The 72,089-nt window shown below is 38.2% G+C and overlaps 3 protein-coding genes and 1 long non-coding RNA gene across 7 annotated transcripts; 3 read left to right on the forward strand and 1 right to left on the reverse strand.

The window, feature by feature from the left end:
• Window positions 1-29,298: 29,298 nt before the first annotated feature.
• Window positions 29,299-30,702, forward strand: LOC142172939 (putative pentatricopeptide repeat-containing protein At1g10330). The gene has a single exon (XM_075237061.1). The coding sequence runs from the start codon at window positions 29,299-29,301 to the stop codon at window positions 30,700-30,702; it is 1,404 nt and encodes a 467-aa protein (XP_075093162.1).
• Window positions 30,703-30,835: 133 nt separating this feature from the next.
• Window positions 30,836-32,334, forward strand: LOC107764413 (basic transcription factor 3). The gene is made up of 5 exons (XM_016582978.2): window positions 30,836-30,989; window positions 31,264-31,414; window positions 31,507-31,563; window positions 31,864-31,902; window positions 31,999-32,334. Exons 1-5 carry the CDS (start codon window positions 30,966-30,968, stop codon window positions 32,178-32,180), a joined length of 453 nt encoding a protein of 150 aa, XP_016438464.1. The 5' UTR covers window positions 30,836-30,965; the 3' UTR covers window positions 32,181-32,334.
• A 1,423-nt stretch (window positions 32,335-33,757) lies between these two features.
• Window positions 33,758-46,423, reverse strand: LOC107805513 (importin subunit alpha-1b). 4 transcript variants are annotated; one of them, XR_012702190.1, is made up of 14 exons: window positions 46,208-46,395; window positions 40,634-40,763; window positions 40,309-40,382; window positions 40,041-40,143; window positions 39,455-39,849; window positions 39,278-39,371; window positions 39,107-39,201; window positions 38,872-39,006; window positions 38,587-38,766; window positions 35,781-35,947; window positions 35,608-35,689; window positions 34,654-34,773; window positions 34,273-34,420; window positions 33,758-34,182 (listed from the first exon to the last, which is right to left on the reverse strand). XR_012702190.1 is itself a non-coding variant. In XM_075237062.1 (13 exons), exons 7-13 carry the CDS (start codon window positions 39,173-39,175, stop codon window positions 34,144-34,146), a joined length of 792 nt encoding a protein of 263 aa, XP_075093163.1. In that variant the 5' UTR covers window positions 39,176-39,201; window positions 39,278-39,371; window positions 39,455-39,849; window positions 40,041-40,143; window positions 40,309-40,382; window positions 40,634-40,763; window positions 46,208-46,395; the 3' UTR covers window positions 33,758-34,143. The 4 variants fall into 4 exon arrangements, 1 of the variants encoding a protein (XP_075093163.1); XR_012702188.1 differs by lacking the exon at window positions 40,309-40,382 and having other exon boundaries at window positions 46,208-46,423; XR_012702189.1 differs by lacking the exons at window positions 40,309-40,382; window positions 46,208-46,395 and adding an exon at window positions 41,945-42,128.
• Window positions 46,424-53,129: 6,706 nt separating this feature from the next.
• LOC142172940 (uncharacterized) lies at window positions 53,130-58,341 on the forward strand. Its single transcript, XR_012702191.1, has 3 exons — window positions 53,130-53,651; window positions 55,833-55,900; window positions 56,473-58,341. It is a non-coding gene; the product is annotated as an uncharacterized LOC142172940 (long non-coding RNA).
• The last annotated feature ends 13,748 nt before the right edge of the window (window positions 58,342-72,089 follow it).

Here is a 72,089-nt window from a genome sequence, read left to right on the forward strand (position 1 = left end):
TTTACTTAGAATTATTGGGTAATATACCCACCAAATTGAATATATATGAGTCTAGTTTCCAACTCATTAAACCGTTCATCGATACGATCTTGAAGTAGAGAGATATTCACATTTTCGTGAGACTGCACCAAACACCTCTCTATGGGGCCAACTTAGGCGGTTTAAGACATTTGGGTATATATATGATGCCTACAACCCGTTTTAAGTCATATTTTTCACTATATTCAAACCTTAGAACCATAGGAACACCCTCTCAAGGTTCTCTCAAGATTCAAGACCCAAACAAAGGGCAAACAACACAAATCAAGTGTCGGGAATCCTGTGGCGCTAGTAAGTTTTTTTTTCTTCTTATTGTTGCTCATTTTTGTGTTGTTCCAGCTCGTGTGGGAGGTTGTTTTAAAATGTTTATATTCTGTAAATACTCCCTCAAGTTCTTAATATCAACCCTAGGAGATTTCAAGATTTCTAAAGTGATTTTATTGCCGAAAAACACTAATTGCTTGCTAGTTTCGCTTTCTTGTTGTTGTGGCAACATTGGAAGGATATTTCATGAAACATTAAGGTCAAATTGGAGTTGTTCTTTCTGTATAAAGGTAAGAAACCTCTTACTCTATATGTATTTAAGATTATCCAAGTTGCGGCTAAGTCATTGAAGCTAGAACTTATGGAATATATATCGAAAGGCTTGGTAGTAATGTTATCCGTTGGTGGACTATTTTGGGAGGTTCAATATGATTAACATTGATGTTGTTTGGGTTGTTTGGTGATTGTTTTCACTTGTGGAAGTCATATAAATAGGGGAGGTGATGTTCGTTTCATCATAAAATAGGTTGTGGTCGGTACATAATAGTTACGACGCTTAAACGTTAACGATAGTGACATTTCTCCTATTGTAGACTAAGGAGTCATGACATTTGCATAGCTTGAGGTTGGGTAGTATATACAAGGTATGTGAGGCTATCCCTTTCCTTCTTTTGCACGACTCCGATTATACATAATGTAATGAACGAGCTTCCAAAGATACTCTACTCTTAGAAGCTAGCAGTACTTACATTATTTCCCCTCTTATAGAACGATTAATGTTGATGTTGCTTCTCTTATTATTATATTATCAACGTTATTGGTACTTCCTAATTCTTATAAGGTTCATAGTGAAGAGTTAGTCCTAATAGCGTGTACAAAGGATACCGACCTTACGTCACTCCGAAAGGATTAGAACGTGATTCCATGAGTCGAGCATGCAGTATTATATATGTATCTATTTTACTCTACCGAGCCACGCTATAGTCAGCCGGGTACCGCACCTATTGTGCAACCACTGATCAGTTGGGTTTTACCGAGCTCAACGTGGTCGGGTACAATTCTACCGAGCCTTATGATGGCCGGATACGTTTTTACCGAGCCTATTACGGCCGGGTATGATATGATGATGATGATGCCCACAGAGGCGTATGTTTTAAAAGTTTATGAATATATACATATGTATCATGCATTGCATGTCAATAGCCCTCAGAGGTACCCAGACGTTACAGGTTGTATATTCTCTATCCTTGCTTACATTACTGTTCGTACTTATGGTTCCCTGCCTTACATACTCAGTACTTTATTCGTACTGATGTCCTTTTATTTGTGAACGCTACATGTCGTGTTGCAGGTCCTGATAGACAGCCAGGCGCAGCTCCCCTACCACAGTAGGCAGTCCAACTCAGCGATGATTGGCGAGATCCCTTCTTCGGACTTGTCGTGGTCTTGGTATGCATTTTTATTATAGACATTATGGGTATGGCGGGGCCCTGTTCCGGCAATGTTGCAGCACTTATGTTCCTTTAGAGGTCATAGACAGGTGTCGACTCATGTATAGTTTGGTACGCTTTGTCGGTTGATTTTTGTTGTATAGTCTTTCATGGTAGCGTGGTAGCTCGTACCTTATATATAGTTTCTTGATTGTCTGGTCATCCCATATTATGTATGTTCATGTCATCATCGTTTGTTGTTAGTTGTCCATGATCCATGTCTACAAATTATATTGATCTCGTCGACCCTAAAAGATAATAAAGAAGGTTAGATAAAATGTACATTGGTGCTCGGCAAGTATGGCCGGGTGCTAGTCATGGCCCTCCAGTTTGGGTCGTGACATTTAGCCTCTTCGGTGATAAAATTATGAATAATGTTTCAAAGTAAAGGCTGAGAATAATGTTAAAATGAGAGTAAACTATAGCTTTTTCGTATACAGAATGTTTCATGTCCACCAAATGGTGCTAGTTCTCCTATTTATAGCCTTATCTAGGGCGACAAGATCTCCAAATCAAGCTCCTCTTGAATGAGAATAAAACCGAGATTGATGGCTGCATAATGGTTAGCTATTAAATAAAGGGCAGCCCGGTGCACTAAGCTCCCATTTTGCGCAGGATCCGGGGAAGGGCTAGACCATAAGGGCCTATTGTATGCAGTCTTACCCTTCATTTCTGCAAGAGGCTGTTTCCACAACGGTTATCTATAAATGTTGATATTCTCTATAACGACTGCTCATTGAATGATATCTGATATAAAGTTTTTGAAACTTTATTTTCGGCCACTCTTCCTTCGAGATTCATTTAGCACCATCCACATACTTGCATTTGGTACCAGTTATTTACTGACTCACGTCCCACCTGTATTTAGTTCCACGTGTCACTTCGTAATTCGTCCAACTATCACTAATCAATTTTACCTCATACACCGGCAACGTGCTTACGTTCGTGCTTGAGGAAACTTTGTCTTCTTTTTTATTTTGGACTTGGTTATGTCACATTAAGTTTTACACAACTTTTGACCAAGGGAGAGCACGGAGCCATCATGAAGGCCGAATTTGATCTTTTCTTTTGCGAAACGTAGTAATTTTTCATTGGATGATTTATTGTTTGGGACTATCATGTCTATGTAAGCTAAACTTCGCGCTTTAGGGTTGTGGTTTTTTCATGATTATTGTTATTCGAATATTGATTTGATTTCTTGATTTTCCTAATGGTTTATTTATTCCATCATACGTATAATTATTTGATTTCTTGATCACCAATTGAATACTATCTACGAATCTAGAACTGAACTCAAAACTGGAAATTTTAGCTTGCATATTGTGAGCACGTGATTTTTGTTTTACGCGACAATCACTCCAAAAGAAACAAAAATAATAGCAATTGGTCTTGCTGTACAATTTTTGGATTTTCACGTGGCATTTTGTTAATTATCTATGATTTGCCCATTTTTATTTTTATTAAAAACAAAATACAAAATAATGTGTGTCGTGTGTAGTTTGAACTGTAATCCGGTTATTAAAAGGAAAATCACAAAAAATGCATCTTTCATTCTATTTCTGTCATTAAGTGATGTCAGTATAATTAAATGTTAATTGTGCGATAATTGTTGTTTAATGTTTTATATAGTATTATTTGGCAATTTAATTTAAGGGATTAAAAAGAGAAAATGTATAACAATTTAGGGATTTAAGAAGAAAGGGATTTTCGGGTTGGAACAATCCAATTTAAGCAAGAACAGGCCCAAATAACCCAGTCCAGAACCTGTGTTTTGCCCGGTCCAAACCAGCCGACCCCAGGAGTATCCCAAACGACGTCGTTTGGGTCATGCTTGATCTGGGCCGTTGATCTCAGAATGATCAACGGCCAAGATCACATAACCCAACCCCTTACTAAGCCAAACGACACCGTTTTGATTAATCTTTGAATCCAGGCCGTTGATCTCGAGTGATCTAACGGCCAAGACACAACCATCCATCCCGTATAAAAGGCCCCATATCATACCCTGCCCCCCCATCCAAGACCCCCTGCCTTCGTCCTCATCCCCTTTCCCAGACCCCAAACCCACGAAACCCTAGTCGCCCCCTTTCCCTTCACCATTAATCCCGGCGGCATGGACGTCGGTGACCCCCACCTTAACACCATAGATGCACCTCACCACCCTGAACCCAAATCCACTAACCACTTAGCTCGAATCCCCTCCCACCTTCTCGAATCTTCATTTGAAGATTCGAGTCGGACCTCGACTTACACCGATCTACCCCAGCTTCACACCAGACAGTCCTCGGACCTCCCTCGTGACCAAACCATGCTTGGTTTGGTCCGAATCTAACCAAGGAAACCCAAAACCCAAATCTGCCCTCTAAGAACCCTAGGAATCCTCATGCCCGGTCTGTGTCCGTTTGAGCCGAGTGATTAGGGTCTAATGGACCTTAATCGAAGTGTTCTCAGTTGAGAACACTTCGATTAAAGTCCGTTCAACCCCAAGAAAGATCTATTCAAATCCAAGCTAAGGTTTTCTGATTTTTCAAAGTTTTAAGGTAATTTTTGTTTTCTTTATCAGTTCGTTTTGTCTGTTGTATTTGAATGTCTATTTAGGTGTCCAAATGTTTTGTTTAATTTATGTTTTGAATGTTTATCAACTATTGTTGTCCACTTTGCCCGGACCTCTGTATTTGGTCAAGTTTTTCTTTCATTTACTGATAATGTGTAAGCTGTACAATCAACCGAATTTGAAGTTGGTCGATTAATTAATTCCCAAGGTCATATTTGTTTTGACAGTACAATCTGAACCCCTGCTCAATACTGTTTGATTCCAATCCTTGGCTGTTGATTGTATATGTTGTAATTAGTATAGTCGAGTCGACATACGTCGTCGATTAGTTCCAGCTGTTGAATGGTAACAATTTGTTTCATACTGTTTGTTTTCTGCTAAAGCTTTGTTTGAATGCAACTAGGAACTAAGTATAGCTGTTGGTGTTTGTTCAAATTGAATCTGAAACATTATACGGTTTAGTTTATAGTTACAGTTCAGACTTTGGTTTAAAATTGATGGCATGTGCATTCTTGGGCATCATGTGCACTGTGCTTCTTTAATATTTAGGGCAAATAGGACAACATGTGCTGTCAGAACACACCTCTGTTGCCCATATCCTGTTTTAGTTTAGAAATAATAAACCTCACTTAAAAGGTAGATCTGCCAGGGGAATATCATGGGAGTTTGTTTATATTTAAATAGTGAGTGGAAACTGGAAAAAGAGGAGGCCACATGGGAAGGTTTCTGGTGTTTTTAATAGGCTGTGCATAGCTTGATATTAGGTTATAAAAGGGGAGCAGAACTTCCATCAGAGGGGGAGAATTTTTTCGAGATTTCATAAAAAAGATTGAGAGAGAAGTTAAGAGATAGAAAACATACAGACAACAACCAGAAACCGTTTTCTTCATGGTTGTTTGGGTTTCATTTGTTTTCAACCTGTTCAATCAATTCTGATTCTTTGAAGTTCCAATTGAGTCTACTGGTCGAGTGTTTTCATTGGTTTACTACTGGTTTTGGTCTGCCTGGAGTTCTGATTCTACTCCACTGTGTGCTGCTGTCATTTGGCTACTTTTTCTATCGGCTATAGTTGCATTCTTGCACTCGAGCCTGTTCTGCTGTGTTGCTTTATTTGCTGCTGTTATTTTATTCCTGCTGCTGCTGATTTTCCCTGTCTTCCTCCTCTTCTCTTTTGCATTTTCAGCGTTCCAGGTACACATTTCGAATCTCACATTGGTGTAGCTGATTGTAACAATGAAAGGCATGAATTGAAAGATCTGAAGAATTTTTAATCGTCTGTTGCCTTACTTACAGCTTTGCAAATCTTGTTAAAGTTGTATAAATTCTTTAATTTGTAGTCCAATAAAAAACACATTAGTAAGTTTGTACTTAATCGAAAATATTCTTGTCTAACATTGCGATATGGTTTGATGGCAGTACATATGATGTAGTCGTATAATTTATGGAATGTGCTATCATTTGTAGAATTGTTAATTCAAACTCTTCCTCCAAGTTATGTTTTGAGCATGTAGGGTGAATGGTTTCTTGAAAGATCTTGCTGAGTACAACACAGTTTTAAGTTTAGAAGCTTCAGTTTCGGTAGGCAGTTTTAGGATGAGTTCTGAATATTATTAGTAGCACCATCTAATGAGTGACTTTATTTTGCTTAAACAAATTCAAAGTTTAACTCGAGGAGTATTCGGGGCTAAGTATAGTGTTTCATCAATCTCGTATATAATTCTTCTATCAAATTAAAAGCATGTCCCATGAGGTATAACGCTTCTTCACTTCGTAAATGATTAAGCAGATAATTAATAAAAATCCGGATTTGGCCAAAGCATACAATTGAATTAGCACGTATCTTTTTCTTCTATTTTTAGAGACGAACATAATAGAAATGTAGTCATTTTAGGATATTCCTTCTGAAATAATGAGGCGAGCCTCGCCAATTAAAAATGCAAATTGTGGGGCCCTCAATAATTAACCACAATAAATACTTAGAATTCGTGACGGGCTGTTTAGCGAATTTCACTTCCTTCCCCAAAGATGATAACGCGTTAGAATCTTTAGGCGCGACTTAATTAAATTACATTCTTAAATTCGGGTGCGCATTTATGTGACCCAAATCCAAATCTCAACGGAGTCGAAATGCATTAACCACTACGGGTGCATTGATTGTGACGTGGTTCAAGATGCATTTTCACGATGTTGCAATTCTATAAAAATACATGATAATAATAAAAGCGGTTTAAACTTAATAAAAGCACGTAAGTCGTAACATGTATTTAAATCAGATATTTAGCCATTGTAACAATTTAAGCGACCGTGCTAGAACCACGGGATTCGAGGGTGCCTAACACCTTCCCTCGGGTCAACAGAATTCCTTACTTAGAATTTCTGGTTCGCAGACTTCATTTGGAAAAGTCGAAAATTTCCTCGATTTGGGATTCAAGATAAACCGGTGACTTGGGACACCAAAAGCCAAACCTTTCCCAAGTGGCGACTCTGAATTAAATAAATAATCTCATTTCGAATATTGTCACTTAAATTGGAAAAACTCCCTCGCGCATTTAACCCTTCGGGGCGGGGCGCGCAAAAAGGAGGTGTGACAGCTCTGGCGACTCCGCTGGGGATTAAGTTCCCAGAACCACTGGTTCAGGGTTCAAGAATTCGAGCTTAGAATAATTGTTATATTTGGCTTTATTATCTGATATTTATTACATGTTTTAACGTGCTAAATATTGTCTTTTACCGCTTTGATATTATCTGAACTGTATATAAACTGTGCCGAAACCTTTCTCTTCTTACCTCCGGGGATGTGCTTACTGGTTGAGACTCCCTATTCTGTTAGTGTCAATACCCGAAATAAGAAAGAGGACGGATAAGTTACGAAGCCGGATGGCCTTTTGGTTCCCGGTAAGTTGCCCCTCCTCGACTCGAGTTGTCCGCTCGGGTACACAGTCTAGAACATCTACCCATGTTATAAACTTAGTATAACGAAACCTCATGCTGGATCCCTAGTAGGAACGCTTATCTGCATCATGTTGCATTTGACATAGGGGACTCAACACAGGGATTGGGTCCGTCTAGGACAGGCAACCTGAAATGAAAAGACCATCCTGCTATATCTTGTTTGTTTTGCGCATTTATTTGCTTCAGATCTGCATGCTGACCGGTTTCTAAAAAAGGGAAAAATAGCAGTGTAGGGAGATAATTACTTATTTTTGGAAAAATAAAACCAATGTCCAAGTAGTGTCAAAACCTCGCCGGAATTTTTTTTCTAAAAAAAAAACAAAACAAAAAGAAAAAAACAAAATTTGTCTTCTAGTTTGATTTATTAAAAAAAACATATAAAAAAATTTCTTTTAATCACTTTCAAAATCCAAAAAAAAAAGAAAGAATTTATTTAAAAGTAAAAAGAAAAAAAATGGAAAATTCATAATTCAACAAAAAAATGTTGTTTTCTTTCGTAGTATCTCTTTTATAAGTTCAGACTAATAGTCCAGGTACTTCCTTAAAAGATTTTCGAAATTTCAAAAAAAAAAATTCAAAGAAAAAAAAAATTTAGTCATCGTCTCTTTTCAAAAAAATAATAAAAAAAACATATAAAAAAAAATCGAAATCAAAAAAATATTTTCTCCTTTTCTTTGTAAGTATTTTATTCAGGAAAAAAAAGGTTAGTTTATTACCTCTACGACCGATCGACCGAACTACGCCGGTTGAATTCTCACACGGTGTGAGATACGTAAGCAACCCCCATCGGGTTCAACCCCACCTTTTGCTAAAAATAGCCAAAACCAAAAAAAAATTGACAAATGTCGCCACTTGTATAAAGAGTCGGGTGAGGTCGTTTTTGTAAAAACAGCCGAATGTTCCCAAGCGGGACGCCGGAAGGCTGACATTGCATAAACGGTCATCTTCGATCATCATTTTTGATCGTTTGGTCCTCGCAGCTTTAGAGTCTTTATTCGAAGTACTAAAAGGCCGCATTTTGGAAATCGAGTTCGTCGTTTTGAAAAAAATATAAAAAAAAATCTTGAAAAAATCCAGATAGTTTTATTTTGAGTCTAATAAAAGTTTTTTTCGTTAGCATAATCACCCTAATAAATGTGCAGGATGAGCACGATACAAAACGAACCCTTTTCAATAATGATCAAGATCCCTTTTGAGTTGCGACTATGGTGGAACGACTTGGGCAAGGAGGGGAAAGACAAAGTAAGGAAATATCTGAAAGATCTCCCGGATTTACTAGACATTCAGCCTCGGGGTGATATTATCAGATCACTGGTCACTTGTTGGGATTCAGCGCACAATGTATTTCGTTTCTCAGACTTTGAGTCCACCCCGACGTTGGAAGAAATAGCGGGATACATTGGAGGGGATGGAGCTCCATTAAGGTTCAAATACTTGATTGCACCTAGGGCCGTCACAGTACACCAGTTTCTGGATTTCCTAAAAATAACCCGAACATTTCACCATCCAGATCTTGCCAAAGTTTTCTGCAGTCTCCACCTCATGTATGCTAGATACGGCCACGAGAGCGGGTTCAATAAGCCAGATTTCAAACTATGTAGTAGAGGCAACCGACAAAAGTGGGACGAACACAGGCTGTTAGCTTTTATGACAGCCTTTTTGGGTCTTATAGTGTTTCCAAGGAAAGACGGAAACATCGATCTAAAAGTAACTGGGGTCGTCAGTACTTTGCTCACCCAAGATAAAAGTACTCTGGCACCTATGATTATGGCTGACATTTTCCGGGCTCTCACTGCTTGCCGAGCCGGGGCCGACTTTTTCGAAGGATGTAACCTACTGTTGCAAATGTGGATGACCGGTCATTTATGTCACCGCTCCTCTCTCTTGGGTTACGGTTCGCCCGAGAAAACTTGTATTAGAGAATTCTATGCAAGAGTCAAAGGATTCAATCTACCCGAGGGAGTCACAGCATGGACTTCATTTCTCCGAACTCTCACTGCCAACCAAATCCAGTGGACGCTCGGATGGTTGCCCATTGAGGAAATCTTATACATGCCGGCAACCAGGCCCCATTTTCTGTTAATGTGACTTAAAAGCATCCAACCCTATGCACCATATCGGGTTTTAAGGCAACTTGGGAGGTATCAAATAGTACCAAAAGATGAAGATCTGAGTACTCAAGTGATTGAAATCAGCCCGAATGGTCATTTCCCCGAAGAGGAAGTTCGCCAAATCTGGAGTGAGTGCCAACATCTGACAGCAAACACTTGTGTGAGGAATACATCAAAAGGGGAAGTTGCCCCAGGATATCATGCTTGGTTCAGAGGTGACCTGTCCTACGAGAGACCAGCTAAGAGACCTCATCTCAAAGATTTCGTGGAGTCATCCCAAGGGCAATGGAACTGGTTAGCAAAAGAAAAGGGGTATCGGGCAGAGATCGGTGATTTGAAACTACAAATTGACAGTCTGAAATTCGATAACAGCATACACATCGCTGCGGATCGGGGCAAAAGGAATAGATTGATCCAAGAGAATGAAGAACTTAAGGCCCAAAACCAAGAATTGAGATTGGCTCTTGATGAACAACCCAGAAGTCGATCAGACAAGCAGTTGATTAAGGGCTTAAAAAGAGAAGTCACGGAATGGCGAGATGGTTTAGAAGAATCTGAAAAGGTCATGGCAAAGCTCAAGGCATAGTGGGGAACAAGAGTAGAGAAACATCACCGATACTTGAACCAATTAAAACGCGACCACGAGAAAACTGTTGCCAAAATGAAGAGAGAGATGGCTATACTTGAGATCAAAGCAGTTAATCAGGCCAAGGATTTCCAAATTGAGACCAGATACTGGTACAACTTGTTAGCCCAGATGAAGTTAGAAGTACGGCGACTGAAGAATCAGCATATACAGGATTCTCAGGTATTCAAGATGTGTAGCGATCAGATAAAACGCCTACTCATAGAGAAGAAGCAAACCAGAGATAGGATCAAGGCCATTGCCCATGCCATCACCAGACGATGTCTACGATGTGAGAACATGACCAGTGTTACCGTCCTCTCGGCAGTGATGGGTTATGTCAAGCAGACCATGCATGAGCTGGAGCAGCTTGAGAGGGATCTCACACCTAGGACCGCGGCGAGGCCGAATGATGCCCCGCAGGCACCAATTTTCAAAACCATAATGTACTTATAAGTCGAGTCTGTATCTTAGCATCTTCTGCCTGTTTTTCCCATCAGTTTGTTTTAGTCCATTTGAGTCTAGGTTCATTTTCAAAGTTTGCTCTTTCTTTTTCAAAATGTAGTTTGTAATATACCGTTTCAACAATAAAAGGTGTGCTTCTTTTACGCTCATTTGTGTTTTTGAACTACGTAATGATCTGATTCATGCGGGGTCATGATACGTAGGCAATCCTCATCGGATCCGGTCGCAGTTTAACCAAAGAGAAAAATTGAAAAAAAATAATAATAAAAAAAGGGGGAAAGTAATAAAAGGGAAGCCTAAAAAAGGAATGTCGGAATGACGCATGCTTTCGTCGCAAACATGTACGAATCCATTTAACTGTATAGGTGCATCATGCCCCAACGTGAGGTTGCCTATCTGTTATTTAATCTGAATTAACCGTTCGTTTGTCGTTGAGTTCCTCCAGGTTTTTGGAAAAGACGGTTGGTTTGGTGAAAGTCTGGCCTCGCACTCATACTTCACGAGGTCGAAAGGGAGTGTTCAATTACCTGTTATTAAGGCAAGAGGAGGTGCTCACACTTATTTCACAAGGTCCAAAGGAAGCATAGAAATGTCTGCAGAAATTCCTTTACCAACAGTTCCTGTTTCCGAGGAGAGTTCGATCTCGGCTGTCCTCACGCCTGAGTCCGCAACTGCGGAGGAAAATAGAATCCTGCGGCTCCGCATGTTGGAAATGCTGGACGACTGGAATAATGGAAAAGAGCCACCAAGCATCGTCCCTGGATTCCCTGAGTTATTCTCCAAGACAAGCGGGACTTCTAATGTCCCCATAAGCTATCATGCTACCCCATTCGGATACCCAGCCACTTCAGCCTTCTCTGCCGGATCGCCCTCTGAGTCTCATCCTCGAGTGTTAGCGACGGATGTAAACACAAATATCTTTACTGCACCACCTTGCCCGATCACGGCACAACCTGCTGCATACAAGCCGACTTTTGACTCGTCCTCGTTTACATTCCAAGCCCCATCTTTCTCAATGGAACCAACTAGGTTCGCCACCAGCACTAATCCTCCACAGCCTCAGTGCGAGCTTGCACCTGGGCAGGATCAGAACCCCAGAATTGCTGAACAAAATGAGATGGCCAAAAGAATGAGAAGCCTTGAACAGAGTTTGAAGAACATGCAAGGTTTGAGCGGACAGAAAAGCGTCTCTTACGCCGACCTATGCATGTTCCCTCACGTGCACCTACCATTGGGTTTCAAGACCCCAAAGTTTGAGAAGTACGACGGGGACGGTGACCCCATTGCTCAACTCAAGAAATATTGCAACCAATTGCGGGGAGCCGGCGGAAAAGAGGAACTACTAATGGCATATTTTGGGGAAAGTCTAGTAGGGATAGCCTCGGAATGGTATATGGACCAGGAAATGTCCCGATGGCATATATGGATGATCTCGCTAGAGATTTTGTGAGACAATTCCAGTATAACATCGACATCGCACCAGACCGAAATTCTCTGTCGAACTTGAAGAAGAAACCTTCAGAAAGCTTCATAGAGTATGCTATTAAGTGGCGCGAGTAGGCGTCGAGGGTGAAGCCTCCCATGGATGAGGTGGAAATGGTCACTACTTTTCTCCAGGCTCAAGAGTATGACTATTTCCAAAACATGATGTCAGCCATGGGAAAGTCGTTTGCAGAAGCAATTAAGATTGGAGAGATGGTGGAGAATGGTCTGAAAACAGGTAGGATTTTGAGTCAAGCAGCCATAAGGGCGACCTCCCAAGCCGTCCAAAGCGGGTCCGGAGGAATGGCAAGAGGGAAGAAAAAGGAAGAAACAGCCATGGCAGCCTCAGAAGCAAGGGAATATCGTAATCCCAGGCCCCGCTTTCCGGAAAGGACCTCGTAACACTACTACCCCCACTCAAACGCGGCATATCCTCCTCAACCCTACATGGTCATGAACACCCAGCCTTATGTCCATCCGCCGCACCAAGCCAACCGAGGCCAAGCTCCACCTCCCAGAAATCAGCCTCCTTACCGCAACCACTATAACCCACAGCCTCCGCAAAATAACTTCCGTCCTCAAGAGCTACCTAGAAGGAGGACTTTCACGCCCATCGGTGAACCATACTCTACTTTGTTCTCGAAGCTTGTCCAGTTGGGTTTCCTGCAGCCAGTCCCTCAGACAAGGCACAACCCGGCGTCACCTTCTTACAAAGCTGGGGTCAGATGCGCCTATCATTCAGGGGCCGAGGGGCACGATACAAATGATTGTTGGTCATTAAGAAGATTGGTCAAGAATTTAATAGAGCAAGGGAAAATAGTGCTAAGGGATGAGGAGGTCCCAAATGTGACTAACAATCCATTACCTGCTCACAATAATGGGCCGCTGATCGGAATGATTTGCGAAGACAAAGAATTTGACCCTGCTTTGAAAGCTATAATTGCCATTATTGACAAAGGGAAAAAGCCTGAAACAGCCCAGAAACCAGAAAAAGGGGAAAAGGCCAATACTGTAAAGTGCGAGCCCGAAAAGAAGGTGGAGAAGAAGGCGGTGCCTGTGAAGAATGGAGTTCTTTACATCCCACGGGGTCGAGCAGAGAAGCTGCAGAGCTTCGAGGTCAAAAAGGCAAAACCCATGTACGTACCGAAAGGCGCCTATATGGTCCGGGGGAGGATTCAACCACCTCGGCTGAATGAGCCAGTGGTTATCGGACGCGTGCCACAAAAGCCGATGACCAACCCGTCCACAGTGCCGTGGAATTATCAAAGGACGTTGGTAACGTACAAAGGTAAAGAAGTCACGGGGGAACCTCCGGAAAGTACTTTCATTGGAAGGTATTCAAGCACCCAAGAGCTGAACAACGCCACACGGAGACGCTTCCTACCAAAGAAGCCTGTAAGCATTGAAGAAGCGGAATTTTTCTTCCAACAAATGAAAATGCCAGACTACGAAGTAGTAGATCAACTGCGCAAGTGCCCTGAGCAAGTGTCCATGCTATCTCTGCTAATGAGGTCAACCGAGCATCAAAAGATCTTACTCAAGACCCTGAATGAAGCATACGTACCAGCTGAAACCTCAGTTGAACAACTGGAACGGATGACAGAGAGGTTCTTTGCCATCAACCAAGTCTCTTTCAGCAAGAATGATTTACCCCCAGAGGGAGCGGCACACAACAAAGCCTTGCATCTAACAGTTAAATGCGAAGACTACTACGTCAAGCGGGTAATGTTGGATGGGTGTTCAGGTGTTGACATTTGCCCACTCTCCACGCTACAGAGAATGGAAATTGGGACCGGAAGAATCCGCCCCAATAATGTCTGCGTGAGGGCTTTTGACGGCATCAAGAGAGACACCCTTGGAGAAATAGATTTGGTTTTGACCATAGGGCCAGTAGAGTTTGAGGTAACTTTCCAAGTGCTTGACATGGGATAAGTTTCCAACCCAACCCGGAAGATGAAGAATGGGCAAAGAAGAGGAAGAATGGGGGGTGGAAACTGCCTCAGCCCCTGCCAGATTTATATGAAACCTTCGTCAGACCGAGATATATCGAAGAAGAAGACAATGAGGTCTTCAAGGCTGAGGAAATCGAGGAGATCTGTGGGGCAATGAGAGAAATGCTCTACGAGGCTCACATGGTTCAACCAGGAGAAGGCACCAGCACTGCCAAAATACTATATATATGGGGCAAAACGCCAAACTCCAAAACTGGGAGGCCACGCCATTCCCGGCTAAGCGGAAGTCCGGGTAGACCTGTCCTACCACCTTTCCTGCATCCCAAGTTATCTCCAGGATATAACTTGGATGTTTTCTTCTTTTAATTGTTGTTTCGAATTCCTGAGTTTGTAAACATTGTTGTCTTCCAAATTTCAAGAAGAAAAATGAAAAAAAATCATTGTTGTTTTTCCATTTTTCCTTTGTTCTGATTTTGTTATTTTTTTCCTTTATCTTTTTCTTTCAGTTATAATAATGCGGCTTTAAATATGACATGCTTGCGGACTTCACGCCCAGATCACAATGAGCTATTTAACTATAAAATAATGAACCCAGAACCAGAATATGATGAAGAAGAGGCTTTTAGGGAAATAAACCGAGAGTTGGAACATTTTGAGAACAAACCTAAGCCAAATCTGAATGACACTGAACCGGTTAATTTAGGAACTCCTGAAGAAATCCGGGAGACCAAAATAAGCATTCACACAGACAAGAAAATGCGAGACGCGATTATTCAACTTCTTTTTGAATTTAAAGATGTGTTTGCTTGGTCATACGATGACATGCCGGGATTAGGTGTCGATCTAGTGGTTCATAAATTGCCAATTCACCCTGATTGTCCTCCAGTTCAACAAAAGCAACGAAAGTTCAAAACTGAGGTCAGTGACAAGATTAAAGAGGAGATCACCAAACAACTGAAAACGGGAGTGATTCGGGTGGTCCAATATACAACATGGTTGGCAAATGTGGTTCCAGTACCGAAAAAAGACGGGAAGACTCGGGTATGTGTAGATTACCGAGATTTGAATAGAGCAAGTCCCAAAGATAATTTCCTACTGCCCAACATCCATATCCTTATTGATAATTGCGCCAAGCACGAGATACAGTCTTTCGTAGATTGTTACGCTGGGTATCATCAGGTATTGATGGATGAAGAAGACGCTGAGAAAACTGCCTTCACCACGCCTTGGGGCACCTACTGTTATCGGGTCATGCCATTTGGTCTGAAAAATGCTGGGGCTACTTACATGAGAGCCATGACCGTCATTTTTCATGACATGATGCATCAAGAAATAGAGGTGTACGTGGACGATGTGATAATCAAATTCAGGACGCAGGATAATCACATCCAAGACTTGAGGAAGTTCTTCGAGAGACTGAGGAAGTACGACTTGAAGCTGAACCCAGCCAAATGTGCTTTCGGAGTCCCATCGGGCAAGCTTTTGGTCTTCATAGTGAGCAGGAGGGGTATCGAATTAGATCCAACAAAGATAAAATCTATCAGGGATCTACCTCTCCCAAGAACGAAGAAAGACGTGATGAGTTTGTTGGGCAGGTTAAACTATATCAGTTGATTCATTGCCCAGCTGACGAGCACGTGTGAGCCCATATTCAAGCTTTTGAGGAAAGGTGCGACGATTAAATGGACGGCCGAATGTCAAGAAGCTTTTGACAAAATTAAAGAATATCTTTAAAATCCCCCAGTTTTGGTCCCACTAGAGCCAGAAAGACCACTGTTCTTGTATATGACAGTCTTGGAGAATTCTTTCGGTTGCGTTCTCGGGCAACATGACATAACCGGAAAGAAAGAAAAAGCAATCTACTACTTGAGCAATAAGTTCACCGGCTATGAGGCCAAGTACACTCTGATGGAAAGAACATGTTGCGCTCTGACATGGGTTGCTCAAAAGCTAAGACATTATCTTCAAGCTCACACTACTTTCCTCATAAGCAGGCTGGATCCTTTGAAGTATATATTTCAGAAACCAATGCCTACTAGAATACTGGCGAAGTGGCAAATCTTGCTTACTGAATTCGACATAGTCTATGTTACTCGCACGGCAATGAAAGCCCAGGCGCTAGTAGATCATTTGGCCGAAAATCCAGTCGATGAGGAATACCATCCATTGAGTACCTACTTTCCAGATGAAGAAATAAACACTGTAGAAGTGGTCTCGGAGAACGCTCATGTTTGGAAGATGTTCTTTGATGGAGCCGTAAACGCCAAAGGTGTAGGGATTGGGGCAATTTTGATCTCGCCCTCCGGTCAGCATTATCCAGCCACAGCTAGACTGCGTTTATTTTGCACAAACAATACAGCTGAGTATGAAGCCTGCATCATGGGCATACATATGGCGATCGATCAGGATGTCGAAGACTTACTGATTTTGAGAGATTCTGACCTGATTATCCGGCAAGCCCAAGGTGAATGGGAAACTCGGGATGTCAAGCTTATCCCTTACCGACAGCACGTGGAGGACCTCGGCAAGCGTTTTAAATCAATAGAGTTCAGGTATATCCCGAGGTGTCACAATGAACTAGCGGATGCACTTGCTACTCTGGCTTCAATGCTACCCTACCCGGGCAATGCCCACGTCGATCCTTTGGAAATCCAAATCAGGGAAAGACACGGTTACTGCAACGTAATCGAGGCAGGATCAGATACGCAGCCTTAGTACCATGATATCAGGAGGTTCTTGAAGACACAAGAATACCCCGAGCATGCTACTGGAGATCAAAAGAGAACCATTAGGCGGCATGCAAGTGGTTTCTTTCTGAGCGGTGAATTGTTGTACAAGAGGACCCCGGACCTCAACCTACTAAGATGTGTCGACGCCGAGGAGGCAAGAAAGATCATGCACAAAGTATACGCAGGTGTGTCGGACCTCACATGAACGGGTATGTCTTAGCGAAGAAAATCCTTCGAGCAGGTTATTACTGGATGACCATGGAAAAGGACTGCTTTAGCTTCGTTCGGAAGTGTCATCAGTGTCAGGTGCACAGTGATTTGATTCATGCACCTCCCACGGAATTGCATCCCATGTCTGCACCTTGGCCATTTGTCACCTGGGGCATGGACGTCATTGGTTCGATCGAGCCGAAAGCCTCAAATGGACATAGATTTATACTGGTTTCCATCGACTACTTCACAAAATGGGTAGAGGCTGTCACTCTCAAGTCGGTCACCAAGAAAGCTGTAGTGGATTTTGTACATTCAAATCTTATTTGTCGTTTCGGTATTCCTGCAACTATCATCACAGATAACGCAGCAAACCTGAATAGTCACTTGATGGAAGATGTATGCGAGCAATTCAAAATAACGCATAGGAATTCTACTCCTTATCGGCCAAAGGCCAATGGCGCTGTAGAAGCGGCAAACAAAAACATCAAGAAGATTTTGAGGAAAACGATCCAGAATTCCCGACAGTGGCATGAGCAGTTACCGTTTGCATTGTTGGGGTATCGCACTACGGTACGCACGTCAGTAGGAGCAACTCCTTATCTTTTGGTTTATGGGACCAAGGCTGTGATACCGGCGGAAGTAGAAATCCTTTCGCTTCGAACCATTGTTGAAGCAGAAATCGAGGACAGCGAATGGGTTAAGACTCGATTGGAGCAGTTGACTTTGATTGATGAGAAACGAATGGCCGCGGTTTGTCACGGACAGTTGTACCAATGAAGAATGGCCCGTGCTTACAACAAGAAAGTCAGACCTAGGAATTTCGAAGTAGGTCAACTGGTACTGAGGCGCATTCTGCCACATCACCAGGAAGCAAAAGGGAAATTTTCTCCAAATTGGAAAGGCCCGTACATCATCAGAAAGATATTGCCAAGAGGATCATTGTATCTAGGTGATATCGAAGGAAAAGACATCGAAACAGCAGTAAATGCAGATGCAGTCAAGAGATACTATGTCTGAATGACACCCCAGCGGTCCTGACACATTTGAAATGTTGAAGGTTTTATTCCCACTACCTCAAACTCTGTCAACTCTCTCTACAAGCCTTTATGCCAGTTACAGTTCTTTGGTTACAAAAAAAAAAAAACAAAACAAAACATTGATCGAGGCCTGAACTATGTCTGACTTGATTCCGAAAGGATACGTAGGCAGCCTCTCCCTGAGGTTCAGTCACACCAACAATAAAATCCCATTCACCCTGAAATTGGAACCGGGGCACGTCAAGCGGTTTAGAAGTCGTAGTATCATCTACTTTTCTTTGCCAAGCACAAGCCTTTCAGATCAATTACCAAAGGTAGCGGGAAGCCAAGAAGCGTCATGAATGTAGGCCGGCACACTCTAAATTGAGAGAAATAAAATGAGAGAGTCTCGTCATTGAAAACCTTTGGGCACCGCGAGGCGACGGGAGTAGAGAAACCAAAATGAGAGAGCTTGTGTAGTAAAAACTCGTAAAGAGTGCTATCAAGCGACAGCAAGAGAGGTCAGCTAGCGAAAACCCGCAAAGGGCGTTGTTGGCCGAAAGAACGACTCTACCCAAGGAGGTCTCGGCAAAGTTCCACCAGTTTTGAAACACAGACCCATTTTGGTTCGGGAAGAAATGCAAGTTCATTGAAGGTCAGGCGTCCAGTCCAAAGAGCATGTCATGTCCATTTAAAGTCAGCATTGTCTTCCTCAGATAAGTCTTTTTCGTCCCGAAAGGGGCACTTCTTTTCTGAAGTTTACTTTCTCCTTCTTTGTTTTTCTTCGAATCCCTTTCATTTTTAACCCTAAGTTCCAGATATACCGGAAAGGACAGGTGGCAGGTTTGGTTTCACGGAATTTCGTTTTGCAAGGGAAATGCCCCGTTTCGTTGGCACATTTGTCCAAACCTGATGAATCATGATGTTCGACTACATTTAAAGTAAAAAAAAAGGAGAGAAATTTCCCCAGCAAGTCCGCTTTGTACAAATCCCCACAGAACTTCCCTTGTACAAATCCCCACAGAAATTCCCTTTGTACAAATCCCCACAGCGCCATCCCTTTTGTAAAATTCCCCAGCGAGCTTTCCCAACAAATCCCGGCAAGTCCGCTTTGTAACAAATCCCCGGCAAGACCACCTTGTACAAATCCCCACAGAGTATCCCCAATAAAATCCCCGTTGAGAATCTCCAAGCAAAACGGGACACAAAAAAAAGGGGAGCCTTACAAGGCAAATCATCACAGAATTTGGAAATACAAGCTTGAGCAGTCCAAAAGGGTTTCACCATTTGAATCCAATCAATGGCAGGACTTCTCAACAGAAATAAGGACACAACAAAGCAACTGGAACAGTCAAGGTCACCGAACCAACCGCCATTTCCGAACTAACAATTGTTTTTTGTTTGAGAAGTTGAAACAGGTATAATCCAAGACAACCGTGCAAGAGGCAGGTGTCACCCAAAGAAGAAGGTACATGAGTACAAGGAACAGTTCGGCAACAAGGAATCCACTCGAAAGGTAAGTTTCCACGAAATTCTCTTTTACCTTTACTAAAACAAGAAAATTCAAAAAAAAAGGGTGTCGGTTAGTATCCTCGAACTTTTCCCTTTAATCAGCATTAGGGTTTTAAACCCTAAACTGAACTTCTTCCTTTTAGTCAGCATTAGGGTTTTAAACCCTAAACTGAACTTTTTCCTTCAGTCAGCATTAGGGTTTTAAACCCTAAACTGAACATTTTTCCCTTAATCAGGATTAGGATTTTAAACCCTAAACTGAACTTTTTCCCTTAGTCAGCATTAGGGTTTTAAACCCTAAACTGAACTCTTTTCCTTCAGTCAGCATTAGGGTTTTAAACCCTAAACTGAACTCTTTTCCTTTAGTCAGCATTAGGGTTTTAAACCCTAAACTGAACTTTTTCCCTTAGTCAGCATTAGGGTTTTAAACCCTAAACTGAACTCTTTTCCTTTAGTCAGCATTAGGGTTTTAAACCCTAAACTGAACTTTTTCCTTCAGTCAGCATTAGGGTTTTAAACCCTAAACTGAACTCTTTTTCCTTAATCAGGATTAGGGTTTTAAACCCTAAACTGAACTCTTTCCTTTAGTCAGCATTAGGGTTTTAAACCCTAAACTGAACTCTTTTCCTTCAGTCAACATTAGGGTTTTAAACCCTAAACTGAACTCTTTTCCCTTAATCAGCATTAGGGTTTTAAACCCTAAACTGAACTTTTTCCCTTAGTCAGCATTAGGTTTTAAACCCTAAACTGAACTCTTTTCCTTTAGTCAGCATTAGGGTTTTAAACCCTAAACTGAACTTTTTCCTTCAGTAAGCATTAGGGTTTTAAACCCTAAATTGAACTCTTTTTCCTTCAGTCAGCATTAGGGTTTTAAACCCTAAACTGAACTCTTTTCCCTTAATCAGCATTAGGGTTTTAAACCCTAAACTGAACTTTTTCCTTTAGTCAGCATTAGGGTTTTAAACCCTAAACTGAACTTTTTCCTTTAGTCAGCATTAGGGTTTTAAACCCTAAACTGAACTTTTTCCTTCAGTCAGCATTAGGGTTTTAAACCCTAAACTGAACTCTTTCCTTCAGTCAGCATTAGGGTTTTAAACCCTAAACTGAACTCTTTTCCTTCAGTCAGCATTAGGGTTTTAAACCCTAAACTGAACTCTTTTCCTTTAGTCAGCATTAGGGTTTTAAACCCTAAACTGAACTTTTTCCTTCAGTCAGCATTAGGGTTTTAAACCCTAAACTGAACTCTTTTCCTTCGGTCAGCATTAGGGTTTTAAACCCTAAACTGAACTCTTTCCTTCAGTAAGCATTAGGATTTTAAACCCTAAACTGAACTTCTTCCCTTCGGTCAGCATTAGGATTTTAAACCCTAAACTGAACTTCTTCCCTTTAGTCAGCATTAGGGTTTTAAACCCTAAACTGAACTTTTTTTTTTCTTAGTCAGCATTAGGGTTTTAAACCCTAAATTGAACTTTTTCCCTTTAATCAGGATTAGGGTTTTAAAACCCTAAACTGAACTTTTTCCCTTAGTCAGAATAGGGCCTCAACCCTAAACTGAACTTTTCCCCAGTGGGTCAGCATTAGGGTTTCAACTCTAAACTGAACTTCTCCCCAGCTAGTCAGCATTAGGGCTCCAACCCTGGAACTGAACTATTTTCATTCCGCCAGCATTAGGGCTCCAACCCTTAACTGAGCATTTGTCTGTTAGCCAGCATTAGGGCTCCAACCCTGAACTGAGAATTTTTACCTTATGGCAATATTAGGGATCCAATTCCGGAGTTGCATTTTTGTAGTTCAATCCTTTCATCAACTCTATAAACTTCTTGGCAACTAACTCACGAAATTTTCCTAGTAGAACTGGGGCAGAAAATTTCGTTCGTTTGTTTTTCCTCGCAGGTCTGACCTCGAGCCGCACGGATCGAAACGACCCACGAGATGAGTCTCAACTCAGAATAAAAGAAGAAAAAGACAAAAGAAGATGTGCCGAGATATTCGGAAAGGCGAGGGGCGGATCGTTCAAAGGTTTGATCAAGGTCCCAAATTCTACCAACCCCGTCTTACCCAGTGCCGGAAATAAACAGGCACCTACAACTTGCAAGTATCAAGATTCAGATCGGAGTCTACAAGCAGAATCAGCTAAGACCCAGGATCAAGTCGCAAAAGAATCATAGATAGGAATCTTGTAACTAGCGGTTGACATGCACACGTAGTAGGTTCAGTTTCAATTTTCCTTTGTTTGTAATAAGGGAGTCAGTAAGCAGCAACAGCAGTGGAAACAGCGGTAACGGCAAGCATTGCAGTCCCATGGTAGTCCCAGCTACCCAAAGTTTCCCGAACTACATTGACCTGATTCCTGTTTAGCCCAGGATATGTAGGAAATCTTTGAAGCGAGGACTCGGTCAAATCTTTCAAAAAATATGCTTCACATGGAGTAGTCCAATAGGCAAAAATCGCTCATATCCGCTCATTTTTTCTTTGCACGAAAACTCTTCGTGTTTCCGACCAAAGAGGGGCAGCTGTGAGAACGTGATTTTTGTTTTACGCGACAATCACTCCAAAAGAAACAAAAATAATAGCAATTGGTCTTGTTGTACAATTTTTGGATTTTCACGTGGCATTTTGTTAATTATCTATGATTTTGCCCATTTTTATTTTTATTAAAAACAAAATACAAAAAAATGTGTGTCGTGTGTAGTTTGAACTGTAATCCGGTTATTAAAAGGAAAATCACAAAAAATGCATCTTTCATTCTATTTCTGTCGTTAAGTGATGTCAGTATAATTAAATGTTAATTGTGCGATAATTGTTGTTTAATGTTTTATATAGTATTATTTGGCAATTTAATTTAAGGGATTAAAAAGAGAAAATGTATGAAAATTAAGGGATTTAAGAAGAAAGGGATTTTTCGGGTTGGGCCTATCCAAGCAAGAACAGGCCCAAATAACCCAGTCCAAAACCTGTGTTTTGCCCGGTCCAAACCAGCCGACCCCAGGAGTATCCTAAACGACGTCGTTTGGGTCATGCTTGATCTGGGCCGTTGATCTCAGAATGATCAACGGCCAAGATCACATAACCCAACCCCTTACTAAGCCAAACGACACCGTTTGGATTAATCTTTGAATCCAGGCCGTTGATCTCGAGTGATCTAACGGCCAAGACACAACCATCCATCCCGTATAAAAGGCCCCATATCATACCCTGCCCCCCCTATCCAAGACCCCATGCCTTCGTCCTCATCCCCTTTCCCAGACCCCAAACCCACGAAACCCTAGCCGCCCCCTTTCTCTTCACCATTAATCCCGGCGGCATGGACGCCGGTGACCCCCACCTTAACACCATAGATGCACCTCACCACCCTGAACCCAAATCTACCAACCACTTAGCTCGAATCCCCTCCCACCTTCTCGAATCTTCATTTGAAGATTCGAGTCGGACCTCGACTTACACCGATCTACCCCAACTTCACACCAGACAGTCCCCGGACCTCCCTCGTGACCAAACCATGCTTGGTTTGGTCCGAATCTAACCAAGAAAACCCAAAACCCAAATCTGCCCTCTAAGAACCCTAGGAATCCTCATGCCCGGTCTGTGTCCGTTTGAGCCGAGTGATTAGGGTCTAATGGACCTTAATCGAAGTGTTCTCAGTTGAGAACACTTCGATTAAAGTCCGTTCAACCCCAAGAAAGATCTATTCAAATCCAAGCTAAGGTTTTCTGATTTTTCAAAGTTTTAAGGTAATTTTTGTTTTCTTTATCAGTTCGTTTTGTCTGTTGTATTTGAATGTCTATTTAGGTGTCCAAATGTTTTGTTTAATTTATGTTTTGAATGTTTATCAACTATTGTTGTCCACTTTGCCCGGACCTCTGTATTTGGTCAAGTTTTTCTTTCATTTACTGATAATGTGTAAGCTGTACAATCAACCGAATTTGAAGTTGGTCGATTAATTAATTCCCAAGGTCATATTTGTTTTGACAGTACAATCTGAACCCCTGCTCAATACTGTTTGATTCCAATCCTTGGCTGTTGATTGTATATGTTGTAATTAGTATAGTCGAGTCGATATACGTCGTCGATTAGTTCCAGCTGTTGAATGGTAACAATTTGTTTCATACTGTTTGTTTTCTGCTAAAGCTTTGTTTGAATGCAACTAGGAACTAAGTATAGTTGTTGGTGTTTGTTCAAACTGAATCCGAAACATTATACGGTTTAGTTTATAGTTACAGTTCAGACTTTGGTTTAAAATTGATGGCATGTGCATTCTTGGGCATCATGTGCACTATGCTTCTTTAATATTTAGGGCAAATAGGACAGCATGTGCTGTCAGAACACACCCCTGCTGCCCATATCCTGTTTTAGTTTAGAAATAATAAACCTCACTTAAAAGGTAGATCTGCCAGGGGAATATCATGGGAGTTTGTTTATATTTAAATAGTGAGTGGAAACTAGAAAGAGAGGAGGCCACATGGGAAGGTTTCTGATGTTTTTAACAGGCTATGCATAGCCTGATATTAGGTTATAAAAGGGGAGCAGAACTTCCATCAGAGGGGGAGAATTTTTTCGGGATTTCAGAAAAAAGATTGAGAGAGAAGTTAAGAGATAGAAAACATACAGACAACAACCAGAAACCGTTTTCTTCCTATGGTTGTTTGGGTTTCATTTGTTTTCAACATGTTCAATCAATTCTGATTCTTTGAAGTTCCAATTGAGTCTACTGGTCGAGAGTTTTCATTGGTTTACTACTGGTTTTGGTCTGCATGGAGTTCTGATTCTACTCCACTGTGTGTTGCTGTCATTTGGCTACTTTTTCTATCGGCTATAGTTGCATTCTTGCACTCGAGCCTGTTCTGCTGTGTTGCTTTGTTTGCTGTTGTTATTTTGTTCCTGCTGCTGCTGATTTTCCCTGTCTTCCTCCTTTTCTCTTTTGCATTTTCAGCGTTCCAGGTACACATTTCGAATCTCACATTGGTGTTGCTGATTGTAACAATGAAAGGCATGAATTGAAAGATCTGAAGAATTTTTAATCGTCTGTTGCCTTACTTACAGCTTTGCAAATCTTGTTAAAGTTGTATAAATTCTTTAATTTGTAGTCCAATAGAAAACACATTAGTAAGTTTGTACTTAATCGAAAATATTCTTGTCTAACATTGCGATATGGTTTGATGGCAGTACATATGATGTAGTCGTATAATTTATGGAATGTGCTATCATTTGTAGAATTGTTAATTCAAACTCTTCCTCCAAGTTATGTTTTGAGCATGTAGGGTGAATGGTTTCTTGAAAGATCTTGCTGAGTACAACACAGTTTTAAGTTTAGGAGCTTCAGTTTCGGTAGGCAGTTTTAGGATGAGTTCTGAATATTATTAGTAGCACAATCTAATGAGTGACTTTATTTTGCTTAAACAAATTCAAAGTTTAACTCGAGGAGTATTCGGGGTTAAGTATAGTGTTTCATCAATCTCGTATATAATTCTTCTATCAAATTAAAAGCATGTCCCATGAGGTATAACGCTTCTTCACTTCGTAAATGATTAAGCAGATAATTAATAAAAATCCGGATTTGGCCAAAGCATACAATTGAATTAGCACGTATCTTTTTCTTCTATTTTTAGAGACGAACATAATAGAAATGTAGTCATTTTAGGATATTCCTTCTGAAATAATGAGGCGAGCCTCGCCAAATAAAAATGCAAATTGTGGGGCCCTCAATAATTAACCATAATAAATACTTAGAATTCGTGACGGGCTGTTTAGCGAATTTCACTGCCTTCCCCAAAGATGATAACGTGTTAGACTCTTTAGGCGCGACTTAATTAAATTACATTCTTAAATTCGGGTGCGCATTTATGTGACCCAAATCCAAATCTCAACGGAGTCGAAATGCGTTAACAACTACGGGTGCATTGATTGTGACGTTGTTCAAGATGCATTTTCACGATGTTGCAATTCTATAAAAATACATGATAATAATAAAAGCGGTTTAAACTTAATAAAAGCACGTAAGTCGTAACATGTATTTAAATCAGATATTTAGCCATTGTAACAATTTAAGCGACCGTGCTAGAACCACGGGATTCGAGGGTGCCTAACACCTTCCCTCGGGTCAACAGAATTCCTTACTTAGAATTTCTGGTTCGCAGACTTCATTTGGAAAAGTCGAAAATTTCCTCGATTTGGGATTCAAGATAAACCGGTGACTTGGGACACCAAAAGCCAAACCTTTCCCAAGTGGCGACTCTGAATTAAATAAATAATCTCATTTCGAATATTGTCACTTAAATTGGAAAAACTCTCTCACGCATAACCCTTCGGGGCGGGGCGGGCAAAAAGGAGGTGTGACACATATTGGATTGAGTAGAACAAGTTCTTAAACCTGGGCATCGGGGAATTGATTAGCGATTAGGATAGACATATGCTAATTTCCTTTCTTGGTTATTATACGGGAATTATGAACACATTCTTGTTGATTCTAACTCTATAGACATGTATGCGCTAGATTAGCTTGAATAGGCGAGTAAGAACTCGACAGATTCTTATGAGCAATATTAAACCCGTCAACAAAAAGAAGAGAAAAATTAATTATTCAATTCCATTAAAAAATACAATAGGATTGTTAGATACTCCATGACCCTAGATCGTTTTCACCTAATTGATAATATTTAAATTTACTTTTCTTTTGTTCAGAGTTCACCATTTGTTTTCCCTTATTATAATTAGTCTAGAATTACTACTTTTTGATTTAAATCTTGTTTAGATAATTATGATAGTCTAATTTAGTTAATAGTTGATAACAAATCCGTGTAAGTCCGACATCCGACTTCTAGTCACTTTATTACTTAACGACTGTATATACTTGCGTGTGTGTTTGACCACAACACCTATTTGGTGCAAGTCTTACCTTCTTATTAGAGGTTTGAACTCGTTTTGTGCCTCTCAATAGAGAGTTGTACAAGAATTTTCCACAGTATAAAGAATTAGTGTTACTTTTGTCCCCATTCTCAAAAGTTTTGAATATATACATTGTCTACCAGATCTTCTTATCCTCCTCATTCTCCTGCTTCTGCTCCTTCTTACCCAAACAAGAAAAGGATTTCTTCCACTGCAGTTTTTTTTTTGCTGCAATAGCTTGCTAACTTAGAGCTATTTACTTAAATGATTAAGGAAGCCTACCGAGAAACTTTGGAGGAAGCTTACTCGAGAAGTTTCTCTCCAATACATAGAGCTCTAAGCCACCTTGTATATTATTTCAGGAGAAATAAAATATCTCTTAAATTAGAAAAAAAAATTATCGTCACATAAATAAGGAACAAACATCCATTTGGTACAATATTTCATAATATACACCCTTCCATTATATAAAGAATATACCTAATTAAAATTTTACTAGAAAAAATTCGTAACTCTGGTCAAGGAAAGAATAATACATATACAACCCAGAGAGAACCACACCTCAAAAGCTAATTATTGAGGTGTGAGAGTCCAAGATTATATAAATCCCACATCAGCATATTACGATACCGATGCGGGTCTCAAGTCCCACACCTTACGATTGACCATAACAAACCTCAATACATGCTCTGCATCATCGTCTTCGCAACTCCCAACACCATAAAAACCACCATGCTTCGCATCCAAGTGTCCTCGAGGCTTCACTCCAATAGCCATTTTCGAGTCAGGTGCCGAGGCACTCGCAGCTGGTTGTGGGCTAGATATTTCTGCCCTGGCGAACACTGTAATACTGGTGTCACCCTCTATGGCATGGTGCACATGGAGGGTGGTGGGTGGTTTTGATACCTAATAATTCAGGGAGAACACACCTCAAAAGCTAGCTATTGAGGCAGGAGAGCCCAAGACTATATAAAGTCCATATTAACATTATTGCAATATCGGTGTGGGATTCGAGTCTCATACTTTGTAATTGACCATAACAACATAATTCTTTGCAATACACATTGTTAGCATCCCCGATAAAAATCTCACTGAAAAAATTCAACGAAACAAAATAAGGAAAAAAGAGTTCATGTTAATTTATTCTCCGGATGAAAACATAAATTTATGTCTCTAGGTCTTCACATTCCAAATATGCACACCAATTTTACAAACTTGAAATATGAAGTACTCGGTGAGTAGATCAACAACTTTGTCATTGAATTTTAATTTCGTCATGTCCCTTTTACAGATTCCTTCCTTCAACTGAGACACAACATTGCTTCATATTATATTGTAGGTTTCTACTTAGCATATATATATATAGAACACCTGTATATAAATATCAACCAAATACATTTCAGTTTGCCTCGTACTGGCTCCACATATAAACAGATAATAGATCTAGAATCGATATTTATGCGATAGTTATAAATGTCCTATAATTTGCTTAACCAACAAAATTTTATTATAACAATGACAATATTTTTGAACTATAGGGTTTAGATATTTTAAAATCCCTTGAGTACGTGTGCTCCAGGCAATAGAATCATTCGAAGACTTGTGCTTCAGGCAACAAGGATACTTACGGTTTTTTCAAAGTTGTCACTTTGATAGAGAAAATGACAAAAATGACGCCTTATACTTTGGGTTAGGTCTAAAATAATCCATTAAATATACTTTAGAGCAATTTTGGTCCTTTTGAGTTTGCCAAAAGTGAGCACTTTTGGTTTCCGTCAATTATTTGATAAACTCTGATTATTAGATTTTACGATTTTAACTAGAAATACTAGGAAATTCAAGTCCTGTCAATCTTAGAAATTGCAGCACTAAAAACTGCATCATAGATCATCAATAGACCAAAAATTGTACTCCGTAGAAATTGGACCTAAAAAATTGCACCAACACTAGAAATAGACTAAAAGTAAGAAAAATTACACCACCAAACGTGAGTTTCAGTTTGTTAAATATTTGACAAAGATAAAAGATACTAATATTTGGCATACTTAAAAAATCAAAATTGCTTCGGGTATATTTAAGAATGACTACTTTAAACCCACCCCATAAGAGCATTTTTGTCATTTTATCTATTGGAACCATTTAAATGACAATAAAGAGAAATCTGTTGAATTTTTTCCAATGGAGTTTAGTTAGGAAGGACTAGAAGCCGAACACTAGAAACCTTAGCGTGGACGCTGAGTCCATAGAGGGGTGTATGTAACATCCCAGACTATAAACAGAGTCTCACATCGGCAAACACAAGAGGAATGTTGTGTATATAAGTTAACAAGCCTTAGACTCTAGTGAAGCATTTTAAACCCGTGAGGGCCTAGGCCCAGAGCGGACAATATCACTAGCGGGCTGGGCTGTTAAACGTTTGGTCATAAATTTTGCCAAAATATATTTGAATTTTTTTTGGCAAATACATGCTTGGCCATAGATTTTATCTACATTTTGGCAAATTCCCAAAACCCAAAATTCAAATCCAAAACCAACTCAAGAACTGGTTCTGGCCTAAAATATCACTATTTACATTTTTTTAAAATTGCTCCAAACTTTTGTATTTTATAAAAGAGCCTACCATTTATTATTTTGTAACAATGTTGTTTTGTTTTTTTGGTCATCTGATAGTATATTATGTAGTTCATTATAAAAATGATAATTTTGTACCAAATTTATTTATATTCAGGATTATGGTTTGCGATAATATAATGAATGTTATTGATCAATGTACTATTGGGTATTTGTGATAGTTTTTAAAACTTAGGAGTATAAGTCATGTTTTATATTTTTTTTAAAAAAAATTAAAATATATTTTAAAAACTTATGTCCAAACATTTTCATGTTAAAACCATGCTTCGCCCGAATCAAATTTTTCAAAACAAATTTAAAAATATAAGTATCGAAAAATGTGTCTGACTGCTTATTACTTCCCCGTTAGCTTAGGTTGTGACATGTTTAGAATCAGTTGGAATGCCAAAGCCTAAAAAACCAGAACATATGCTCCAACTTCTGCAGCATTTCATCAAACACTCAAACCAAATCAAACAAATCCATTCCCTTCTCACAACCAGTGGCCGTCTCCTCCTTACCTCTCAATGGATCAACACACTTCTTTACAACACTCTCATCAGAGCTTACCTCAACATTTCCCAGCCTCAAACAACTCTCATCCTTTTCACACACATGCTTTTTCATCAAGCTCAACCAAATAGCCATACTTTCCCTTCCCTTATCAAAGCAGCCTCATCTTTCCCGCCCCATTTGGCTTCCCATATAGGCAAACCCCTTCACTGTCAAGTCTTGAGAAGAGGGGTGTTGAGTGACCCGTACGTGTGTACATCTTTTATTGGGCTGTATTCTCAGGCGTGTGAACTCGGGAGTGCGCACAAGATGTTTGATGAAATTCCTGAACCATGTGTTGTTTCGTATAATGCGATCCTTGATGCTTGTGGGAAAAATGGGGATATGAGTTTGGGTTTTTTGATGTTTTCTCGCATGCCTTACAGAGATGTTTATTCATGGACTAGTATGATTCATGGGTACATGAAGAATGGGTGCTCTGAAGTTGCTGTTAAGTTTTTCCGGAGAATGATCCTTCATGAGGATGTGAAGTGTGGTTTATTGAAGCCAAATGAGGCTACTTTTGTTAGTGTTCTTTCTTCTTGCACGTTCTTGGATGTTGGTGTAGCGTTATATTTAGGGAGGCAAGTACATGCTTACATGGTAAAGAATGAGGAGTTGAGTGTCTTCATGACGACCGCGTTGATTGCATTTTATGGGAAGATGGGTTGTTTCGTATATGCTTCAAAGGTGTTCGATGCAATGGTTATCAAGCAGGTTTGTGCTTGGAATGCTATGATTTCTTCCCTAGCTTTGAATGGTAGAGAGAAGCAGGCATTAATGATGTATGAGAAGATGAGAGCAAGGGGGCTGCAACCAAATGCGATTACATTCGTGGCAGTTCTATCAGCTTGTGCGCGTGCCAAGCTTGTTGATTTGGGGTTTAAATTGTTTGAAACAATGTCGCATGAATTTGGAATTGTACCTAAGATGGAACATTATGGTTGTGTGGTTGATCTCTTAGGGAGAGCTGGGCTACTGCAGGAAGCATACGACTTTATAAAAAAGATGCCTTTTGAAGCTGATGCCACTGTCTTGGGTGCGCTGATGGGTGCTTGTAGACTTCATGGAGCCATTGAGCTGGGAAATGAAGTAGCACAACTATTGCTTAAGTCGCAACCGAATCATTCTGGGCGATATGTGCAACTCTCAAGCATTTATGCTGGGGCAGAGAAGTGGGATCATGCTGCTGCCTTGAGAAAAGCAATGTTAGATGCTGGAATACACAAGGTTCCAGCCCACAGTTTTATCTAGTAGAGCTGATAACTGCAGCAGTTTATATTTGCTAAATTTTTTCGATGAGCCTTGCTTGGTGATGAAATCTTTGCTCATCAGAATCACCTAAAAGGATCCTGCATATGGGTTTTGCACAGAGATTGAAGCACTGGGAAAGAAAGCAGAAGTCACAGCAGATAAAAGTACATTCACTTTTGAGGTTGAATTTATCTTTGAGCTCAAGCTAACTTAGATTGACTGATCAAGGAAAAGATAGATTTTTGTGAAAGTGCACGGCAAACATGGTTCCAAATCTGCTTGACGAGGTATCACTTTTTGTTTTCTACTTTTGTTTTTCTGAATCTTTTTCTCTCCCGCCAAGCTTTGAAGTTGTGAAGCGGTTTGCTAATTAATTAATCCGAACAATAATTAATCATGCTAAACAACATTTAAAGGCTAGTGGTTCTGCTTGTTTTCTTCCTGAGTCAAGTGTCAAATCCGTATGGATTTCAATCACTAGCAATTCTATCACTCAATTGTGGGTTTATGGCTATCTCAGTTTAGGCTTTGAACATTACTCCCGATCCTAGTTTTTTGCAGGTATCATTATGCAAGTTGTTGTTTCAAGCTACTGTTTTTGGACAGGGGATTCTTAGTAGCTTGAAAAGAATAGGTGTCAATGCCATTCCTGCTATTGAAGAAGTCAACATTTTCAAGGAGGATGTTGTCATCCAATTCATTAACCCCAAAGGTATCAAATATATTTGTATTTTCACTTAGCTTAGTCATTTGTCATTTGCCATTTGCCATTTTAATAACCTTTTTTTTCTGAATTCTTTTCAGTTCAAGCATCTATTGCTGCAAACACATGGGTCGTTAGTGGTTCTCCCCAGACAAAGAGTACGTGTTCTACTTTTTCCTTATGCCTTGGTTTTACTTGGTAGCTGCTACATTGTGAATAAAACCACAGCTTACCTCTATAAACTATGTCCAAAAGAAAAAATAGCATTTTCTTCTGTTGGTTTTCAGAAGGGTTCTTGATTGTTTGAGGATATGCGCTTCCTTACTGTTTACCTCCTTTTGCTTGATGTTTTGAGCACATATTAGTATTAGAACTCTCGGAATTGGTGATAAGGCGCTCATTCTTGTTTCTTGTTTGATGCATGACAATTTCTAAGCTATATTTCTTTCTTCTTGCAGAATTGCAGGATATCCTTCCTCAAATTATTCACCAATTGGGTATGTAGTCATTATTTTGACTGCAGTTTAGATATGACCACTGCTTTTGAACAACTAAACATATATTGATTTTTCAAAAAATTACAAATTTTTCAGGTCCTGATAATTTGGAGAATTTGAAGAAGTTGGCTGAGCAATTCCAGAAGCAGGGTGCTGCTGCAGGTACAGGTGAGGCTGCAGGTGTGGCCGCAGCACAAGAAGACGATGATGATGAAGTACCAGATCTCATGGCTGGTGAAACTTTTGAAGGTGCTGCCGAGGAGGGTCACACTTCTTGAAGTTTTTGTTAAATTTTGTGGCATCCCTTACTTTCAATGTTTTGATGTCAGTTTTACCTTTTAGCATTTGAGTGTTCTATTTGATGTCTATTTGTGACACATCTCAAAAGAATTCCTTAAATGCTTTTACTAGTAAGCTACTTTGCCCTTCAAAGCCTACTCTTCTATGTTAGAATAGTATGTTATGATCTGTACTATCGAGTCTTTACTGGCCTCTCAAGCCATCACAGGTGATAACTATGGTGCAGGCTTATTTTCTTCACGTTTTAAAAGGCCAATGCTAATTGAGTCTGAATTTCATGGCTATGCTTAGTAACTCAGAAGGTAAGTAGTTATAGTTCTCAGATTGCTAGGGCAGCTCTCTCAACCGACGACTTATGAACTTATAAGTTGCAATTGCAGTGAAGTAGAACATTTGTTCTTGTTAAGTTGTTCACAAGTTTTGTTGAATGGACAAATCACGCTTGTTTCAATTTCTCACAAGTTTTGCCGCAAAACTTGGTACTGTCTTCGTTCACCTATCTTGTTGAATTTTACAAATTTTGCCGAATGGATAAATCATGTCTGTGTCGTACATATGATAACTCAACATTTGTCAACGATTCAATAGCAGAGGCATGAAGGGTGGACAGTGTGGACTTCACAGACGACATAAAAATAAATGGAGTAATGCTCCAATCATCGATTCAAGTGGTCAGAAAATCATTCTCACTGACACTGAATCATTCTTTTATATCAAACTGTCTAGTAAGTCAGAAAGAAGAATAGCCTCTCTTTTAATGTACACAACATTTATCTACATTAACAATGAGAATCACAAATCAAGAGCTGGTTCCCAATGACGATGTGTTTCCAAATAGAGCAACAAGTAACAAAACAATAACTGCGTGCTGTCATAAGGTGTTGGTGTAACCAGAAAACATGATGAAGCGAGTAGAACGTAATATTGCTCAATTGTCAGGCAACTATGCGCTCTAAGCATTAGTAAGGTGACCTAGCAGTCAATGAAATGAATTGAAAGTTATGAAAAGTCACGGTCCAAATACAAGCAAGTAAAAGCCAATCAGGTTATAAACCAAAGTGGATAGGAGTTACCTATACATGCGAATAGTGAGAGGTAGTTTGATGATAGTTATGAAAAATCAGGGTTCAAATCTTAGTGCGGTTAAAAAACGTTAGATGATTTCTTCTCATCTATCTAAGACAAGTGGGTAGCCTAATGAAATAGTCGATGAGCGTGCAAATAAGACTGCGCATCATCATTTATTAAAAGGAAAATGCCTTTTATACATTTCCTTTCAGAGAAGTATCACATAACTAAGTTCTAATGCAACTCAATAAGTAAGACAGAGTTGTAAAAGTCAATAAACCAGAACTCCAAAGTAGAGAACAAAATATATTGCAAAGCAAACAAGCATGCACCGTTGCGCACTTGCATCCGAGAAAACACATCACATTCAAAATTTAATATTGCAGGAAACATTATGTGAAACTTCTCTCAAGATTCTCATGCCCCAGAAGTGGGGTGGGGACATTAATGATGCATTGCAGCAAATATATTAGATTCTTGGACTGGATTTGTCATATTCTCAATAGCAAACTTAGATAGTTAACTGAATTACACACTGAATTGTGCGTAGAATTTCAGGATACTTTAATTTAAATCTATAATTCTACATGGTACTTAAATTTACTTGGATAACAAAATGTAAATAAGACTCAAAACATATCCTTGAGATCCATCCGCTTACTCCTTCCCAGATACTTGTCCAATTTCTGCAAAAACTCACCAAAATAGAACGGTACTTGCCTAGGCCAACTCCAACTGCAAGTGTGAATGCTTTTAATCTTCTTTTCAATCCGGCGAGCATAGTCAATAGACTGAGCCCCAAACTCCAAGATTTTCTCTAAACTTTCAAAACTGTCCTTCATAAATGTTTCACTAGAGCACGAAGCAATAAAATCACACAGAACCTCTATGCAGGAGATATCCACCAAGTACCTAAAGCCAAAAGCACAAGGATACAGAGAAATTTAGTAAAAATATCAGCGAGGTCAGAGAAATCATCACCCCGAAAAAGAGGTTACATACTTGATCTGAGCATCATTCCCACTGGCAATAGCAATATTAATTGTTTCGACAGCAGCATCATTGATTTCTTTTACTCGATCAGTTTGAATCAAATTGACCAGTTTATTCATAAATCCAGCCGCAATCACATCCGGCTCACAATTACAAACTATTCAGATAAATGGCTATGGTTTCATCCAATGAGAAGTTTCACTAAAAGAAAAAGAAAAGAGAAAATTTGGGGGGCATTTCTATTCCAAATACTACAACCAACTATTTCAATCTCATATTCACCTACTCAACTACCCCAAGAGCAAAATCTGTTAAGATCTCAGAAGGCATGAGGATAATGTACACAGGAGCTTAATATTTTAGCTGTCCTTCTAAATATTGAAGACATACCTCCATATTCCCACAACTGACAACGCCACAGATAATGCTGCAAATGTCGTTGACCACGTCTCCGTCCTCGTTGTGGTTATCAAGCAACGTCACCAGGCAACCAAGGTCAGCAGGATTGAACTGGGTGGTGAAGTTAGTTATCGTTAGTCAAAAACAAAGCAATATGCATGCCTGACACAGTTACATTTTAACAATAAAAAAAAAAAGGAAGAAAAATATTCCAGCGGTCTTTGCATAATGCACCCATCCAACAATTTTGGCACATAGCATGTTACACCCATTCATGTTGTTTAAAATCTTGTTTGGTGGACAGCTTTAATGAATACAGAGACTATTAGAAATTAGGCATTAGAAGCTTGGGGGTGGTAGATGTAACAGGAGTGTCTCCACTACTGTGAGGTACTAGGATTTCTTTCCACATGAAGGGCATAGGTGGATGGGAGTAAGTTTCATGAAGCTGGAAAGGTGGGAGAAGCGGTAGGGGTGTGTCGATCCTAAGCACAAGATTCGATAGCCATTTTGATCATTATATGTTTTTTTGCACAGAAAAGTCAACACTAAGACAACCACTGTCGATAACGGTAGATTTACATAGGTTGCTGACTACTAGTACAATAACTTGAAAAAAAAAACTAATAGTAGCTGTGTAGGAAATAAAAATGATAGCTTTGTAGCATGCTAATAGAGAACCCAGACTAAATCCACTAGCGAACATAAACCCCCCCTCCCAGTGTTGTAGAGTCAAGAAATGAACTAAAAAGGAAAACATCAAATTGGAAGTTGATTCAGGAACATGCCGAATTATCATCTGAATGCATACTGATTATGATGTTTCCACCTTTCAATCATTTTATTTTGTTTTGTTTTATTTCGTTCCTATTTTCATTGGTTAATTCATCAAAGCGTTTGGATTCAAGCACGAAAGCTTCTAAAAGCTCCTTAAGACTCATGTACCTTACAATACCAGCTCGCCTCTCTTTCAACAATACCTACAACTATTTTGAGGACGGGGATTATCACTGAACAAGACTCGTGCCTGAAACATCAATTGACGTACATATCAGATTCAACCATAAGTTAGATATGAAAAAGTAGGTTAAATGAGGAAACTAAAACATTCTACTCACCGGAGGAGTCCAACCAGCCGGTCATAAATTAGACTGAAGTTATCGTGGTGTTGGATAATGCCATATATACCATCAATACAGTAAGAAAGTGCATAACATACATTTGTTAGCACCTCATCATCATTTGAACGAAGAAGCTCTAAAAGAGAATAGACTGCTGAAATAACCTGAAAAATGAATTGTAATCAGTAATGTAAAGACAAATAAGTTCGTTCTTTCATTTTTACCAAATTAGAGGACCTCTGAGGGTTTATTCCAATTTCCAGCAATATGAAATTAGCTCTCTATTTGGAGCAAGCTACAAATAGAGTCTTGAAAAGCACTTAAAATTGACACATCGAGAGATATTTACATTCAAGACCTCCAATAATATAGGAGGACTATTGAGGAAAGGCATGATATAGCTAGTGTTTTCTGCTCATTTCAAAAATAAACAAATTATTTCTTTTAAAAATTTCAAATCCAATTTATTTGACGATATAAGATAGGTCCTGAATTTAAGTCACTTCTTTGATTTTTGACTTCTTAGTTTTTTGATATGTTTCATTAAAGTAGACACTCTCAAGGTTAATATTCAACAAAGCTGGTTCCTTGAAGTATTGTCGGCATAGTATGAGATGATTGAACTGCACAAAGCTTGAAAAGATAGTGCTGAAAGATGCATGGATCCTATATGATTTTAATATTGCAAACATGTGCTTTATGATGTGATGCAACCTCAAAACTGATTAGCTTTTTTAGCCAAGTAAAGGGTTGTGCTGGATAAAGTGTAATGACGATTAACTTCATTTCTTCTGTTTGGCAGGGATCTTATGGCCTTTTGGGAAGGGTGCAGTTATTGATTTCAGTTTTGGCAACATTCACACTTCTAAGTAGGGGTGAGAATTCTTCTGCCACTTGACATAGGGTAGAGCTTACCATAAAGCTTTACAATAGTATTCCTTATATGTCGTGCTGAAGTTTTAAGAGCATTACGATCATACCACATTGAGAGACTAGAAAGGAAATAATAACTATATGTCTATACTCGAAGCTTATAAGCACAAAAATACATTAGGCCTTTATTGCATCGATATAGAAGTTCGAAACAAGCAGCTATATTTGTGAAGAAAGAAACTATAGCTTGTTGAATTAAATTAAAGTTTCTAGGTTGATTGTCAACTCTATCTCTTTTATATTATTCCTCAATGCCAAATGATTTTGGGCAAATATTGGCATAGTTTTTGCAGCTTTTTATTTGAAGGAGGGATCAGCTCTAAATCAATCTTCTTCAAGATTGAGAAAACTTCCTCAATATAGTTCAGCAAATCTATAAATGAAAGTTAAAACTGATAGTACATCGCTTTAATTAAGCAACAACATCGAAAGGAAGAAAGAAGCAATAAGAAGAAGTACAGTAGTAAGAATTACTGTAGTTGTGGAATTGAAATTCAATGATTATTCAAGTAACTACTAGAGTACTTGGTTATATGCCTACTTCTGATTGTAGTGCACTCCACTTTAGACATTTAATTTATAAAATGTGCTCATTTTATCCAAGGATTAAGTTCTGATTGCAATGCACTCCATTGTAGACCTTTAATGGATAAATTGTACTCAAATTATCAAAGAATTAGGTTCCTCCAAAATGCATTACTTCTCGAGTGTCTATCCAACAACTTAAGGCATTGAGAATTTGCCTACTTGACATATATTGATTGTAGTTCTAAAACATGATGATTTTCCATTAGACGTGCATACATATCATTCAGTGTTACATCTTATTACATGTGAATGTATGCATGTTGGAAAATGCATTATGTACGGAGAAGCAACGAATTGAGTGGTTGAATAGTCGTAAAATTGTTATTGAGAAATTGGAACAAATATTTATAGGAATCAAAGTGTTTTATAATGTTGCAGTTCATGATAGATTAAGGAAGCTGTAAATTGTGATTGAGAATATGTATTTACAAGCCAAGGCATCAAAATGTATAATAATGTTGTAGTTGATAATGGATCAAGAAAGACAGGTAGTCACTGAAGGAATTTGTCATACTTGGTTAAGGTTATATCCAAGCAGATTATAGCCGTCAAAGCCAAATAATAAGAGCCAACATGTATCACTTATTTCATAGTGTCTCTCTGCATAAGATGCTTACTCATAGATCTCTTCAAGCATCAACATCAAAATTCACAATCAAACAATGACTGAAGAGATGAATAACTTTCAGGCATTCAAGATGCATCAAATAGAAAAGTCCCAGGTTGTAAATTAATTGCTGAAGGTACGATCCCTGAGATAATCTAAATCCTGATTTTATCCAGCATAATAGTTTACAGTTGATTCCTTTCTACTAGAAGTCCAGAGTTCAGACTATTTCATCAATATAGAAGTTCATTCTTCGTCTATCGTTATCAATGAAATTCCTTTTCCGTATTGCTGGTAGGTTCAAACACTTAATACTATTGAGATTTTGATTGTGGTATAACATTAAATCTTACTGGCAGGATGGACTATTAGCATATTCTAGGTATACTTCATGTTGCAATGAGAAAGAAGAAGTTAAGCAACGACTTAGTTCGATGGAGGAAACATTACATCAAAGTTTAAGATCTGAATAGTTTAAAAGTTGTGAAAATTGCATAGAAATTGAATGTCGTTTCAAAAATAGAAAAGGTGTCACATAAATGGAGTAAATCATTTTTTTTAAGGTGATGGCAGATGGTACACCCACGGTGATGGTATTTTGAATGCTCAAGGAAAAGCAATATTTTGAATTAAACAATTGCAGGCGTAAAAACTTTTGAACAGTCATTAACCAACCTGCTCAGATGGAAGATCCAGCTTGCTTTTAAAAATCTTAGACAAAATTCTCGTGGCTTCTCTCTGCATCGGAAAATTGTTGTTCGCCTCCTTTGACTTGTTCAACAAAGGAGTCAAAGCGCCATGGTCAAGAAGACAATCACAATCACCGGCAGCAATCTGCCCCACTACCAGCAAAGCCTATAGATGAAAAGAAAATACATTCAGCCGACTAATCTTTATACAACATGTGGGTACGGGAGACCCGGAGGGGGGGGGGGGGGCTCTTCCAATTATAAAACACACCTTCTCACAAAGACTTTCATCTGGAAAGTCCAGAAGCTTTACAATAACTTCCACCACCAGCTCATATTCATCCATATCAAATATTTCGGCGAGGTTGCGAGAGAAAATGAGTACGAGAATCCAAGCAGAATCATCCTATGAATGTAAAACCATAAGGATAAAGCAAGTGTGAAGCTAGAACCGCAAGACGCTAAAGAAGGTGCAGAAAGGTAATCAACAACACATCATTGTCTACCTTGAGCTGCTGTGGGACATATGGCATCTTTATAAACTGAGCAAATCGAAGAATAACACTAAACTTCATAGCTTTGCAAAGATCAAGTGTCTTATCTGTGGAAAAAAATTGGCAAAGTAAGTGATAGGCAAGTTGAATAAAAAAATTAGCCCGGAGCAGGCTTAGTCATACTGATAGAGAGCAGTGTTCAGAATTGTTTGGTTGCTATGCTCTGCGGAAGTGTATGATGGGACAAAATACCAGCGACCACTACTTCAAGACTTTCCTGTAAACCAACCATTCAGAAAACCACATATCAGCCTATAGTTGGAAAGAAAATACAACATGTCGTAGGGGTCTAAAACACACCTGATTGGTATACAGTTTTTGAAATATTGGCTCCACAAAAGGGGCAATAATCCAAGGACCCAGTTCATCATGATAAATCTCGGTGATAGCCCAAGCAGCTTCAACCTATGAATGCAAAACCATAAGGATAAAGCAAGTGTTCGTTAAAAAGCTAATAATTAATTCTCTACCTGGAGCTGCCAAGAATCTTTGTTGCTCAGAAACTTAATAAATCGAGAAACAAAAGACTTAACTTCTCGAACAAGAAAACTCCTTCTGATATCAACCAAGTACGAGAGTTGTGAGCCTGGACCATGTTTAGTCATACTCATATCAATCAATTTCCGGACTTGTGAGGTCCCCGCTAGCTGCCGATTGATATCATCCGACAAAATATCCTTCACCCATGATGTCTTCTGTAAACCAACAATTCATTATTAAATCAACTAATGAATTTATATTTCAGAAATAAATCAGAATCAGCTAGCACATGTAAGCGAACAGAAGACTCTCCATTATCAATTCTTACTAATCAAAAATTGATGTGCACAATATATTGATAAAAATAAGACTTAACCAGAAAAATAAAAAGGAAATAAAAGCTCACCGAATGCTTAAGAGTTTCTGCCTTCGTCTTTCGGATCTTAAGAGCCACAGTAGCACTTCTTTGTTGATTTCTTAGTTTATCAACAGGCATCTTCGTGAAAACCCTAGTGAGGGCAATGGAGAATTAGGCAGAGAATTTTTGGAGTTTTCTTAGGTTTATCAACTGGGTCTTCGTTGGATTTCTTAGTCACATTATGTTCGGCGTCAAATTAGATATTATTCGAGTTGTCAATGGAGAATTAGGCAGAGAATTTTTGGAGTTTTCTTACCTTTGTAGACAGAGTTACCCAGTATGAAAAAGTTGAAGCAGAATGTTTTTCACACAATTGAAGTGCAAGAACAACTGTAGTGAAAAAAATTCCGTGAAATGGATGATTAATTGTATTACTTTTATACAAATATTCTTTATAATCAAGTAAAAGTATCAGATTAAGTGTTTTTGGTTTAATGGTTTCATGAAAGGTAGGAATGTTGTTGGTTACTTGAATTTGCCTCCAATAAAAAAGCTTGTTCAACCAAAAACCATAAAGAGTGAAGGAAAGGAATGCATGATTTTTTTTAACTGAATTTGCCTGATTTGACCAAGGAATGTACCTTTGAGAGGCTTCCCCACCAACTGGTCTTTGCAGTAAGGCTGTAGTTTGCAGTTCTTTGAGAGAAACAATGCCTTCCCTCTTGGTGATTTATTTGGGAAGATTTCAGAAACTAAGCAGCTCTTATGTAACTGTTAAAAAAGAAATACAAGTGACAACAAAGTTAGAGTTCTTCTGCAATGAGGAAGTATCTTTATAGCTCGATATATCCAAGACGTTTTCAGCTCTTTTGTATAAATGCGTTGGACTAATGTTGCAGGTATCCAGCACATGGGAGGCAAATAACACAGGAAAACATAGAATATAGTAGGCTAAGATCACCAAAGTTGATACTCCGCATGTTCATGTATCAAATCGCTTAAATAATCTAAAACCTGATGATCACAATGAGATTCAGTGGAAAATTTAGCACTTTCTTGAGTCGATGACTTTTTTCATCTGATCAACATAGAAATATACTATAAAAAGTTTTGCTCAATCAAAGTCTAAATTACAATTCAAAGAAATGGTACAAAATCCTGCAGTTAGGGACATAGCATTCAGCGATAAATCAATAAATATGGGTGAAAATATGAGACACAGATCAAAGCTATAGGACTATTACCATGACGCGATCAACCTTGCTTTCTTTTTCTGATCAACTCTCTTTTTCCCCTCCCCACATGTTTCTGTCCTAGAAAACATTGATTAAATGTATTCCCTAAATTATAACTCATCCCAAGACTTGTTTGACCATGTCTATATACCTTGGCCACAAAATGATTGTATTTTCATGTACTCCTTTCAAGGATGCATCCCAGGCATATGTTCCTTCGGCAACATCGCTTCTCATCCACTAATTTTTAGTCTTTTAGCAGGTAGCTAAGCCTTTTTTCTTTTTAGTTCTATGTTGTCATTGTTATACTTAGTAGTATGTTAAGTCAGTGGTCTAAAGAAACATTAGGTGACTTAATTACTTAAATGCTGATGCAAAGATACTGGAGAGTAAAATATAGGAACTTGAGGAGACATATTTAAGGTATAATGTATATGATTAAGAATATAGAAACCAGTTAAGCAAAACTACTGCAGAATATATTCAGCTGTAAAGGCAAAAGCTTCTGTTTTAAATCAGAAGGCAATAGGAATTGGTTAACAACTCTAACACAGCTTTATTTCAGAATGACATAAAGAATAGGAGCAGGGAACTGAACATTCACAAGATTAAGAGTGAGCAAGATGGTTGATTAGAAGTGAAGAAAATTGAAGAACCAACTGTGACTTTCTACCAACTGCTATTTTTAAAAAAAAAGGAAGCAGGAGATTTGACTACCTTAGAGGTTGTCACTAATGTTATAACTCTGAGAATTGAAATGGTAATCAAGATGAAAGTTCGGCTGTTTGTATGCATTAACCAGTGCTCGAAAAGAGCTTGTTCACATATCGATCACTTATTAATATCTGCCTGATGCCACACGCCCTTCCCACATCTTCTTAAACCTCTCTCACTCTGTTATCTGTATTCCTTTGTGGTAAGAAACAAGAAAAAGTAACAACATGGATATGACATTTTCATCCATGGATATTGTTGGTATGAACAGTACATGGAAAGGTTAAAAACAAATTGAATGGAAAAATACTTCAACAGAGTTAATACAACACGTAAGTTAGATAGTAAAAATTTATTTTTGTCCCGAAGGTTTTTCCTTTCAGCTTCTTGTTCAAAAGTTGAAATATATACTACTAATAGGCAAAAGTAATAAGTCTTCCACCCAGCATATTATTGAAATAACTTTAAAAATAAGCTAAGCAATATGCTACAACCAGTTAAACTACGTGGATGTTTACACTATCAGTATATCTAATGTGAATCCAAAAAGTATCTCTTTACAAGGCCTCAATTTGATTAATTTTAAAGATATATTGGGTTGTTGTTGTTGTTTAAAGTGATACATTTTACATTTGATTTTCTTTTCAAATGAAAAAGGATTACTTTAAATTTAGTGAGTAATTATTTCATTTAACTTCAAGTGAGCCAGCAAGCAAACGGCGGAACCAAAAAGTTGCCAATAAATTGACAGAGAAAAGTGGATCAACACACCTGGTAGAAGAAACAGAGTGAAGATATGGTGTAGATTGAAAAATGAAGCCAACAGAGAATAGGGAGAACACGGCGAAGAGACAAGGAAACCAGAGGATTAGATATGCTGTCACTACTAATTATTCATCAATAAGATGTTAGTAACCACAAGCTCACCAACAAATACATAATCATAAAAGCAAAGTAAATCATGTGCGAGTAGCTGTAATAGCCTTATTTGGTATATAAAATATCAGTTGTAAAGCTTCATTCTCATCGTTCTTAAGGAAAGTGCATATGCTGCTTTATCTCCAAGGCTCTAACAAAGCTAGTGATTAATGATAAATAGGTAATGACTACTGTAACTACATATTGGCCTCTCTTTCAGAATTTGGGAGTACTATTTTAAGCTAGAACCACAAAGACAAGTTTCCATAAGCTTGGAGGCTTGTAGAAAGATGTCGTGTATATGAAAAATTGTATGGCCTTATCGACCTATGTTCAGTGTACGAGTGTTCATTTTGGTCTTATAGGACCATATGTCACATGTATAAGTTTCTACATCATATTGGGTCGTCCTATGTCTAGTATTCTTTTATGTACCAGGTTTCCTACACAAAGACCTTCAATAATCGGTGATGTCGGAAGTAGCAGCAAAATCAGTAAACTTAACATAAAAAGAAATCTGTAGATGAAGTGGAGAAAGAAAGAAGATGAACAGAAGCAGACGGAAGACAGATTAATTGCTGGTATGTATGTACCGAGGAGTTCTTATATTGCACCACCGGTCAAGTTGCTCTAGCTTTCAGTAAAATTTTGGAGAAGGCCAAAGTAGCCCTTGTATAATATTCAGCTGAACGTAAACATTAATTTGTATATCTTAACAAACTGTATAAAAAGGTTGCCTAACCATTATAATTTATTGCTTTTGTAATTAACACAAGAAGCAAAGAGCAACACCAAACCACCAATACTGGCTTGAGCAATAACTAAATGATAATAAAAAGGCTTCGGAGGAGCTCCAATAGGCGGGAAAAATGGAGCTTTTGTGTGTAATAATGATAAAAAAAAAAAGGGAAGTAAAAAGCTGCACAAAGTACTCATCTAAGCTAGTGACTCATTTTACATGTCAAAGATAACAGAAACAGTACGAAAAATTTGGTGAACTTTACAATTTTTCAGTCTCTAACATCATATGGTAAAAGAAAAAATCAACATGCTTTTGACATTCATACCTCTGAGTTCTCTAACAAAATTCTAGATAGCACTATAACAAGTTTAACTTATTTGAGAACTTTTAACTAATAAGGAGGTTGTTTACTATCCTTAGCACAGCTAAGAAACTCTAGCAAGTCAAAAATAGTACATGCCAACATTAGGACAAAAGTGATATTCTTGAGAAGCAACAAGAATGTTTCACACCTATATTTTATCAGCAGAAAAACTCAGATTTACAACGTGCCATGAATAGTATTTTACTTAAAAATTTCTGGAGGTATAGGGCTAAGCAAGAATCGACTTGACAAAAAGAAGTATCAGTAAGCACCAAGTTTTCTAATCACATCAACATCAACAAGCAAATAACCTCATCCTCATGCATCTTAGGACCATTGTAGTCAAGCAAGATAAGCCTACTATTTGTCCGGTTATAAGCAAAGCCAATGTGTTACATTGAAAGCTTCCTGAAATTAGGACACAGGGTAACAAGTATTTCTTGAAGCCATCTCTTTATAGAATTAATTCATTTCAAGATTCCCAAGTAAGTTCAAGTGGATTAACTTAATCCCTTAGTAGCATAATGCTAAATTTGTCACGAATTGGCAGGTGTTCTTCCTCTTGGAAGTCTCATCTTTTAGTAAATTTTCCCTTTCATGTGAAGCAAAGGTTTCAATTTCTCCCAGTAGTACCTTCATTGACTTCGGCTTCACTAATGACTAATTGGCCATGTGTATAGCTAAATGCCTGTTACTTTACTGACCAAGCAGTCCATCCAAGGGAAGACAGGAAAAACTTAATCCATATAATTATGTAAAACATTTGGAAAAGATAGTTTAATAAGAAGATCAGAAGATAATTAAGGCACCTGTAGAATACCAGTAACGACAAAATGTATTTTTTTTAATGAAAACAAACTCTTCCCCTGGCCCTATTAGATTTGCTATTATGTTAACGTGTGTGAATGTGCAATAACCAACAAAAGTGTTCATCACAATAAGCCAATTTTCCCATTCAGTCTTGAAAATGATTGCAAGAGCTTCATTATTTAAAACTTCGATTTAGAGGTTTGTCGAATGCAGTGCATAACCACTAAAGTTGAAAAGATTATGCGAAAAATCAAAAATAGAGGCACACTGTTTTGATGCAAATACCAGAAATCTTCAGAACACAGAGGGTGTGTTTGGTATGAAGGAAAATATTTTCCGTGGAAAATGTTTTCCAAGAAAATGTTTTCTTGGAAAACAAGTAGTAATCTTATTCATTTTCCGATGTTTGGTACGCAAATCAAGGAAAACATTTTCTCAAGAGTATTCATAAATAATTTTGATACAATAAACATAAAGCCATAAACTTTCGAACCAACAACTTTCTGAACCCACAAATTTCATAAACTTCTGAACCGCAAAATTTCGAACCCGTAAACTTTATAATTTCTAACCCCGTAAGCTTCGAAACACATAAACCTCCGAACTCATAACTTTGGAACTTGTAAAATTTTGAACCCGTAAACCGAAAGATGAAAAAAGTAAAACTGAAAATATTTTATAAAAATATTTTTTCTCGGGGGAGGGGGGTGCAGAAAAAAAAACAGAAATTTAAAAATCACAAAAAAAGTATAAAAAAAATTTCTTGTGCGGGATTGGGAGGGGGTGGGGGTGGGGGTAGGGAGGGGTGCAGAAAAAAATAGAAATTTTAAAATTAAAAAAAAGTAAAAATAAATTTTTTTTCTTGAGGGTGGGTGTGGGGTGGATTGGTGAGGATAAGGAATAGGGCGGAGAAGGTTGAGAAGGACTTTTGAAAATGTTTTCCCCCTCTTGACAGGGAAAACAATTTCCTCCAATTGGAAGAAAATGAGTTAACGAGCAAAATATTTTCCAAAACATTTAAACCAACCAAACATGAAAAAATTGGAAAACATTGGTTTCCTTCATACCAAACACACCCAGAGTCGTAAGAACGTAACTAACCCCCTACCCGCCGCAAAGAATAATAAAAATAATTTTTATATACCAATCGTCACAATAAAATTCCGGTAAAAATCCATTTTTCACAATAAATTCCCACGAAAATTCTAAAATTCAATTCAGACACCATTGTAAAATTTCCCCTTTTCTTCAGTTCCAACGAAGCAGAATAAAATCATTCAGCAAGAGGTTCGACAACTATGTAAATTTAAAATAGGGCAAAGTCAGACAGAATGTTTCTCTAAAATGGAAAAGCCCAGCAAATCTAGAGCGGAGATGAAGCTTCGTGGCATAGACAGTCAATTAAATTGATTCGAAGCGTCGAAGCGATTACCTTGACGTAACAAAGTTGGAGCGACGAAGTAGCCCAAACCCCAATTTATCCTGTGAAAAAGTTGGTAGAGCTTCCACAAACAGAAGTTGATTAATTTAAGCTATGAATGCAAAAGCAGTGCAAATTCCAAGGAGGAACGGGAGAATAAGTTGAGAATACCGAAGAGAGAGACAATTACAAAAACCGATGCAAACCGAAAACGGAATCAAACTGATTAAGTAAACAGATTGATTTGGAGTGGTTTTGGTTTTAAATTTTAAAAATAAACAGATTGATTTGGAGTGGTTTTGGTTTTAAATTTTAAAAATCATAATATTTGGTTTGATTTTGGTTCTATTATAAAAAATTGAAAAAATCAAACCGATTAATTATATAAAAATATTAATAATTATTGATATATAATATAATATCTTTCGCAAATAATTTTAAATACTTTATGCATTTTAATTATTATTTTGAATTTTAATTTATCCTACTTATATCTTAAAAGATTGTCTAAGCCCAAAAGAATAGGAATGGACCAATTTTCTTTTCCTTAAAAGAATCTAATTCTCTAACCTACACACATGTTTTTTCCTAATAAAAGAGTTAGAAAAAAAAACCTACAACAAGAGTAAAGAAAGCAAACTCAAATTGCAAGACTATAGTAGCTAAAGTTTGAGAAAGTAAACTTTTAGTTTGTTTTTTGTTCATATTTTTCGTATAAACATGTAAATAAACTTTTAATTCCGAAATAAATATATAAAAAAGCATAAATTTAAGAAATTATTTTCAGATTGTTGTCTAGTGTTGTTTTACTATTATCGACTTATCATTAGCTTACTAGGAACCGAAAAAACGAACCAAACCGAACCAAACCAACAACAACCAAATCGAGGGTTTGTATGTAATTTGGTTTGATTTTGGTTTTAAAATTTTAAAACCCGATTAAATTGGTTTGATTTTAGTTTTAATCAAAAATCGGCCAAACCGAACCGTGAACACCCCTACTGTGTAGTGGTGTTGGCAGGTTGTATAAGTGAAAATGACTATGTAACCCTCCCAAATTTAAGCCGCACGTTATCCATAAGGTCATAATAGAGAATTCAATACACAACTGGACTGAAATGACCAAATAGCCCTTGGGCGGCAAGAAGGGATGTCGACGGTCTCCTGCTTGCTTTAGGTAAAAATAATAAAATATAAGTAGACTAGTAAGGAAGTGCCCGTGCGAGCGAGGCACGAACCCAACCTCAAGAGAATGCCAAGAAATTTTATTTGTTATCACTCATCAACATACGGGTGTCAATGGATATTTGAAAACCGACTAAACCGATCGAACCGTACTGCACCGAACCGAACCGACTTTTAAGTTTCTTTTTAAGAATCCGTAGGTTTTTATATAAATCTATAACCGTACCGATAATTAGGGTAGGTTTTTTATTTTATTAAAATAAACCGAAAAAATCCCGAACCGTACCGAATAAATTTTACATGTGAAAAATATATTTATCTAGTAAGTTAAAAATAATAATGCATTAAATTTTTCTTTGGACCTTGGAATTATGAGAACTATTCCAAGCCAACAAGTAATTAAACTCAAAATACTAATTCTTAAAACCTATTATGCTACTTCTACTTAAACTAAGTTATTTCAAGTATCTTTATTAGCAAGACACAAAGTATTCTAACGATTATGAGTAGCACTACAATATTTTGCATATGTAGCTACAAAATATATTATAGCTAAATATGAAAATTTCCGTAGCTAAACCCTTTAGCCACTATAATTTTTTCCGTAGCAAAATGTAACGTAATTAAAAGTTAGCTATAGACTTTATATGATCTGTGGCTAAGGAATAATACTTATTGCTACGAATGTTTTCTGCATTGTAGCTATATTGATAATACTTTTTTGCTACGAAATATATACTCATAGCAAATAATCTTAATCTTTTGCCACGACAAATAAACTATATGACAATCTTTATATTTTGCCACAAGGTGTTTTACTGTGACAAAAGACTTAATTTGTTTGCTACGAAATTTATGTGATGACCCAAAAAGTCATTAATTGTTTTAGAAATAAATTCAGTGTTTCGAGGCCTAAGAACCTTCTTTTTACCTCACCTCAACTTGCATGTGCAGTCCGTATAATTTTTCAGAATGTTTTTATGGGAAAAAATGGATTAAAATGTGGAATATAGCTTTAAAACTCAAGTGAGTTGACTTCGGTCAACGTTTTGAGCAAACGGACCTGTATACGTGTTTTGATAGTTCAAGTAGGTCCGTATCGTGATTTAGGACTTGGGCGTATGCCCGAAATCAAACTTGGAGGTCCTTGTCTCAAGTTATAGCCATTTAACAAAAAAACAGAAATTTAAAGGTTAAATGTTTCTAAAGTTTGACTACGTATTTGACTTTATTGATACCGGGCTCGGATTGATATTCCGAAAGTTGGAATAGCTCCATTATGTCATTTATGACTTGTGTGCCAAATTTGAAGTCATTCCGGATTCATTTGATATGTTTCGGCACAAGTTTTGTGAATTGAAAAGTTTGAAACTCATAAGTCCGAATCGAGGTGTGAATTGACGTTTCAACATTGCTTGGAATGATTTGAAACCCTAGGTAAGTCCATATAATGTTTTAAGACTTGTTGATATATTTGGTTGAAGTCCCGAGGGTCTCGAGTGGATTTTGGATGGTTGATGGAGTTTAACTTGGGCATTTCAAGAATGTTTCGATGTCGTTTCTTCAAGAATAAGTGGCATCATATTACGCAAATGAGCTCCAAATTCAGTTTTGATTGAAGCATTAGATCCGCATCAAAATTTCGGAGCCATAGCAAAAAGAATCGTCCAATTCGGACATCGTATGAGAGAGTTATGTTCATTTTTGTGTCGGGAAAAAATAATTTCCCATCGCCCAGGGTAGCGCGGGGCGCTATCCATGGCGCCGGGATTATTTTTGGCTACTGGAACCAGCGCCACATGCCACCTGTGGCACCCGAATTGTAAAATGCTATAAAACGGGGGTTTTGGCCATTTTTTGACAAAAATAGAGTTGGGGGAGCTTGGTTTGGGCGATTTTCAGAGGGGTTTTCACAAATTTGAATGAGGTAATTGTTCTTTATCATAAATCCTTTATAGATCATGATTCCATACTCATTTACATCATGAATCCATAAATTTATGGAAGAAAATCAGATTTTTACCAAATCTTCCAAAAAACGAAAATTTAAGATTTGAAAGCCAATCCGATGTCAAAATTCGATAATTTTTGTATGGTTGAACTCGTATAGGAATGGGTTATCACATTTTGTGAGTTTCGTATGATTCCGAGAAGTGGTCCCCACGGGCAATTTTTTAGTTCAATTTCGGATTTTAATCCGGAAAATTAGTAAATTCATATGGAATTAATTTCTACTATTTGTATTGAGTATATTAAATTATTTGTGACTAGATTTGAAGCCTTCGGACACGAATTTTCAAGGCGAAGGTTTATTGGAATCTTGAATTTGGTTGCAAAGCAAGGTAAGTGTTTGGTCTAACCTTAGCTTGAGGGATTAGGAGTTGTGTCCTATTTGTTATGTGTTATTTGTTGAGTACGACGTATATGCATGGTGACGAGTATCTATATGTTGGTGTCCAACGTGCCCGTGAGTCTTATGTTATGATTAATGTGACTCTGTTGTATTGTTCATATTTAATGTGGTGGTTGCTATTGTTGAGCAAAGGTTGTGGAAAGAAAATTGGCAATTGAACCTTATAGAGAATTGGCTCAAATTGTGAAGCAAGTGTGAACTAAATGTGAAAGATGAGAAGAGGATTATGGTATTGATCCCTTGCCGGGACGTTGTGGCTTTTAATGTTGTTCCCTTGCCGGGATGTTGTTGTTTCGATATTGTTCCCTTGCCGGAATTTTATTATAATTCATTTATTCCTTGCCCTTATTGTTTGTATTTATTGTTTTTGTGAGGAAGAGTGTAAAGCACGAAGGGTGATGTCGTGCCGCACGATGTACCATTCAGTGCCGATTATATTGATTTTTATGGTAAGGACGAGAGTAAAAGAATGAAGGGTGATGTCGTGCAGATTATATTGATTTTTATGGTGAGGATGAGAGTAAAAGCACGAAGGGTGATGCCGTGTACTTGTTTGATTTCTGATTCTTGTTGATAATTAAATTATGGTGTTCCATATATTTAACTGGTGTCCTCCTGTTGCCATTTGGTATTTCCCCGTAGCATGTTTCCCCCTCCCATCCTTGACTGTATATTTTTGCTTCTATTTTCCGTCGTACATTATTTACCTGCACAGGTTTATTTGGTAGTCTGGTCCTAGCCTCGTCACTACTTCGCCGAGGTTAGGCTAGGCACTTACCAGCACATGGGGTCGGTTGTACTGATACTACACTCTGCACTCTTTTGTGCAGATCTCAGTGCTGTAGATTTCGGACCGCAGTGAGATTTCTGCTCCTTGTTCATCAAGTGACCCGAGGTAGTCCTGCAGGCCTCTATCTATTTCCTGTTTCTTTTATGTAATCCCCGAGACAGTATTTTGTTATTTCTTTCAGACCTTTATTTGTAGTACTCTTAGACAGTCTGTGAAGTTGTGACACCAATCTTGGGTAGATTTGTTATGGAATGGTATTAACATGATTATTATAACTTGAAATTGAATCTTCCGCTTGTTAAATTTTGTTGATTACTAACTAGCCTATAACCGTTAACGAATTCAAAAATGGAAACAAGGCAAATAATTTAGTTGATTGGCTTGCCTAGCTTTTACTAGTAGGCGCCATCACGACTCCCGATGGTGGAAAATCCGGGTCGTGACAAGTTGGTATCAGAGTTCTAGGTTATATAAGTCTCACAATTCACAAACAAGCTTAGTAGAGTCTGAGGGATCGGTACAGAGACATCGGTATTTATCCCCAGAGGCTACAAAGTTGGGAAAAACTTCACATCTATTCTTTCCCGTCGTGCTGTTTGGTTTCTCAATGCTAATTGAATTTCTACTCTATTCTCTCGCAGATGCCGAGAACACGCGCTTCCTCATCCACTGATCAGCAGCCCCAGCCCCCAACAGCAGCTTCCACGAGCGTCAGAGGGCGAGGCCTATCCCGTGCTAGAGGCCGAGGTAGGGGCAGAGCTCAGCCCGGAGCAGCGACACCAATGGCGAAGCCTCAGATTGAGTTTGACGAGGAGGTTCTAGCCCAGACAGCTCCGGTGGGCCCAGCTCAGGTCCCAGAGGGGTTCATTGCTACCCTAGTACTTCAGGATGCCCTGGTCCGTCTACTGGGCCTCATGGAGGGCGTCACCCAAGCAGGCTTGCTTCTTGTAGCACCAGCCGTTTCTCAGGCCGGAGGAGGGCCCCAGACTCCTACTACTCGCACTCCGGAGTAGGTGGCTCCCCAGTTTCAGACTCCAGCAGCTCAGCCAGTTGGAGCAGTTCAGCCGGGTGTGGTATCCCAGACCGGTGACGGAGCAACTATGACTGCCGATGCCTTGTGGAGATTGGAAAGGTTTACCAAGCTCTTCACTGCCACTTTCAGCGGTGCATCTTTTAAGGATCCCCAGGATTATCTAGATAGATGTCACGAGGTTCTCAGGAACATGGGGATAGTGGAACCAATGGGGTCGATTTTGCTACTTTCCGCTTATCTGGATCTGCCAAGACTTGGTGGAGAGATTACTGTTTGGCTAGACCAGCCGGATCACCAGCTTTGACTTGGGAGCAATTTACTCGGCTATTTTTGGAGAAGTTTCTTCCCGTTACTCAGAGAGAGATCTATCGGAGGCAGTTTGAGCGCCTCCAGCAGGGTTCCATGACTGTTACTCAGTACGAGACCAGGTTTATCGAGTTGGCCCGTCATGCTCTACTTATACTTCCCACTGAGAGAGAGAGAGAGAGAGAGAGAGAGAGAGAGAGAGAGAGAGAGAGAGAGAGAGAGAGAGAGAGAGAGAGAGAGAGAGAGAGAGGAGGTTCATTGAGGGACTTATCCAGCCTATTCGACTCCAGATGACTAAGGAGACGGGGAGTGAGATTTCTTTCCAGGAGGCGGCCAATGTGGTCAGGAGGGTTGAGATGGTTTTATCACATGGAGGTGGTCAGGGGTCTGACAAGAGGCCTCGTCATTTAGGCAGATTCAGTGGCGCCTCGTCTAGAGGCAGGGATTCGTATGGTAGAGGCCATATAAAGAATGACAAATCTAGGTAAAAGACTTAGCAGAATAAGATTTATGGATCTTTGTTCATGTTAAATTAGATGATAATATTGCATGTTTACATGGATATTTGTCATCAGAGGTATAGGCAAGATTTTTCATAGGTGGTGTCAACATTTGAAGAAATGAACAAAGGAATAAATAACTACAATGACAAGAGGTGTCACGTGACACTGCTTGGGAAAGGGTGTGTCCACCCCTGTTTGTCGTCGTTAGCTTCTATACATTTCCTATTGAGAAAGTACAGTCATTAGCCTTATTAGTGTTTTAATACTGTAATCACACTTGCATTTTATCAACTCTTTTCTGAATTGGTGTGAAAAGTTTTTTTCGGATTACATAAAATTATGAAATTAAGAGGTCCAGTGAAAATTGAATCTTTTATCTTTAAGAGTTTTATAACTGGTGGACTCTCTTCCGACTTTTAGATGGGCAAAAGAAAGAGAAAAAAAAGATCAATAATTAAAGAAAAAAGGAAGGTATCTATATTTGTGTATACAATTTTAATATCTTTGACCTTGGAGTTTACTCCACAGCCACAAGGGTACTCTTCTATCTATCTGTATTTTTGACTTTAGAAAAAAATCTAAGGAAGACTTGGAAATTTCTTGAAATCCAAAAATAATACTCTACTATAGCATGATTGGTTACTTAGTTTTTTTTTCCAGCTCTTAAAGCATGTTTCTTAGACAGTTGATTTCTTTTTATTCTACTTGACTACAGCTAGTCCTCAAGTCTTGAATACATTTATTGAAAATTGCTTAATAAATTCATTTCACATTTCACAATTGAGGGTAGAGTTGACTTTGTTTCAAAATGTATATATAAAGGAGTATAAACTCCTTTTTCCTCACATTCATGTCCTCATTTACTACTTGCATATGCTCTTTCACAAACAAGCAAAAAAAAATGGATACCAAAGAACACTACAAACCAATTTATTTGCTTCTGATTTGTCTATCAACTATCCTGCATCAAAGCTTAGCTTTTGGATCAACACCAAGTGCAAAAGTTTTGTGCATAAAGAAGGAGAGGGAAGCTCTTCTTGAGTTCAAACAAGATCTCATAGACGAAAATAATCTGCTTTCTTCATGGAAAAATGATGAAGATAATGAGGAATGTTGTTCTTGGAGGGGTGTGAAATGCAGTAACACAACTGGCCATATACTCGTCCTCAATCTTCGTGGGAGTATTGAATCCAATCCTGATGGTACTAAGGGTCTCACATTGAGAGGTAACATCAGTTCTTCATTGGTTAAGTTGCAGTATTTAAAGTACTTGGACCTTAGTTTCAATGATTTTGGTGGCCAATTACCAAGATTTATTGGATACTTCAAAAGACTAGAGTACTTAAATCTCTCATATAGTTACAATCCTTTCACTGGTCTAATTCCCCCTCAGTTCCAAAAACTTACCTACTTAAGGGCTCTTGATCTTGGTGGCAATTCTTTAACATGCAAGAACCTTGAGTGGTTTCCTCATCTAATGTATTTGGAGTACTTAGATTTGAGTGCATCCAATGTGCAAGCTACAAATTGGTGATCAAGCTCCCTAATTTGAAGGAATTGCATTTATCTTCCTGTCAACTCCCCATAATCATTCCTTCATCATTTGTATCAGCAAATGTTTCCTCCTCTGGTCTTTCCGTCCTTGACATCTCCTATAATGGATATTCATCTCCTGCAATAAATAGTTGGTTATTTAACTTCACTAGTCTTACTAGCCTAGATCTTTCGGTCAACGATTTAGGTCAAATTGCTAGTGCCTTTGGGTACTTGAAATCTTTGGAACATCTTAGGCTATATGGAAGTGGTATTCAAGGTGGGATACCAAAGCCTGTTGAGAATTTAAGTCATTTATGCTCTCTTGATGCAAGATCCAATAACTTAAGTCAACCATTTTCTGAGTTGCTTAATATCTTGTCAGGGAGTAATAGATCACTTGAATTTTTGTCTTTTGAGGACAATGCACTAACTGGTTCATTGATTAATCTTACTAGATTTTCATCCTTGAGGGAATTGAGGCTACGAAACAATTTGTTGAACGGCATTTTCCACGAAAGCTTTAGACAAATTTCCAGTCTTGAATATCTTGATTTGTCTAATAACCAAATGATAGGGCCATTACCAGACTTGGCATTATTTCCGTCTCTGAAAGAGTTGCATCTGGGGGTAATCATCTTAATGGGAAGATGCCATAAGGTTTAGGGCAACTTTCCAAGCTCAGAATCTTGGATGTCTCTTTCAATAGACTGCAAGGCTTACCAGAAAGTTTAGGGAAGCTTTTCAACCTTGAAAGTTTTGATGCTCCTTATAATTTGTTAGAAGGTACAATCTCTGAATCCCATCTTTCCAACCTTTGCAACCTGAAAAGTTTAAATTTGACTTCCAACCCCTTGACTTGGAATGTTAGCCTTGATTGGGTTCCATGTTTTCAACTACAAGTTATCGGCCTTTCATCTTGTAATCTTGGGCCTCTTTTTCCAAAATGGCTTGAAACTCAAAATAGCTACTCAATTCTGGATATCTCTCTTAATAGTATCTCGGACACAATGCCTAGTTGGTTTTCAAAGTTTCCTCCCATGTTATCATATTTGAATCTCTCTTACCAAATCAGTGGAAAGATACAAGACTTTTGTCTTAGATTTCAGTTATAACAATTTTTCAGGGCCCTTGCCAATATTTCCTAAATTTCTTTATAATTTGCATATTAACAACAATCAGTTTTCTGGATCACTTAACTCCATATGTAAACTTCGTTCAGCCACAATCCTTGACTTGTCAGAAGATCTCTTGTCCGGAGAGATTCCTGATTGCTGGAGCCTCACTTCTGTTCCAATGATCCTTAATGTAGTCAATAACCGTATATTTGGAAGCATTCCATACTCTTTGTGTTCTTCAACGGCCTTGGGCTCTCTATATATGCGTAAGAACAATTTAAGTGAAGAGTTCCCCGCCTCTTTGAAGAATTGCCAAGGTTTGAAAGTCTTGGATTTGGGAAGAAATACATTGAGTAGAAAAATTTCAGAATGGATAGGGACTAAGTTACCTTATTTGGGCATTCTGAGCCTTCGACTCAACAAATTCTCTGGGAGCATTCCTCCAAGTATATGTCAGCTTCAATCTATTCAAATACCGGACTTTTCTGGCAACCATTTATCTGGAACAATTCCACAAGGTTTCAGCAATTTCACGCCAATAACGCAATACGTGATTGAGGCATAGTTGTTGTATTACACAATATGTGATTACTGTAGTTATTCTCTTGCTGTAACACCATACACTTATTTCTGGATATTAATAAAATTACTTTTACTATCAAAAAAAGAAAAAACAGAAGCAATGGTAATGCAAGTTTTTTAATACATTATTTTGTTTTTTGAGAAATATTGATTTTTGGTGATTTTCTTGGACAGATGAATGTAGAAAAGCTGCGTGAGATGGCCGGTTCGGTCAGAACCGGTGGAAAGGGTACCATGAGAAGGTATGTTTATTTTTCTGTAGCTACTGTAACTAGTCGACTACACCACATGGGAATGTGTAGTATACTGTATTAAAAAAGAATGTCTGTGTTGCAAACAGTGGCGGAGCCATGATTTTCATTAAGGGGAGTCAAAATATTAAAAAAAACTCACCAAAAAGTCAAGGGGTGTCATTATATAGTATATATATACAAATTTTTAAAAAATTACCAAACTATACAGTATAATTTGCCGGCGAAGGGGTGTTGGTTGACACCCCTTTGATATATGTGGCTCCGCCACTGGTTGCAAACTTAAAAGATATAGGTTATGCAGTTTATTAAGGTCAGAACTTAAGTGAAGAAAAGAGGAAAAAGGAGGGCTTATTGTCTCCTTTCTTACCTTAAAAAAAGGGAAAATAAGAGCTGGATCACTCCTCGGGCAGTTGCTAACCCTTGCGTCTTCCCTTCTGCTTACATCATTTCTTTGTGAATGCTCCAACACCTTATCAAGAAAAAAAGGGGGAAACAATACTGAATGAGTGCTTCTTCCTGTCATGTTTTTAAATAACGCTGAATGAGTGCTTCTTCTGCAGAAAGAAGAAGACCGTTCATAAAACAAGTACAACCAATGATAAAAGACTACAGAGCAGCTCAGTTGGTTGACTACCGGTTGACTACCTGAGCTTTTACCTTGTTGGTGAGGGTTTGATTCCCAACCTTGTAAATCCCTCCCCCATTTTCCCTCCCTTCCCCAAATTAAACCCAAAAAAATAAAATTACTCTTTGGACTGAGGCATAGTTGTTGTATAATAGTGATATCTAAGTCAGCTTATGGCGCTACTCGATTAATTAAACTAGTACCTTGTACTTTTCACTAGCACAAATATCGGGTAACTCTACCATCCGAGACTGGGGTAAATTTGACGAATTCATCTAGTGTCATCTCTGCTAGGATTCTAACCTGTTTTTTCTGAGGTTATTTCTCCAACTTTTCAACTGCTAGACCAGCCCCATTGTGTTCGTTGCTTCAAGTTATTATATGTTGACCAATATCGATGAATACCTTTCTCATTTCAAAGTACGCTAGACACTGCAACTGTTTTGGGAATTTTAATGAGCTTTATACTGTGATTTCAATTTCCTAACAAATTGTTTCATGTTTTACTATGATCTTCTGCTTGCGCGTTGTACATGAACCTTAAAAATTTATTATCAACCAGAAGATCAGTTTCACCAATTCAATCGTATTTCTCTACATTTCCGCTATAGGTACTTAAATGACACAAAACGCTATGAGCAACACAGATTTTAAGCATAAAAATTTCGCTAATACATCTCATTATTAACATCGTAGCATTGTGAAATTCTACAAATGTTTTGGATAAAATGGTAGCCATAGTGCTGTTGAACTTATCACTGTGTTGCATGTCTCTCTTGCTCTTCTTCTTCTTCCTCTTCTTCTTCCTCTTCTTCCTCCTCCTCTTCCTTCTCTTCCTCTTCCTCTTCTTCTGCCAAGCAATATAGCATGAAGAAGGTTTGGAACTCTAAATGCACCAGTGAAAGTGATAATCTTTACATGGCTAGTCAAAACAACTTACAAAAAAGGAGCTTTCTGTGAGGAGGAGAATCTGATCATATCTCTTTTGGCATATGTTCTTCAATGTTTTGATCCTGAAGCGGGTTATTCCAAATTCACCTGCTGATCTATTATTATGCATAATAACAGACATTCAAACTTGGCAGCAGCTAGCAAGTAAGCACTCCAACTTTGAGAGTGCATATATAGACACATCAACTTGACACAAGTGTGTCTTGTGGACACCCAAGACCTGGCACAGGGTGTGGGTTGTTATCACATTTGAGCGCGTGAGATGCTTTTCCAACCCATTTACAGTTGTCAGCCTCTGATTGGGTCACTAATCCGTATTAGAACGTGTGTAGCGCATTAGACCGGGCGGAAATTTGTGTTTACGGATTCAACTTTATACAGGACGAAAATCCTCAATTCACCAAGTTGTCTTTGAAATATTCTCATGGCTTCGTACAAAGTCGTTAATGCGTTTCAAGTGTATTACCAGATTCTGTAATTCTTTTTTATCAGATTCAGATTTTGTGGATATTCATAGATGTCGCTCTATGACTCGTTTGGTGGAACAAAAAAATTTCTGCACAAACGGGGAACATCTTTTACACTGTCGAGCAAAACGAAGATGGAAAAGCCCATGCCTCCCTTTTTCAAATTCTCTACGACCATGTCCATGTGTATTCTTGTTCAATGGATTGTGTTACTGGCTTATTTTGCTTTTGGGAACTACCACATCTGCAACGTGCTGCTATTTTTAATCCCAGTACAAGAGAAGTAAGATATCTTCCCAACCTATGTTACCTACAGAAAGATTTTTATCCTTACTATTCATTAGGTTTTGAGCCAGAAGAAAAGAAGTATAAAGTTCTTTTGAGAATACAACACGACCAATGGGTTTTAACTTTAGGCGTGTTGTATTCTCAAAAAAAATTTATACTTCTTTTCTTCTGGCTCAAAGGTGGAGATTGTATTTTTAGTTTATGGGTTCTGAACCACAATCCTTTTTTCTTATTGGGGTCTGGATAAATTATTTATACATATCAAATGAATTTTTAATACAAACATAGGGTTTGAGCCTAAGCTATTGGGTTCCGCGCTGAACCCGTAACTGTAAAGGTGGCTCTGCCCCTGGTTTTTCCTGGTTCTTGTGATTAGTATCGATAAATTATATTGTTACGAGAGGGGGTTTACAAACCAAAAGAGAAGGGTGAATAGTAAATCCGTTACTATTCACGAGCCATAAATCCGGCATCCGGCGGTGGATTCTCACAATTTCGGTGTTAATAGAAGCATCTTCTCTATGCGCACAATCCCCAATTGGTTTTGTGCTTAGATCTATAGCCAATCGAAACAGATCTTAAAATTTCTTACCTGGTGACTGTAGCAAACATAACTTTTCGTTAGTTTCTTCTTCTTTCAATGGAGTTTTGAAGAACTTCATGAATACATCGTCCTCTTCCCATCCTTTGGCTGTGGGAGAGCAATCTAAAATCATCCCTCCAAATTCATATGCAGCTAGTTTGATCAATAACCAAACAACAGGACAAGTTACAAAAACAACTTTGAAGCCAAGCGAAGTAGTTCATGGAATCCCAACGCTACTATTTACAATGGAGGAACGGGAAGATTTTGCAAGGGAGGAAGGTTTGCATCAAGCCATTGTCGTGAAGGTTTCTCCTAATGCTCCAGATTTGCAAGACTTGCGTACAATTTTGCCAAAACTGTTTGGCGTCAAAGGCCAATGTTTGATTGGTCTTCTTGCACAAAGACAATTACTCATACGACTGGATCATTACGACAACTTCGTAATTTGTCTCACCAGGTCAGCTACTTATTTTACGAGCAAAGAAAAAGAACATCAGGTTAGAGTATTCCCATGGACGATTGGATACAACTCAAAAGAAGAAACACATATGGCAGCGGTATGGATTTCGTTTCCAAGTTTACCCCCTGAATTATTTGCCAGACATGCTTTAATGTCCATTGCAGCAACTGTTGGAAAGCCTATTGCTATTGATAAGGCTACTCAACTTAGGTCTAGGCCAAGTACAACTAGGGTCAAGGTGATCCTTGACATTTTGGACAAAGCATCCAGAACAAATAAGGCTTAAATATGTTGATGAAGGAACTGGAAAGATCGTTGAACAGCTTCAACAAGTTACTTATGATAATTTACCTCTATATTGTAATCACTGCAAGCATCAAGGACATGACGAATCTAATTGTCGCATCCTTTTAGGAAAAAAACGAGTAGTACATGATGAACATGTGGAGGACGAAGCTGATACAACATGAGTAATGGAGAAACTACAGGGTGATGCAAGGGATTATCTGAATAAAAAAAGAGCTAACCAATAGCCGATTGAAGGACCTGGAAAAAATACAAATTTTGGGCAGCAACATACTTTGAAGGCCATTGTGAATGATGGTAGTAGAGGGATGGTTGTGAACATGAAGATTGATGACATACAGGTCCAACAAGTGCAAGATCAAGTTGGGAATAAGGTTGAGGGTGTATTCGTGGACCAGGTACATAAACAACAGACTGTTGAGGATATGAGGTTGATGGATTTTCCTGCTTCTACTAGTGTGCAACAGGTGATTTTGCAACCTAATGGAGGACAGCAATGTGTTACAGTTAATGAAAAGGCAAATGGTGATTTAGTGGTGCCTAATGCTGGACAAAAGGGAGATGGTGAATGTATACCTGCTGGTAGTCGAATAGTTGTGCAAGTGGTTGATTTAACTACTGGCAATAAGCAACAAGGGTTAGCAGTAGGGGATGCATCTACTCCTAAGAAAGCCAAACTCCCAGCTGATATACCTGCTACAAAAGTTTTTGAACGAATGAATGAAGCTACAGCTGGTGCTTTGAACATTGCTACTGATTCAGCTGTTATAATTTCTGGGCAGAAACGCCAAAGGGCTCGAAGCAAAACTGATCCAAAGAGTGTTAAGGCAGTGATCAAGGATCTTACGCAGCCTCAAAATTGGGTGGACCATCAGGCAACTGCTGCTGTTCCAGCAGCTCCTTTGAGGGTTGGAATTTCAGCTGGTGATCGAGCTAAAACAGGGATTCAAACTCTTAGTGTTCAAGGTGCAGTGAATGTACATAATGGAACAAATGTTATCATGGCTGAAGAAAAACCAGCAGGTTCTAATGAACAGGAACAAGCTGGGCAGTCGAAATTTTTTGCAGATGATTGGATAGATTTGATGAGATCTCCTATTCGACAAGATACATCTCCAGCTGTGAAGGCTAAGCAACATCATTTGAGTGTACCAGCATTTCGACAGGATATAATCACTCCAAATTCTTTTGATGCACTTGTACATGAGGAGGAAATTGGAATCAACTCATCAAAACTAAATGGTATTATGGTTCAGCAGCAAATTGTTCCATGCACTATAAGTGAAACAAATGTCCTACGCAACGAGCTAGTAGCTAAACAAGCACAAAGTTCCAACACTCCAACGCTACTTTTTTCCAGTCCACATGTGGAAAAAATCATTAAAGACACGCAAACTGCAATGATAATGAACACCAATATGGTTAATCCACCAATTGTGACGTTGAACATATCCGTCTTTGAAATACCATCACAATCTTTGGAATCGTTTGGAGAGTATGGTATTAAATCCAAATTTTGGGATGACCAACGTGAGGATGATGATGATGAATACTGGGGTGCTGGCTTTGTGGGGGAGATGGAAGTTAACTATAAGCAATGGGTTGATCAGCGTGAATATGATGATGAAGAAGATCTGGGAATTCAATTTGTGGGGGATTCTGCTGAAGATAGTGAGAGGTGTAGCGATGATGAAGAGACAGTATTCTCACCAAATTTGCCAAAGGTTGGAAGTTCCTCCAAGCTAGGATCCAGTCGCAGGTTTAATGCCACAGCTCCAGAATTCATCCCCAACATTGAGCAACAACAAAGATGCACAAAAGTTGAATCGAAAGGAAAAGCAATAGCAAAGAAATCTGGGCAGCAGCATCAACTCAATTCAACCACTGTAGCTGGAGTTGTTACTGAATCTGGGCAGCAGCAGCAACTCATTGCAAACACTGTAGCTGGAGTTGTTACTGAATCTGGGCAGCAATATGTGGTGACAACCAAACCAGCTATTATGCAACAGCGGCAACAGGAATATTTGGCTAGCTTTGAATCTGGACAACAACTGCAGATTGCTAACACTCCACTCCAACAGCAGCAGCAAATAGAGAACACATCAAGAGCAACAGTCCTTTCATCAAATTCAAGACAACAACAGGACATTACTGTAAGCAATATGACTGGACAACAACAACAAAAGCACACCAAGTACTGCAATAATGAACTCAAATGCTGGACAGAAACAACAAGATTCCAATACTCCTATGATTTCTGAGGAAGATAGAAAACTGCTTGATGCATTGGCAGACTCTACACATCGAAACTCAGTAAGTTCAATGCAAATTGTTAGTACAGGAAATGTGAGTAAAAATAGGAACAAAATGCAAGTCATAAAGCAACATCACAACACGACTACTTTGGCAAATACACAACAAGGAAATGCATTGATGACACAGGACCTCGTCGACAACTATCTGCATCCTGTGAATGTGGGTAGAGATATGTATGAGGAAGGAGAAGAAGATGCTGTTTTGAAAGAATGTCGTTCACATGCAGCAAAACAAGGCGATTTATCACCTATGCATAGCGGCAAAATAAAGAAAGCACATACAAGGAAAAATAGTTGGGACGACAAGGTTAGTGATTTTCTAAATGTTAGGCGACCTCCAATGAGAGTTACCAAACAAAAGAAGGCTGCCCCAACTACATCAACGAGGTCCAACCATTCAAAAAAGAAATGATGATTTTTTATTATGTTTTGAACACGGTTGAGGAAAACAACAAAGAATTACAAATTGAAGATTTTACAAGTTTGGAAAAGAAGGGACAAGAATCAAATTGGTACTACATTCTATTTTACCACTTTCTTAGTATTCTCATTTGTAATATCATCACAGAGTATGTTATAAACTCTGTGATGATCATTGAATATTTGGTCCGTTCAAGTTCTTATTTTTTACATGCTTGCTAGTAGGTGAGGCCTTTTCTTTGCCTCAATAGGATTAGTAAGGTAAGGTTTAGCCCGAGTTGTGTTGCCTTAGTCTTATGCTTTTGGAAATTATCCACATGGCTATGAGATTATATGCACTCGTGAGACGTTGCCGACAGCTACACCATGAATCCTCTACATGAGGCTGTCATCATAAGGCAGTGTGAGGCACATAGGAGTGATTATATAGCCAAGGCATATGGGTAACACTAACAGTGCTATTGTCCCCCTTATTTATGCTTTTCCTAATTGTTGTATTTTTCTTTTTTCTTTTATTAATAAAAAACTAGCCATAGGCGCTTGCCTAGCGGATTGCCAAAAAAAAGCCTTTAGGCATTGATGAATCATGGAGAGAGACTCAAAGCATTTTTCCTTTTCGTCCATATGCATTGCCTAGTGTTTGCATTAGTGGGGTTATTTATCTATTTGTCGAAGGTTACAGACTTACTATAGATGTATTTGATGTTAAATTTGAAAAACTCAAATTTATTGCATTCTAGAATCCATCTCACTATGTGGTAATACTAACAAGTATTAAAAGGAAATGACCCAAAAAATGGGATATATTTGGATTACAATTATACATGATTGTGACTGAAATTAGAAATTTCCCTTGGTTAATGATACAATTTTCATATTGTAGCATTTCTTCAAATATCAATGCCTTGATACCGGTAGTATTTATTTTTAGTAACCGAGAAATTCTCGAGAGCCAGCAAGTTTCGAACTCGGTAGATGATGGACCTACCTCTCTACCCTTCTCTACTTATATTCTACTCTGAGATCATAGTCTCTTTATCGTGATACGATTGGGCATTTCGATGTTGCTTTAATGCAAAAAGTTAAGGTAGACGAATGCAACTTTGAGGGTAGTGAGTGAGTAGGGTTGGTTCATGGTTTCCTGATATTTCTGCTAGATGTTTGATGAAAGACCATCATGAATCTTTATAAGATTTTGTTCAAACTCCGTAACTACAGATTCTTGTTGTGGAAGCCAAATGTATATAGTGTGAATAAGTCACAACTACTATACAAAAAATTATGACAGCCACCAAATAATAAATAAGACAATAAAGCAACAATAAAAGGAACACCAGAATTTACGAGGTTCGGCTAATTTTGTCTACTCCTCGAACACAACCAATATTTTATTCCACTCCAAAAATACAAGTGAAATAATACTAAAGAGAGAAGATACAAATGCCTTAAGAAGATAAGAAGGCAAATGAGAGGTGTATTTAAATCCTAAACATTAGGCCTTCTTTTATAGGGGAAAATCCCTCCCAACTCTACTTCCCAACCTATGTGGGGCAATTTGACATCTTCAACAAATCTTCACCTTGGCAAAATTCCACATCTTCAATTCTCTCTCAATAACAAATTTTGGTTATGTCTTCATCTTCAATCTTCAGTGTTCAACAATATTGATCAAATCCAAACAATGTTGAAACTTGATCGTAGTCACCACTTTTGTCAGCATATCAACAGGATTCTCTGTAGTATGAATTTTCTTCACCGTGACTCCACCTTCTTCAATGATTTCTCATACAAAATGATACCGAACATCAATGTGCTTCGTCCTTGCATGATAAACTTGGTTCTTTGCTAATTGAATAGCACTTTGACTATCACAAAAAATTGTGATACTTTTTTGTTCAACACCAAGCTCCTTTAGCAATCCTTGAAGGCAAATTGCCTCCTTTACAGCCTCTGTAATAGCCATGTATTCTGCCTCTGTTGTAGACAAAGCAACTGTTGACTGCAAAGTAGACTTCCAACTGACTGGTGCCTTTGCAAAAGTAAACACATAACCAGTAGTTGATCTTTGTTTGTCCAGATCACCCGCAAAATCTGAGTCACAATATCCAACTATAGACTGATTGTCTTCCTGCTTAAAAACTAACCCAACATCTACAGTATTATGAATATACCGTAGAATCCACTTCACAACTTGCCAATGCTCCTTTTCGGGATTATGCATATATCTGTTAATAACTCCAACAGCCTGTGAAATGTCAGGTCTCGTACAGACCATTGCATACATCAAGCTACCAACAACATTTGCATATGGTACCCTTGACATATACTCCTGTTCAGCTTCATCATTTGGCGACATAGTAGTACTTAGCTTAAAATGGGGAGCAAGTGGAGTACTAACTGGCTTAGTCTTTTCATCTATGCCAAAACGTTGTAGTACTCTTTTCAAATATTCTTTCTGAGATAAACAGAGTTTCTTTGAACGTCTATCTCTTATTATCTCCATGCCAAGAATTTTCTTTGCCTCACCCAAATCCTTCATCTCGAACTCCTTCTTCAGTTGAATTTTCAACTTATCAATTTCTTCCAAATTCTTGGAAGCTATCAACATATCATCAACATATAGGAGAAGATACACAAAGGAACCATCTTTAAGCTTGCACAAATACACATAATGATCGTATTTGCTTCTCTTGTACCCTTGCCGCAACATAAACTCGTCAAATCGCTTGTACCATTGTCTAGAAGATTGTTTCAATCCGTACAATGATTTTTCAAGTTTGCACACCATATTTTCTTTTCCAGCAACTTTAAATCCTTCTGGCTGAGTCATGTAGATTTCCTCCTCCAAGTTTCCATGTAAAAACGCAGTTTTTACATCCATCTGAACTAGTTCCAAATCCAATTGTGCTACCAAAGCCAACATAATTCTAATGGAGGAATGTTTTACAACTGGAGAAAATACTTCATTGTAATCAATTCCCTCCTTTTGAGCATATCCTTTGGCCACCAATCTTGCTTTGTAGCGAACATCTACTTGGTTAGGAAATCCTTCCTTCTTTGCAAATACCCATTTGCACCCAATTGCTTTCTTTCCCTTTGGGAGATTGGCCAATCTCCACGTATGATTCTGATGAAGGGGTTGTATTTCATCATTCATGGCAATCCTCCACTTATCTTCTTCTGAACTTTGGACAGCGTCTTTATAAGTGGTAGGAACATCATCAGCTACAATTGAGGTTGCACAAGTAACCATCTCTATTAGACAAACAAGTTTCGTTATTGTTCTTTTTGGCCTGCTGGTTGCTATTGATTTAAGTTGTTGTTGAGGTTCCTGAGTTGGAATCACCTCTACTGGCTCTCCTTCTAGAGGGTAATCTTCATTTGTTTCCTCCTCTGTTTCTTGTGTAGGAAAAATAAATTTTCCTTCAAACTTCACCTGCTTAGAAGCACCTTCATTTTGTTTGGTATCTTCTGTTACCTTATTTACCATAGCAGATTCATCAAAGGTAACATCCCTGCCGAATATTATTTTCTTTGTCATAGAACATCATAAGCGATATCCTTTGACTCCAGAAGTAATTCCCATAAAAATAGCCTTCTTTGCCCTTGGATCCAATTTTGACTCTGTCACATGATAATATGAAGTTGAGCCAAACACGTGCAAAGAGTCATAATCTACAGCAGGCTTTCCATACCATTTTTCAAATGGTGTCTTGCAATCAACATCAGCAGATGGTAAGCGATTGATGAGGTGGCATGCATATGTAACTGCCTCAGCCCAAAATTCTTTGCCCAAGCCAGCATTGGACAACATACACCGTACCTTCTCCAGCAAGGTCCAGTTCATACGTTCTGTCACTCCATTCTGTTGTGTGTATGTATGACAGTGAAGTGTCGGACGATGCCATCATTTTCACAAACCTTATTGAAATGATCATTTTTGTATTCACCTCCATTGTCCGTGCGAATACACTTGATCTTCCTACATGTTTGATTCTCCACCATCGTCTTCCATTTGAGAAAAATTCCCAACACTTCATCTTTGCTCTTCATTGTATACACCCACACTCTTCGGGAAAAATCATCAATAAAGGTTACAAAATAGTGTTTCCCACCGAATGAAGGTGTTTTGGAAGGACCTCAAACATCAGAGTGTACATAATCCAAAATGCCTTTAGTATTATGGATCGTTGTACCAAATTTAACCCTTGTCTGTTTCCCTTTGACACAATGCTCGCAAAACTCCAAGTTGCAAGCCTTTACTCCTTTTAACAATCCTTGATCTGACAAAGTTTTCAAGGATTTTCCTCCAGCATGTCCCAAGCGCATGTGCCATAGCTTGGTTGCTTTGCCTCTTTTTCGTCACTGGATGTTACTATCGATGTCCCAATAACTGTACTACCGTGATAACGGTACATGTTATTGTTCTTCCGATTGGCCTTCATTACCACTAGTGCAACGGAGCATACTCTCATCACTCCATTTTCTGCAATGATTTTGAACCCTTTTGATTCTAGGGCTCCCACAGAGATGAGATTCTTCTTCAAATCCGGTACATTTCGAACATTTGTTAATGTTCTGATCATTCCATCATGGTTCCTTAATCGTATTGAACCAATGCCATATGAGGTAAGAGAGTTGTTATCTGCTGTGTGGATGACTCCATATTCTCCTTCTTGAAATTCCACAAACCAGTCCTTGTTGGGACACATATGATAGCTACAAGCCGAGTCCATCAACCATATGTCTGATGATGTTGATGACTCTGTTGTAACTAATGAGAAGTCTGAATAATCATAATCAGCTACATTTGAATCCATAATGGCCTTTCCATTGTTATGTTTGGCCTTATTCTTCAACTTCGGACAGTCTTTTTTCCAGTGCCCCTTTTCTCGACAAAAGGCACATTCATATTTGTTGGGTCTGGATCTTGACTTGGATCTTCCCTTCTTTGTCCTCGTTTGATTTTGAGGACGGCCCCTCACAAATAGTGCTTCTCCTTCTCCGCCCTTCTGTTTTTCTCACTTTCTTTGTTCATAGTTGTACAAAGCCGAACAAACTTCTCTGAGAGAAACTTCGTCATTTCCATGGAGTAGAGTAGTTTCAATGTGCTCGTACTCATCCGGAAGTGACGCCAACAACATCAAGGCCAAGTCACCATCATCATAAGTTGTATCCATATTTTGCAAATCTGTGACCAACTTATTGAAACTAGTGATATGTTCATTCATCGTGGTACCAGGAACATAGGTGAAGTGAAACAGTCTCTTCTTTATGTACAATTTATTTTGACTGTTTTTCTTCAAAAATTTATCCTCCGGTGCTTTCCATAATTTACTTGCAGAAGTTTCCTTTGTGTATGGATATTTCTGCTCTCTAGCAATGTAGGATCGAATGGTACCGCAAGCAACACGGTTGATAATTTTCCAATCTTCTTCTCCAATAACATCTGGTCTCTTTTCTTCAATGGCAAGATATAGCCCTTGTTGAAAAAGGACATCTAGAACCTCGCCTTGCCACATCCCAAAATGCCCGGACCCGTCAAAAATTTCTACCGCAAATTTCGCATTTGACACAATTCTTGTCATAAGCGAAGATGCCAATGATGATGTATTGTTGACACTTGATGTAGATTCTTCTTGTTTATTGTCTCTCATATTTGACACAAATATTATTTAATAGTTGACGACACAAATCAAGATTATTTCCTTTCTGATGTAGAAGATCAGACTAAGCTGCAACCACAGAGCATACTCAGACAGAACCTTGACTCAGTTACCAAGATAAATCTTTTCTGATGTGGAAGATCAGACTATGCTGCAACCACAGAGCATACTTAGACAGTACCTTGGCTCTGATACCAATTGTTGCGGAAGCCAAATGTATATAGTGTGAATAAGTCACAACTACTATACCAAAAATTATGACAGCCACCAAATAATAAATAAGACAATAAAGCAACAATAAAAGGAACACCAGAATTTACGAGGTTCGGCTAATTTTGCCTACTCCTCGGACACAACCAATATTTTATTCCACTCCAAAAATACAAGTGAAATAATACTAAAGAGAGAAGATACAAATGCCTTAAGAAGATAAGAAGGCAAATGAGAGGTGTATTTAAATCCTAAACATTAGGCCTTCTTTTATAGGGGAAAATCCCTCCCAACTCTACTTCCCAACTGATGTGGGACAATTTGACATCTTCAACAATTCTTAGTTTTTTATGTTTGTGTTATGACGTCACGAGAAGGAGTTGGGGAGAATTAGAAGTCAAGCAATGTGTTTTTACTTTAAGGCATAGATGAATCATGGAGAGAGACTCAAAGCATTTGCCCTTACATTCTTGACATGATATTGCCGGGGTTTGCATCAGTGGAGTTATCTATCGGCTTGTTTACCATAATGATGAACCTGCTATAGCTGCATTTGATGTTACATCTGAAAAATTCAAAATTATAGTAGCAGTCAAGAATTCTTTTTTAGTGCTTCAGTGTCAATATCGATTTGTTATTACCTATATGAATCTACCTCATGCGATCTCCAATCATATAGGTTAGGTTACCATCTCTATTGACAACATATCGGCCTTAACGCTATCTCTCTTGAGGTTTGAAGAATTAATTTTCTTCCTACAGGCTTAATCATAGGATTGGCCAAATCCACTTCTGATTTTACATATATAATCAATGGAAATTATTACATCTCTTAATAGTAGTTTTATGATATCATGTCTCAATCTACTTTTACAATTATAGGATTTATTCTTTTCCAATTGAGAGTTAGCATCATAAAGAGTGATCACAAGTGTGACACTAAAATATTTAAACCTTTTAAGAAGTCTCTCAACATAATGTTTTCAATGATTGAGAAAAAAGATAAATTCCGCGGGAAGAAAATTCTCAGTTCCCCGGGAAATTATCTTTGAAATATTCTCATGGCTTCCTATAAAGTCCTTAATGCGTTTCAATTTTGTTGCCAAATTCTGTAATTGTTTTATATCAGAATCAGATTTTGTGAATATCCATCAATGTCGTTCTATAACTCATTCTGATGAAACAAAATTATGTTTGCATGATGTGAGAGTTTTTTTACACATCTGAGCAAAAGGAAGATCGAAAATCCTCTACCCCCTTCTTCAAATTGAGAGATTTGATGAACATTACAACTAAGCCCATGCACATTCTTGTTTGGATTGCGTCAATAATTTATTTAAAATTATTACATTGTGGAATGCATCTCAATGGGTGGATGTTATAAGTTGATAGAGGTGAAGGGTAAATAGGCAGTTATAGATTATAAGAAATGGTCAAGGTATACATCGACTCGTGGGTTTTAGAACAGACTCCAAAAGAAGGATGAGAGAGACATGTCATTCGTTTTCCTTCAACATGGAACGACATACAATCTGGAAGTATATCATCCTGAGATTGTATTCGTTCGGAACTTAAAGTCAAGTACTTTATGTTCGTGTTATGATATCATGAGAAAGAGTTGGAGAAAATTAGAAATCAAGTGACAACCTAAAGAAAGATGCATTAAAGGCATTTATAGTTAAGTCGAAAGACTTTTCATTTGAGAAATTTTTAGTATTCGTCTCTAAATTGAAAGTTGCCACTGATATGTGGCACATGTTCTTATCAGTCTTGGGCGTTAGCCGGGCATTCCCTCGTATTATAAAGGAAGTTGTAGTCCTTTCAAATAGCTTTCCAACAATATATTGCGGAGCCCAAATTGAGTTCTGAGTGAAAAGTTATGTGCATTTTATTAGACAATGTGCCGTATGCCCGCTCGATTCTTCGTTTAACTATCATCCATTGATCCCCGAACACGATCCCGACTTGATTCCTTGGGCTTTTACTTAGACTGCAAAGCTCCAAATCACTTGAATTCATTCTATAATATCTACATAGCTCGGAATCACTCCTGCAAGACATAAAATACACAATTAGTGCAAAACACTAGCGATTAAAGCTCAAACTCAGTTAATGCACAGTACATAAGAGTGCAATAAGCGACTAAAATACGTAATTATAGTCTATCATCAGTAAACATTGAAAAAATTGACAAACATATGATCTATTAAAATATTATTATGGGAGAATGTTTTTTAGTAACACATATCAGTTATTTCTTCGTCTAACAATAATTTTTCGTTGATGTACGCTTTCAAGGTAACCAATTTAATAATTAAACATAAAAATTATTATTATACCTAAATAATAATATGTTCTATTTAATTTTAAATTATCAAATTACCATTTCAAATTCGTAAAAGATATGAGAATTTAATAGATTTTAACATATGAATATGAAAGAACAAAAAGATTAACGCATTTCAATAACATATTTAAAGAAAGTGATGAAACAACCTATTATTTAAAGTAAATAAAAATAAATATACTTTATAATTCTATTAAATGTTACATCCCACGAGAGAATCCAAATATTTCTAGATATTTTTTCAAGAAGATTTTATATAAAATTTTAAAAAAATAAATAAAAATAATATATTTATATGTCCGGTTTTTGAGTTCGGTTTGAAACGTCCATAGGAAATTAGGAATCGCAACTTATTAGTTCCACGGTATGTTAGAATATCAATTAGGTTGCAGATTTTGAATAGCGTACTTTCTCCCAAGCTAGTAGTACTTTCCTGGATAGTTCAGTATTTCCGATCCACAAAAATCTCCTTGCCCAAGTATACTCTTACATCCCTTCCTCAATAGCAACCAAATTAGACCAATTTTTTCACGGTAGAAAATTATTAGTCGGATGGGCATAGAGACGAACGAAAGATAAATCGCTGACATTACATTACAGGTATATTTGGACATTTCCCTTTTCTTTATATAGGAATAAAAGTGTTTGATCTTGATTATAAATTAGTGTTTTTTTTTGTTGTTGTTAAAATAGAGATTAATTACTGAACTGATTAAAATAAATTGCAGAAGGAACATTGAAATTGAATATGAGAAATTCTTACACACACAAACATTATAATTAGCAAATTAACTTCACTATTTTGCTTGTATAGTGACATAAAAAAAGCGATAATTTTCTTTTAAGGATTTCCAAGTTTTATTCTACTTATTACCTATGTGCGCCTTTTTTGAATTCAAAGAAACTACACAATGGTAAGACCCAACTTATGGATAACATAAAAGAACTAGTAAACGGAAGAGGATATAAACCTAAATCTCCAAAACAAGAAGATGACACAGTTCATTCTTATTATGCATATTAAAAAAAAAAAATGTACTCCTATATATTGTCGAACTCCTAGTTCAAGTTGTATTCATCGAGTATTACTAACTGATGCTATACACAATGTTGCAAAAATTTCACAGAATTCAGTTTTACGATTCTTTCCTAGTCGAAGCCTAAAAACTGGGAATGTCATTGATGTTAGGCTAGAAACCCATGCTTTAGCCGTAGTATTACATTTCAATTACTGCACTTTTACATGCGTTTGAGTTCAAATGTTAGTGAATTGCATTTAGTACGTGTTTTATGCCTTGCAGGAAATGATCCTTAGCTCAAAAGTTAATTTGGAGCTAAATTGATCAATTTGGAGCTTTGAAGTCTAAGTAAAGGCTCAATACATTGAGTCGGGATCGTGTTCGGAGGTCGTGTACGAAATCTGGATGTTAAAAGAGGACGAAATAAGTTTACTCTGAGAAAACTACACTGCCGCGCCGCATGGGGCGCCACAAGGCGTGGCGCAGCAGTATAAAATGATGCTTGACACGAAAAGAA

Source organism: Nicotiana tabacum, chromosome 18 (genome assembly GCF_000715075.1).
Source record: "Nicotiana tabacum cultivar K326 chromosome 18, ASM71507v2, whole genome shotgun sequence".
NCBI classification, from domain to species: domain Eukaryota; kingdom Viridiplantae; phylum Streptophyta; class Magnoliopsida; order Solanales; family Solanaceae; genus Nicotiana; species Nicotiana tabacum.

Bases quoted from the DNA above. Each gene is read 5' to 3' on its own strand.
- LOC107764413 (XM_016582978.2), top strand. From the start codon at position 30,966: ATGGTTCCAAATCTGCTTGACGAG. The intron at 31,564-31,863 runs GTACGTGTTCTA...TTCTTCTTGCAG, and splicing joins TGGTTCTCCCCAGACAAAGA to AATTGCAGGATATCCTTCCT. The intron at 31,903-31,998 runs GTATGTAGTCAT...CAAATTTTTCAG, and splicing joins TCAAATTATTCACCAATTGG to GTCCTGATAATTTGGAGAAT.
- LOC142172939 (XM_075237061.1), top strand. From the start codon at position 29,299: ATGCCAAAGCCTAAAAAACCAGAACATATGCTCCAACTTCTGCAGCAT.
- LOC107805513 (XM_075237062.1), bottom strand. From the start codon at position 39,175: ATGAAGTTTAGTGTTATTCTTCGATTTGCTCAGTTTATAAAGATGCCA. The intron at 35,948-38,586 runs GTTGGTTAATGA...TTCATTTTTCAG, and splicing joins TGGATCTTCCATCTGAGCAG to GTTATTTCAGCAGTCTATTC. The intron at 34,774-35,607 runs GTACATGAGTCT...TTCACCACCCAG, and splicing joins AGGCGAGCTGGTATTGTAAG to TTCAATCCTGCTGACCTTGG.